Genomic DNA, 72,089 nt, shown 5'->3' on the forward strand with positions numbered 1-72,089 from the left:
AATTTCCAGTTTATTAGTAATAATTCATTAAATATACGATAAAAATGATACAAACACATAATTGATTAGATAATAACCTTAAATACTTCATTTTCAATCAAATATTTGTTTCCCGTTAAAATACTGAGTAATCTATTGGAAAGGGGAGAAGTTCTGTTTTTATTGCATATATCGACGTTTCAGCCGGATTAGAACGGTTTTACGTGTACATCTTCCATCGGTAATATAAACAGAAAATCAGGAACATTTTAGTTAATTCTAATGAAAACACATTGATTTTTATCATTTACATTTGAAACAACATTGTCATATGTCTTTTCTTGGATCTAAATAATACGAAACCTCGCTCTATGATTTGAAGTTAAATTCCTCAAATATGGTAATATAGTGAATTTTTTCACGTTATTCATGTAGTGTGATTTTACGTATATATATTCGTTTTTACCAATATTTCGATACTACTTCATGTTTTCTTACGATATGTGATTTGGCCTTTAAATATCAGAACTTCGCAAATTTTGCATTTTTAAGGAAGTTTTCTTGCATTTTGTTGTGTACTAAAAATCATCGAATTTAGCAAAATTTTTACCTTCATCATCCCCTTTTCCTTTATGTGATTTAAACAAAATATCTTCGAATTAGGCCGTTTTTCCACGTTTTTGTGAATTTTCAGTTTATTGTTATTAATTCATTAAATATACGATAAAAATTATGCAAACACATAATTGATCAGAAAATAACCTTAAATACTTCATTTTCAATCATCTATTTGTTTCTTGTTAAAATACTGATATTGAATTGAAGATATTGAAAAGGGGAGAAGTTCTGTTTTTATTGCATATATCGACGTTTCAGCCGGATTAGAACGGTTTTACGAGTACATCTTCCATCGGTAATATAAACCGAAATTCAGGACCATTTTAGTTAATTTTAATGAAAACACATTGATTTTTATCATTTGTATTGGAAGCAACATCTTTATACGTCTTTTCTAGGGTCTAAAAAATACGAAACGTTGCTCTATGATTCGAAGTTAAAATCCTCAAATTTGGTATAATAATTACTTTTTTCACGTTTTTCATGTAGTTTAATATTACGTAAATATATTCAATTTTACCAATATTTCGATACTATTTCATGTAGTATCACGATATGTGCTTTGGCCTTCAAATCCCAGATTTTCGCATAATATTGCATTTGAAGCAAGTTTTCTTGCATTTTGTTTCGTACTAAAAATCATCGAATTCAGCAATATTTTGACGTTTATCATCCCCTTTTCCTTTATGTGATATAAACAAAATATCATCGAATTAGGCAATATTTTGCTGTTTTTCCACGTTTTTGTGAATTTTCAGTTTATTGCTATTAATTCAATAAATATACGATAAAAATGATGCAAACACATAATTGATTAGAAATTAACCTTAAACACTTCATTTTCAATCAACTATTTGTTTCTCGTTAAAATACTGAGTAAGCAATTGGAAAGGGGAGAAGTTCTGTTTTTATTGCATATATCGAAGGTTCAGCCGGATTAGAGCGGTTTTACGTGTACATCTTCCATCGGTAATATTAACAGAAAATCAGGAACATTTTAGTTAATTCTATTGAAAACACATTGATTTTTATCATTTATATTTGAGGAAAGGGGAGAAGTTTTGTTTTTATTGCATATATCAATGTTTCAGCCGGATTAGAGCGGTTTTACGTGTACATCTTCCATCGGTAATATAAACGGAAAATCAGGAACATTTTAGTTAATTCTAATGAAAACACATTGTTTTTTATCATTTGTATTTGAAACAACATTGTCATATGTCTTTTCTTGGATCTAAATAATACGAAACCTCGCTCTTTGATTTGAAGTTAAAACCCTCAAATATTGTAATATAGTGACTTTTTTCACGTTATTCATGTAGAGTGATTTTACATATATATATATATATATATATATATATATATATATATATATATATATATATATATATATATATATATATATATATATATATATATATATATATATATATATATATATATTCGTTTTTACCAATATTTCGATACTACTTCATGTTTTCTCACGATATGTGAGTTGGCCTTAATATCTCAGAATTTCACAAATTTTGCATTTTAAGCAAGTTTTCTTGCATTTTGTTCTGTACTAAAAATCATCGAATTTAGCTATAGTTTGACCTTTATCATCCCATTTTTCTTTATGTGATTTAAACAAAATATCATCGAATTACGCCGTTTTTCCACGTTTTGGTGAATTTTCAGTTTATTGTTATTAATTCATTAAATATACGATAAAAAATTATGCAAACACATAATTGATCAGAAAATAACCTTAAATACTCCATTTTCAATCATCAATTTGTTTCTCGTTAATATACTGAGTAAGATATTGAAATGGGGAGAAGTTCTGTTTGTATTGCATATATCGACGTTTCAGCCGGATTAGAGCGGTTTTACGTGTACATCTTCCATCGGTAATATAAACGGAAAATCAGGAACATTTTAGTTAATTCTAATGAAAACACATTGGTTTTTATAATTTGTATTGGAAACACCATTGTCATATGTCTTTTCTTGGATCTAAATAATACGAAACATCGCTCTATGATTTGAAGTTAAAATCCTCGAATATGGTAAAATAGTGACTTTTTCACGTTTTTCATGTAGTTTGATATTACGTAAATATATTTTTCTTACCAATATTTCGATACTATTTCATGTAGTATCACGATATGTGATTTGGCCTTCAAATCTCAGAATTTCGCATAATATTGCATTTTAAGCAAGTTTTCTTGCATTTTGTTTCGTACGAAAAATCATCGAATTTAGCAATATTTTGACGTTTATCATTCTCTTTTCCTTTATGTGATTTAAACAAAATATCATCGAATTAGGCAATATTTTGCCGTTTTTCTACGTTTTTGTGAATTTTCAGCTTATTGGTATAAATTCATTATAAATATACGATAACAATGATGCAAACACATAATTGATTAGATAATAACCTTAAATACTTCATTTTCAATCAAATATTTGTTTCTCGTTAAAATACTGAGTAAGAAATTAAAAAGGGGAGAACTTCTGTTTTTATTGTATATATCGACGTTTCAGCCAGGATAGAGCGGTTTTCGTATTTTGAAAACTGCAGGAGGTTTGAGCAAAATGTGATCCATTGCCGCTTTCAGTAATAGGCATATTTTCGGTATAAAAATCGAAATTTCAAACTGCGAATACATGCAGAAAGCCAAAATTTGGCTCCAAAATATGGCTCACGGGTCGAATTTGGGATGTTTGGGATATTTTGAAAACTGCAGGGAGGGTTTAGGCAACATGTGACCCATCGCTGCTCTCAGTAATTGGCATATTGTCGGTATAAAATGACTTAATTTCAAACTGCGAATGAGAGCCCGAATTTGGCTTCAAAATATGGCTCAAACGTCGAATTTGAGATGTTTGGGATATTTTGAAAACTAATGGGGTTGATGGGGGCAAAATGTGACCCATCGCCGCTTTCAGTAATTGGCGTATTTTCGGTATAAAAATTCGTAATTTCAAGCTGGGAATGCGTGGAGATAGCAAGAATTTGGCTCCAAAATATGGCTCAAGGGTCGAATTTGGGATGTTTTAGATATTTTGCAAACTGCAGGGGGGTTTCGGCAAATTGTGACCCATGGCTGCTTTCAGTTATTGGCATATTTTCAGTATAAAAATTCGTAATTTCAAACTGCGAATACATGCAGAGAGCCAGAATTTGGCTCCAAAATATAGCTCAAGGGTCGAATTTGGGATGTTTGGGATATTTTGAAAACTGCAGGGGATTTTGGGCAATATGTGACCCATCGACTCTCTCAGTAATTGACATATTTTCGGAATAAAAATTCGTAATTTCAAACTGCGAGTATGTGCAGAGAGCCACAATTTGGCTCCAAAATATGGCTCAAGGGTCGAATTTGGGATGTTTGGGATATCCTCTTAAGCCTCTGCATCCCTATTTTGAGCCTCTGCATCACTTTCTTAAGCCTCTGCATCCCTTTCTTGAGCCTCTGCATCCCTCTCTTGGACTCCTGCATCCCTCTCATGAGCCTCTGCGTCCTTCTCCTCAGCCTTAGCATCACTCTCTTAAGCCTCTCCATCACTCTCTAAAGTCTCTGCATCATTCTCTTGAGCCTCTGCATCATTCTCTAGAGCCTCTGCATCACTCTCTTTAGCCTCTGCATCACTCTCTTAATTAAGCCTCTGCATCTCTCTCTTCAGCCCCTGCATCACTCTCTTGAGCTTCTGCATCCCTCTCTTGAGCCCCTGCATCCCTCTCTTAAGCCCCTGCATCCCTCTCTTAAGCCTCTGCATCACTCTCTTAAGCCTCTGCATCACTCTTGTAAGCCTCTGAATCACTCTCTTGAGCCTCTGCATCCCTCTCTTGAGCCTCTTCATCATTCTCTTAGGCCTCTGCATCATTCTCTTGAGCCTCTGCTTAAGAGAGGGATGCCGAGGCTCAAGACAGTGATGCAGAGGCTCAAGAGAGGGATGTAGAGGCTCAAGACATGTAGAGGCTCAACAACATCTCTTTCTAGGCGTTTAACGATGCATAAGCAACAGGGCTCCATTAAGGAACATATAATCTCTTCCCACAACCAAACCATCGCCAGAGAAATCCTAGTAAACAACACAGAAATCATCGATAGATACAGCGATAGCAGGCGGCTTGACGTTTGCGAGGCACTACACATCAAGAAGTCAACACCAGCAATAAACAGCCAATTATTGCACAACTATATTCTACCCACCTCAAGACTCCGCTCCAATATAGAAGCATCAAGAAATATGGACCAATAGGCTTTCTACAAACACTTCTATTCAATACCCATTGTTTGTGTTCTGTCTTGTGTTGATACTTTTAATACCCTATTAATATCCCCTCTTGTTCTGTCTTGTGTTAATGCCACATCACCCCTCCCACCTCACTCAAATGTAGATATAAAATCGGAGATACGTAAGTTCTAATCAGTTGTGTATTTGTGAACTAAAGTCTTTGAAAATGTAATAAGTTTTACGAAACGCGCCCGTGTCGCGTCAGACTAGAAATAAAAATGAATTTTGGAGAATTGATTTTTTATTTACCTCCAACAGTGAAGCGTAATGTACGAAAGATTGAGAAAATTCGCGTTAGAATTATTAATCTTACTTTTTCGGTCATATTTAATAATATATGTCTACAGGAAAGACTGCTACCAAAATATACTAATATATATATATATATATATATATATATATATATATATATATATATATATATATATATATATATATATATATATATATATATATATATATATATATATATATATATATTCGTTTTTACCAATATTTCGATACTACTTCATGTTTTCTCACGATATGTGAGTTGGCCTTAATATCTCAGAATTTCGCAAATTTTGCATTTTAAGCAAGTTTTCTTGCATTTTGTTCTGTACTAAAAATCATCGAATTTAGCTATAGTTTGACCTTTATCATCCCCTTTTCCTTTATGTGATTTAAACAAAATATCATCGAATTACGCCGTTTTTCCACGTTTTGGTGAATTTTCAGTTTATTGTTATTAATTCATTAAATATACGATAAAAAATTATGCAAACACATAATTGATCAGAAAATAACCTTAAATACTCCATTTTTCAATCATCAATTTGTTTCTCGTTAAAATACTGAGTAAGATATTGAAATGGGGAGAAGTTCTGTTTTTAATGCATATATCGACGTTTCAGCCGGATTAGAGCGGTTTTACGTGTACATCTTCCATCGGTAATATAAACGGAAAATCAGGAACATTTTTGTTAATTCCAATGAAAACACATTGGTTTTTATCATTTGTGTTGGAAACAACATTGTCATATGTCTTTTCTTGGATCTAAATAATACGAAACCTCGCTCTATGATTTGAAGTTAAAATCCTCAAATATGGTAAAATTGTGACTTTTTCACGTTTTTCATGTAGTTTGATATTACGTAAATATATTCATTCTTACCAATATTTCGATACTATTTCATGTAGTATCACGATATGTGATTTGGCCTTGAAATCTCAGAATTTCGCATAAAATTGCATTTTAAGCCAGTTTTCTTGCATTTTGTTTCGTACGAAAAATCATCGAATTTAGCAATATTTTGACGTTTATCATTCTCTTTTCCTTTATGTGATTTAAACAAAATATCATCGAATTAGGCAATATTTTGCCGTTTTTCCACGTTTTTGTGAATTTTCAGCTTATTGGTATTAATTCATTATATATACGATAACAATGATGCAAACACATAATTGATTAGATAATAACCTTAAATACTTCATTTTCAATCAAATATTTGTTTCTCGTTAAAATACTGAGTAAGAAATTAAAAAGGGGAGAACTTCTGTTTTTATTGTATATATCGACGTTTCAGCCAGGATAGAGCGGTTTTCGTATTTTGAAAACTGCAGGTTTGAGCAAAATGTGATCCATTGCCGCTTTCAGTAATAGGCATATTTTCGGTATAAAAAGTCGAAATTTCAAACTGCGAATACATGCAGAAAGCCAAAATTTGGCTCCAAAATATGGCTCACGGGTCGAATTTGGGATGTTTGGGATATTTTGAAAACTGCAGGGAGGGTTTAGGCAACATGTGACCCATCGCTGCTCTCTGTAATTGGCATATTGTCGGTATAAAATGACTTAATTTCAAACTGCGAATACGTGATGAGAGCCCGAATTTGGCTTCAAAATATGGCTCAAACGTCGAATTTGAGATGTTTGGGATATTTTGAAAACTAATGGGGTTGGGGGGGGGCAAAATGTGACCCATCGCCGCTTTCAGTAATTGGCGTATTTTCGGTATAAAAATTCGTAATTTCAAGCTGGGAATGCGTGGAGATAGCAAGAATTTGGCTCCAAAATATGGCTCAAGGGTCGAATTTGGGATGTTTTAGATATTTTGCAAACTGCAGGGGGGTTTCGGCAAATTGTGACCCATGGCTGCTTTCAGTTATTGGCATATTTTCAGTATAAAAATTCGTAATTTCAAACTGCGAATACATGCAGAGAGCCAGAATTTGGCTCCAAAATATAGCTCAAGGGTCGAATTTGGGATGTTTGGGATATTTTGAAAACTGCAGGGGATTTTGGGCAATATGTGACCCATCGACTCTCTCAGTAATTGACATATTTTCGGAATAAAAATTCGTAATTTCAAACTGCGAGTATGTGCAGAGAGCCACAATTTGGCTCCAAAATATGGCTCAAGGGTCGAATTTGGGATGTTTGGGATATCCTCTTAAGCCTCTGCATCCCTATTTTGAGCCTCTGCATCACTTTCTTAAGCCTCTGCATCCCTTTCTTGAGCCTCTGCATCCCTCTCTTGGACTCCTGCATCCCTCTCATGAGCCTCTGCGTCCTTCTCCTCAGCCTTAGCATCACTCTCTTAAGCCTCTGCATCACTCTCTAAAGTCTCTGCATCATTCTCTTGAGCCTCTGCATCATTCTCTAGAGCCTCTGCATCACTCTCTTTAGCCTCTGCATCACTCTCTTAATTAAGCCTCTGCATCTCTCTCTTCAGCCCCTGCATCACTCTCTTGAGCCTCTGCATCCCTCTCTTGAGCCCCTGCATCCCTCTCTTAAGCCTCTGCATCACTCTCGTAAGCCTCTGAATCACTCTCTTGAGCCTCTGCATCCCTCTCTTGAGCCTCTTCATCATTCTCTTAGGCCTCTGCATCATTCTCTTGAGCCTCTGCATCACTCTCTTGAGCCTCTACATCCCTCTCTTGAGCCTCTGCATCACTGTCTTGAGCCTCGGCATCCCTCTCTTAAGCCTCTGCACCACTCCCTTGAGCCTCTGCATCAATCTCTTGAGCCTCTGCATCCCACGCTTAAGCCTCTGCAACACTCACTTAAGCCTCTGCATCCCTCACTTGATTCTCTGCATCACTCTGGTAAGCCTCTGCATCAGTCTCTTGAGCCTCTGCATCTCTCTCTTAAGCCTCTACATCATTCTCTTGAGCGTCTGCATTACTCTCTTGAGCCTTTGCATCACTCACTTGAGCCTCTGCATCACTCTCTTGAGCCTCTGCATCACTCACTTGAGCTTCTGCATCACTCTCTTGAGCCTCTGCATCACTCGCTTTAACCTCGGCGAGGGAAGCAGAGGCTCAAGAGAGTGATGCAGACGCTCAATTGAGGGATGCAGGGGCTCAAGAGAGCGATAAAGAGGCTCAAGAGAGTGATTCAGAGGATTACGAGAGTGATGCAGAGGCTTAAGAGAGTGACGCAGAGGCTTACGAGAGTGATGCAGAGGCTTAAGAGAGTCATGTAGAGGCTTACGAGAGTGATGCAGAGGCTCAAGAGAGGGATGCAGAGGCTCAAGAGAGGGATGAATAGGCTCAAGAGAGGGATGCAGAGGCTCATGAGAGTGATGCAGAGGCTAAAGTGAGTGATGCAGAGGCACAAGAGAAAGATGCAGAGGCACTTGAGAGTTATGCAAAGGCTCATGAGAGGGATGCAGAGGCTCAAGAGAATGATGTAGAGGCTTAAGAGAGGGATGCAGAGGCTCAAGAGAATGATGCAGAGGCTCAAGAGAGTGATGCAGAGGCTGAAGAGAGAAATGCAGAGGCTTAAGAGATTGATGCAGAGGCTAATGAGAGTGATGCAGGGGAACAAGAGAGACATGCATGGGCTCAAGAGAATGATGTAGAGGCTAAAGAGAAGGATGTAGAGGTTCAAGAGAATGATGCAAAGGCTCAAAAGAGTGATGCAGATGATGAAGAGAAGGATGCAAAGGTTTAAGAGGGTGATGCAGAGGCTCAAGAGAGTGATGCAAAGGCTCAAGAGAGTGATGCAGAGACTCAAGAGAGTGATGCAGAGGCTCAAGAGAGTGCTGCAGAGCCTCATGAGAGTGATGCAGAGGCTTAAGAGCGGGATGGAAAGGCTCAAGAGAATGATGCAGAGACTCAAGAGAGTGCTGCAAAAGGCTCAAGAGAGGGATGCTGAGGCTCCAGAGAGGGATGCAGAGGCTCAAGAGAGTGATGCAGAGGCTCAAGAGAGAAAGGCAGATGCTTAAGAGAGTGATGCAGAGGCTCAAGAGAGTGAAGCAGAGGCTCAAGAGAATGATGTAGAGGCTTAAAAGAGGGATGCAGAGGCTCAAGATTATGATGCAGAAGCTCAAGAGAGTGATGCAGAGAATCAAGAGAGGGATGCAGAGGCATAAGAGAGTGATGCAGAGGCTCAAGACAGTGATGCAGACCCTCAAGAGAGTGATAGAGAGGCTCAAGAGAGTGATGCAGAGGCTCAAGAGAGTGATAGATAATCTCAAGGGAATGATGCAGAAGCTCAAGAGAGTGATGCAGACGATCAAGAGAGTGCTGCAGAGGCTCAAGAGAGAGATAATTTTAGGTCTTAGATATGCTCTCTTTGGCATCATTTAGTCAACACATGTAAAATCACTGAGTCGTGGAACAAGCAGTTTATATATATGCATATGTTAGGCTTATAACACCTATTCCACAATGTCCTACTAGTGACTAACCCTCACTCACTTACAAGGATGCAAGTAACTCACTATTTACTTCTAGGTAAATAAAGGCATTGGGTGAAAGGAAACGCTACCAACAATTACAAGCCTGTCCGACCGGGATTCGAACCCTTGAATCCCCGATTATGAGACGAGAAGGAACAAGTTTTTCATTTATGTGTACTCTCCTATGTGTGAGTACACAAATAGATCCAATTCATGCTTTAATGCTAATAATTTAAAAATTTAATAATTTAATTTAAATTAATAATTTAATGCACATTAATGCTCGATCCAGCAAGATAGAGCATTAATCTTGGAGTCTGTCCTTTTAGCCGTTGGTTGTTTAAAACACTGACTTATTTCCCAACCTAACCGAAACCTAAACTTCTCCCCTTTTCAATATCTTACTCAGTATTTTTATCCCTCTCTTGAGCCTCTACTGAAAATATGCCAATTACGGAAAGCGGCGATGGATCACATTATGCCCAAACCCTCTCTGCAGTTTTAAAAATATCCCAAACATCCCAAATTCGACCCTGGAACCTTATTTTCGACCCAAATTCTCGCTCTTTGCACGTATTCGCAGTTTGAAATTACGTCATTTTATACCGAAAATATGCCAATTACTGAGAGCGGCGATGGGTCACATTTTGTCAAAACCCCCCTGGAGTTTTCAAAATATCCCAAACATCCCAAATTCGACCCTTGAGCGAAATTTTGGAGCCAAATTGTGGCTCTCTGCACATATTCGCAGTTTGAAATTACGACTTTTTATACCGATAATATGTCAATTACTGAGAGCGGCGATAGGTCACATTTAGCCGAAACCCCCTCCTTGCAGTTTTCAAAATATCCCAAACATCCCAAATTCGACTCTTGAAAATATTTTTGGAGCGAAATTCTGGCTCTCTGCACGTATTCGCAGTTTGAAATTACGACTTTTTATCCCAAACATCCCAAATTTGACGCTTGAAAATATGCCAATTACTGAAAGAAGCGATGGGTCACATTTTGCCCAAACCCCCCTGCAGTTTTCAAAATATCCCTAACATCCCAAATTCGACGCCTGAGCCATATTTTGGAGCCAAATTCTGGCTCTCTGCACGTATTCGCAGTTTTATATTACGACTTTTTAAACCGAATATATGTCAATTACTGAGAGCGGCGATGGATCACATTTTGCCCAAACCCTCCCTGCAGTTTTGAAAATATCCAAAACATCCCAAATTCAACGCTTGAGCCATATTTTGGAGCCAAATTCTAGCTCTCTGCACGTATTAGCAGTTTGAAATTAGCAATTTTTATACCGAAAATATGCCAATTATGGAGAGCGGCGATGGATCACATTTTCCCCAAACCCTCCCTGCAGTTTTCAAAATTTCCCAAACATCCCAAATTCAACCCTTGAGAATTATTTTGGAGCCAAATTCTGGCTCTCTGCACGTATTCTCAGTTTGAAATTACGAGTTTTTATCCCAAACATCCTAAATTTGACGCTTGAAAATATGCCAATTACTGAAAGAAGCGATGGGTCACATTTTGCCCAAATCACCCCTGCAATTTGCAAAATATCCCAAACATCCCAAACTCGACCTTTGAGCCATATTTTGGAACCAAATTCTAGCTTTCTGCGCGTATTCGCCATTTGAAATTACGACATTTTATAACGAAAGCATGACAATTACTGAAAGCGGCAATAGATCACATTTTGCCCAAACCCTACCTGCAGTTTTCAAAACATCCTAAACATCCCAAATTCCACGCTTGAGCCATACTTTGGAGCCAAATTCGGGCTCTCTGCACGTATTAGCAGTTGAAATTATGACATTTTGTACCGAAAATATGCCAATTACCGAGTGCAGCGATGGATCACATTTTGCCCAAGCCTTTCCTGCAGTTTTCAAAATATCCCAAACATCCCAAATTCGACCCTTGTGCCATATTTAGGAGTCAAATTCGGGCTCTCTGCACGTACTCGCAGATTGAAATTACGTATTTTTATACCGAAAATATGCCATTTACTGAGAGCGGCGATGGATCACATTTTGCCCAAACCCTCCCTGCAGTTTCAAAATATAGCAAACATCCCAAGTTCGACGCTTGAGTTATATTTTGGAGCCAAATTCTGGCTCTCTGCATGTATTCGCAGTTTGAAATTACGACTTTTATACTGAAAAAAATGCCAATTACTGAAAGCGGCGATGGATCACATTTTACCCAAACCCTCCCTGCAGTTTTCAAAATATCCCAAACATCCCAAATTCAACGCTTGAGCCATATTTTGGAGCCAAATTCTGGCTTTCTGCACGTATTCGCAGTTTGAAATTACGAATTTTTATACCGAAAATATGCGGTTTCGAGAGAGCGGCGATGGGTCACATTTTGTCAAAACCCCCCTGGAGTTTTCAAAATATCCCAAACATCCCAAATTCGACCCTTGAGCGAAATTTTGGAGCCAAATTGTGGCTCTCTGCACATATTCGCAGTTTGAAATTACGACTTTTTATACCGATAATATGTCAATTACTGAGAGCGGCGATAGGTCACATTTAGCCGAAACCCCCTCCTTGCAGTTTTCAAAATATCCCAAACATCCCAAATTCGACTCTTGAAAATATTTTGGAGCGAAATTCTGGCTCTCTGCACGTATTCGCAGTTTGAAATTACGACTTTTTATCCCAAACATCCCAAATTTGACGCTTGAAAATATGCCAATTACTGAAAGAAGCGATGGGTCACATTTTGCCCAAACCCCCCTGCAGTTTTCAAAATATCCCTAACATCCCAAATTCGACGCCTGAGCCATATTTTGGAGCCAAATTCTGGCTCTCTGCACGTATTCGCAGTTTTATATTACGACTTTTTAAACCGAAAATATGTCAATTACTGAGAGCGGCGATGGATCACATTTTGCCCAAACCCTCCCTGCAGTTTTGAAAATATCCAAAACATCCCAAATTCAACGCTTGAGCCATATTTTGGAGCCAAATTCTAGCTCTCTGCACGTATTAGCAGTTTGAAATTAGCAATTTTTATACCGAAAATATGCCAATTATGGAGAGCGGCGATGGATCACATTTTCCCCAAACCCTCCCTGCAGTTTTCAAAATTTCCCAAACATCCCAAATTCAACCCTTGAGAATTATTTTGGAGCCAAATTCTGGCTCTCTGCACGTATTCTCAGTTTGAAATTACGAGTTTTTATCCCAAACATCCTAAATTTGACGCTTGAAAATATGCCAATTACTGAAAGAAGCGATGGGTCACATTTTGCCCAAATCACCCCTGCAATTTGCAAAATATCCCAAACATCCCAAACTCGACCTTTGAGCCATATTTTGGAACCAAATTCTAGCTTTCTGCGCGTATTCGCCATTTGAAATTACGACATTTTATAACGAAAGCATGACAATTACTGAAAGCGGCAATAGATCACATTTTGCCCAAACCCTACCTGCAGTTTTCAAAACATCCTAAACATCCCAAATTCCACGCTTGAGCCATACTTTGGAGCCAAATTCGGGCTCTCTGCACGTATTAGCAGTTGAAATTATGACATTTTGTACCGAAAATATGCCAATTACTGAGTGCAGCGATGGATCACATTTTGCCCAAGCCTTTCCTGCAGTTTTCAAAATATCCCAAACATCCCAAATTCGACCCTTGTGCCATATTTAGGAGTCAAATTCGGGCTCTCTGCACGTACTCGCAGATTGAAATTACGTATTTTTATACCGAAAATATGCCATTTACTGAGAGCGGCGATGGATCACATTTTGCCCAAACCCTCCCTGCAGTTTCAAAATATAGCAAACATCCCAAGTTCGACGCTTGAGTTATATTTTGGAGCCAAATTCTGGCTCTCTGCATGTATTCGCAGTTTGAAATTACGACTTTTATACTGAAAAAAATGCCAATTACTGAAAGCGGCGATGGATCACATTTTACCCAAACCCTCCCTGCAGTTTTCAAAATATCCCAAACATCCCAAATTCAACGCTTGAGCCATATTTTGGAGCCAAATTCTGGCTTTCTGCACGTATTCGCAGTTTGAAATTACGAATTTTTATACCGAAAATATGCGGTTTCGAGAGAGCGGCGATGGGTCACATTTTGTCAAAACCCCCCTGGAGTTTTCAAAATATCCCAAACATCCCAAATTCGACCCTTGAGCGAAATTTTGGAGCCAAATTGTGGCTCTCTGCACATATTCGCAGTTTGAAATTACGACTTTTTATACCGATAATATGTCAATTACTGAGAGCGGCGATAGGTCACATTTAGCCGAAACCCCCTCCTTGCAGTTTTCAAAATATCCCAAACATCCCAAATTCGACTCTTGAAAATATTTTTGGAGCGAAATTCTGGCTCTCTGCACGTATTCGCAGTTTGAAATTACGACTTTTTATCCCAAACATCCCAAATTTGACGCTTGAAAATATGCCAATTACTGAAAGAAGCGATGGGTCACATTTTGCCCAAACCCCCCTGCAGTTTTCAAAATATCCCTAACATCCCAAATTCGACGCCTGAGCCATATTTTGGAGCCAAATTCTGGCTCTCTGCACGTATTCGCAGTTTTATATTACGACTTTTTAAACCGAAAATATGTCAATTACTGAGAGCGGCGATGGATCACATTTTGCCCAAACCCTCCCTGCAGTTTTGAAAATATCCAAAACATCCCAAATTCAACGCTTGAGCCATATTTTGGAGCCAAATTCTAGCTCTCTGCACGTATTAGCAGTTTGAAATTAGCAATTTTTATACCGAAAATATGCCAATTATGGAGAGCGGCGATGGATCACATTTTCTCCAAACCCTCCCTGCAGTTTTCAAAATTTCCCAAACATCCCAAATTCAACCCTTGAGAATTATTTTGGAGCCAAATTCTGGCTCTCTGCACGTATTCTCAGTTTGAAATTACGAGTTTTTATCCCAAACATCCTAAATTTGACGCTTGAAAATATGTCAATTACTGAAAGAAGCGATGGGTCACATTTTGCCCAAATCACCCCTGCAATTTGCAAAATATCCCAAACATCCCAAACTCGACCTTTGAGCCATATTTTGGAACCAAATTCTCGCTTTCTGCGCGTATTCGCCATTTGAAATTACGACATTTTATAACGAAAGCATGACAATTACTGAAAGCGGCAATAGATCACATTTTGCCCAAACCCTACCTGCAGTTTTCAAAACATCCTAAACATCCCAAATTCCACGCTTGAGCCATACTTTGGAGCCAAATTCGGGCTCTCTGCACGTATTAGCAGTTGAAATTATGACATTTTGTACCGAAAATATGCCAATTACTGAGTGCAGCGATGGATCACATTTTGCCCAAGCCTTTCCTGCAGTTTTCAAAATATCCCAAACATCCCAAATTCGACCCTTGTGCCATATTTAGGAGTCAAATTCGGGCTCTCTGCACGTACTCGCAGATTGAAATTACGTATTTTTATACCGAAAATATGCCATTTACTGAGAGCGGCGATGGATCACATTTTGCCCAAACCCTCCCTGCAGTTTCAAAATATAGCAAACATCCCAAGTTCGACGCTTGAGTTATATTTTGGAGCCAAATTCTGGCTCTCTGCATGTATTCGCAGTTTGAAATTACGACTTTTATACTGAAAAAAATGCTAATTACTGAAAGCGGCGATGGATCACATTTTACCCAAACCCTCCCTGCAGTTTTCAAAATATCCCAAACATCCCAAATTCAACGCTTGAGCCATATTTTGGAGCCAAATTCTGGCTTTCTGCACGTATTCGCAGTTTGAAATTACGAATTTTTATACCGAAAATATGCCAATTACTTAGAGCGGCAATGGACCACATTTTGCCCAAACACTACCTGCAGTTTTCAATATATCCCAAAAATCCCAAATTCTACCCTTGAACCTTATTTTGGAGCCAAATTCTGGCTCTTTGCATGTATTCGCAGTTTGAAATTACGACTTTTTATACTGAAAATATGCCAATTACTGAGAGCAGTGATTTGTAACATTTGGCCCAAACCCTCCCTGCAGTTTTCAAAATAGCCCAAACATCGCAAATTCGACCCTTGAGCCATATTTTGGAGCCAAATTCTGGCTCGCTGCACGTATTCGCAGTTTGAAATTACGATATTTTATACCGAAAATATGTCAATTATTGAAAACAGCGATTGGTCACATTTTACCCAAACACTCCCTGCAGTTTTCAAAATATTCCAAACAACCCAAATTCGACGCTTGATCCGTATTTTGGAACCAAATTCGGACTCTCTGCACATATTCACAGTTTGAAATTACGCCATTTTATACCGAAAATATGCCAATTACTGAGAGCGGCGATGGATCCCATTTTGCCCAAACCCCCCCTGCAGTTTTCAAAATATCCCAGACATCCAAAATTCGACCCTTGAGCGAAAATTTTGGAGCCAAATTGTGGCTCTCTGCATATATATTCGCAGTTTGAAATTACGACTTTTTATACCAATAATATTTCAATTACTGAGAGCGGCGATAGGTCACATTTAGCCGAAACCCCCTGCTTGCAGTTTTCGAAATATCCCAAACATCCCAAATTCGAACCTTGAGAAGTATTTTGAAGCTAAATTCTGGTTCTCTGCACGTATTCGCAGTTTGAAATTACGACATTTTATACCGAAAACATGCCAATTACTGAAAGTGGCGATGGATCACATTTTGCCGAAACCCTCTCTGTAGTTTTCAAAATGTCCCAAACATCCCAAATTCGACGCTTGAGCCATATTTTGGAGCCAAATTCGGGCTCTCTGCACGTGTTCGCAGTTTTAAATTATTTAATTTTATACCGAAAATATGCCAATCACTTAGAGCAGCGATAGGTCACATTTTGACCAAACCCCCCTGCAGTTTTAAAAACATCTCAAACATCCCAAATTCGACCCTTGAGCCAAATTTTGGAGCCAAATTGTGGCTCTCTGCACATATTCGCAGCTTGAAATTACGAATTTTTATTCCGAAAATATGCCAATTACGGAGAGCAACGATGGATCACATTTTGCCCAAACCCACCATTCAGTTTTCAAAATATCCCAAGCATCCCAAATTCGACCCTTGAGCCAGATTTTGGAGCCAAATTCTGGCTCTCTGCACCTATTCGCAGTTCTGCCCAATCCCTCCGTGCAGTTTTCAAAATATCCCAAACATCTCAAATTCGACGCTTGAGCCATATTTTGAAACCAAATTAAGGCTCTCTGCAAGTATTCGCAGTTTGAAAATACGACTTTTTATACTGAAAATATGCCAATTACTGAAAGCAGCGATGGGTCACATTTTGCCTAAACCCCCCCTGCAGTTTGCAAAATATCCCAAACATCCTAAATTCGACCCTTGAGCCATATTTTGGAGCCAAATTCTGGCTCTCTGCACGTATTCGCAGTTTGAAATTACAACTTTTATACTGAAAATATGCCAATTACTGAAAGGGGCGATGGATCACATTATGACCAAACCCTCCCTGCAATTTTTTAAATATCCCAAACATCCCAAATTCGACCCTTGAGCCATATTTTCTAAACAAATTCTGCCTTTCTGCATGTATTCGCAGTTTGAAAAACCACTTTTTATACAGAAAATATGCCAATTACTGAAAGCGGCGATAGATCACATTTTGCTCCAATCCACTATTCAGTTTTAAAATATCCCAAGCATACCAAATTCGACCCTTGAGCCATAATTTGGAGCCAAAATCTGGCTCTCTGCACATATTCGCAGGTTGAAATTACAACATTTTATACCGAAAATATGTCAATTACTGAAAACAGCGATGGGTCACATTTTGCCCATCCCCCACCCCCCTCCCTGCAGTTCTCAAAATATCCCAAACACCCTAAATTCGACGCTAGAGCCATATTTTGGAGTCAAATTTGGGCTCTCTGCACGTATTCGTAGTTTGAAATTACGACTTATTATACAGAAAATATATCACAAATCAACAACCCAGTTACTGAACCAGTATTTGCCCAAGTCTTTCCTAAATCTAAACTTATCCAATTTATTAGCATTAGCATTATTAGCATTAAGGCACATTCCTATGTTTGTTTCCTTGGTGTAGACTGCAGCATGAAGGCAAATGATGCAAACACATAATTGATTAGATAATAACCTTAAATACTTCATTAGCATTAAGGCACATTCCTATGTTTGTTTCCTTGGTGTAGACTGCAGCATGAAGGCAAATGATACAAACACATAATTGATTAGATAATAACCTTAAATACTTCATTTTCAATCATCTATTTGTTTCTCGTCAAAATACTAAGTAAGATATTGAAAAGGGGAGAAGTTCTGTTTTTATTGCATATATCGACGTTTCAGCCGGATTACAGCGTTTTTCGTGTACATCATCCATCGCTAATTTAAACAGAAAATCAGGAACATTTTAGTTAATTCTAATGAAAACACATTGATTTTTATCATTTGTATTGGAAACAATATTGTCATATGTCTTTTCTTGGATCTAAATAATACGATACCTCGCTCTACGATTTGAAGTTAAAATCCTCAAATATGGTAAAATAGTGACTTTTTCCACGTTTTTCATGTAGTTTGGTATTACGTAAATATATTCATTTTACTAATATTTCGATACTATTTCATGTAGTATCACGATATGTGATTTGGCCTCAAATCTCAGAATTTCGCATAATATTGCATTTTAAGCAAGTTTTCTTGCATTTTGTTTCGTACGAAAAATCATCGAATTTAGCAATATTTTGACTTTTATCATCCCTTTTTCCTTTATGTGATTTAAACAAAATATCATCGAATTAGACAATATTTTGCCTTTTTCCACGTTTTTCTGAATTTTCAGTTTATTGGTATTAATTCATTATATATACGATAAAAATGATGCAAACACATAACTAATAAGATAATAACCTTAAATACTTCATTTTCAATCAACTATTTGTTTCTCGTTAAAATACTGAGTAAGATATTGAAAAGGGGAGAAGTTCTTTTTTTATTGCATATATCGACGTTTCAGCCGGAATAGAGCGGTTTTCGTGTATATCTTCCATCGGTAATATAAACGGAAAATCAGGAACATTTTAGTTAATTCTAATGAAAACACATTGATTTTTATCATTTGTATTGGAAACAATATTGTCATATGTCTTTTCTTGGATCTAAATAATACGAAACCTCGCTCTACGATTCGAAGTTAAAATCCTCAAATATGGTAAAATAGTGATTTTTTTCACGTTTTTCATGTAGTTTGATATTACGTAAATATATTCATTTTTACCAATATTTCGATACTATTTTATGTAGTATCCCGATATATGATTTGTCCATCAAATCTCAGAATTTCGCATAATATTGCATTTTAAGCAAGTTTTCTTGCAATTTGCTTCGTACGAAAAATCATCGAATTTAGCAATATTTTTTGACGTTTATCATCCCTTTTTACTCTATTTGATTTAAACAAAATATCATCGAATTAGGCAATATTTTGCCGTTTCTCCACGTTTTTGTGAATTTTCAGTTTATGGGTATTAATTCATTATATATACGAAAAAAATGATGCAAACATATAATTGATTAGATAATAACTTTAAATACTTCACTTTCAATCAACTATTTGTTTCTCGTTAAAATGCTGAGTAAGATATTGAAAAAGGGAGAAGTTCTGTTTTTATTGCATATGTCGACGTTTCAGCCGGAATAGAGATTTTTTCGTGTACATCTTCCATCGGTAATATAAACGGAAAATCAGGAACATTTTAGTTAATTCTAATGAAAACACATTGATTTTTATCATTTGTATTGGAAACAACATTGTTATATGTCTTTTCTTGGATCTAGATAATACGAAACCTCGCTCTATGATTTGAAGTTAAAATCCTCAAATATGGTTAAATAGTTACTTTTTTCACGTTTTTCATGTAGTTTGATATTACGTAAATATATTCATTTTTACCAATATTTCGATACTATTTCATGTAGTATCACGATATGTGATTTGGCCTTCATATCTTAGAATTTCGCATAATATTGCATTTTAAGCAAGTTTTCTTGCATTTTGTTTCGTACGAAAAATCATCGAATTTAGCAATATTTTGACGTTTATCATCCCCTTTTCCTTTATGTGATTTAAACAAAATATCATCGAATTAGGCAATATTTTGCCGTTTTTCCACGTTTTTGTGAATTTTCAGTTTATTGTTAATAATTCATTAAATATACGATATAAATGATGCAAACACATAATTGATTAACCTTAAATACTTCATTTTCAATCATCTATTTGTTTCTCGTCAAAATACTAAGTAAGATATTAAGAAGGGGAGAAGTTCTGTTTTTATTGCATATATCGACGTTTCAGCCGGAATAGAGATTTTTTCGTGTACATCTTCCATCGGTAATATAAACGGAAAATCAGGAACATTTTAGTTAATTCTAATGAAAACACATTGATTTTTATCATTTGTATTGGAAACAACATTGTTATATGTCTTTTCTTGGATCTAGATAATACGAAACCTCGCTCTATGATTTGAAGTTAATATCTTCAAATATTGTAAAATAGTGAATTTTTCACGTTTTTCATGTAGTTTGATATGACGTAAATATATTCATTGTTACCAATATTTCGATACTATTTTATGTAGTATCACGATATGTGATTTGGCCTTCAAGTCTCAGAATTTCGCATAATATTGCATTTTAAGCAAGTTTTCTTGCATTTTGTTTCGTACGAAAAATCATCGAATTTAGCAATATTTTCACGTTTATCATCCCCTTTTCCTTTATGTGATTTAAACAAAATATCATCGAATTATGCAATATTTTGCCGTTTTTCCACGTTTTTGTTAATTTTCAGTTTATTGTTAATAATTCATTAAATATACGATATATCTGATGCAAACACATAATTGATTAGATAATAACCTTAAATACTTCATTTTCAATCATATATTTGTTTCTCGTTAAAATACTAAGTAAGATATTGAAAAGGGGAGAAGGTTTGTTTTTATTGCATATATCGACTTTTCAGCCGGATTAGACCGTTTTTCGTGTACATCTTCCATTGGTAATATAAACGGAAAATCATGAACATTTTAGTTAATTCTAATGAAAACACATTGATTTTTATCATTTGTATTGGAAACAACATTGTTATATGTCTTTTCTTGGATCATCACCCTCTTGAGCCTCTGCATCCCTCTCTTAAGCCTCTGCCTCACTCTCGTAAGCCTCTGTTTCCCTCTCTTGAGCCTCTGTATCACTCTCATGATCCACTGCATCCCTCTCTTGAGCCTCTGCATCACTCTCTTGAGCCTCTGCATCACCCTTTTAAGCCCCTGCATCTTTCTCTTGATCCTCTGCACCACTCTCTTAAGCCTCTGAATCACTATCTTGATCGTCTGCATCACTCTCTTGAGCCTCTGAATCACTCTCTTGATCGTCTGCATCACTCTCTTGAGCCTCTGCATCCCTCTCTTGAGCCTCTGCATCACTCTCTTTAGTTTCTGCATCACCCTCTTGAGCCTCTGCATCCCTCTCTTAAGCCTCTGCCTCACTCTCGTAAGCCTCTGTTTCCCTCGCTTGAGCCTCTGTATCACTCTCATGATCCACTGCATCCCTCTCTTGAGCCTCTGCATCACTCTCTTGAGCCTCTGCATCACCCTTTTAAGCCCCTGCATCATTCTAATCAAGAGAGAATCAAGAGAGTGATGCAGAGGATCAAGAGAGTGATGTAGAGGCTGAAGAGAGAGATGCAGAGGCTAAAGAGAGTGATGCAGAGGCTCAAGAGAGTGATGCAAGGGCTCAAGAGAATGATGTAGAGGCTTAAGAGAAGGATGTAGAGGCTCAACAGAATGATGCAGAGGCTCAAAAGAGTGATGCAGAGGATCAAGAGTGGGATGAAGAGGTTTAAGAGAATGATGCAGAGGCTCAGGAGAGTGATGCAGAGACTCAGGAAAGTGGTGCAGAGGCTCAAGAGAGGGGTGCAGTGGCTCAAGAGAGTGATGCAGAGGCTTATTAGAGGGATGCAGAGGCTCAAGAGAGTGATGTAGAGACTTTATAGAGGGATGCTGAGGCTCAAGAGAATGATGCAGAGGCTCAAGAGAGTGCTGCAAAAGGCTCAAGAGAGGGATGCTCTCTGATGATAAATTCGTAACTGGCAACCCTCTTCCAGCGTCTTCAAGGCCACCAAACATCATTCCTTTCCATTAACTTCTCCCAAATTTTCTTTTGCACCAATACACACACTAGGGGGCTTTATAGCTGAGTGGACAGCGCTCTCGACTCGTAATCCTAGGGTCAAAGTTCGATCCCCCGGTGATGGCGCAAACGAATATCAGCAGAGTTTCATTCATTCTGATGCTCCTCTTACCGAGCAGTACATAGGCACTTGGGCATTAGACACCTGTTACGGGCTGCTTTCTTGGTGTGTGTATGTGGATTTTTTTTTATTAGCTAGTAAAAATTAATTGATTCACAGTTGAGAGGCGGGCCGAAAGAGCAGAGCTCAACCCTCGCAAGAACAACTAGGTGAACACAACTAGATAAACACTAACTAACCACGATCTCGTATAATCTAATACACACGCTACCACCTCCCCCCACTCCCTAAATCACTCTACATAAGTCATTAAAAATATAAAACAAATCAATTAATACACCAAAAATACTAACTATAAATAAAGGAACCAAATTTTAAACTTACAGCGACTCCAGCGTGGTCTAGTCGGAGGAGAACGTGTTCTCATCTGGATAGATTGCGATCGAGCCTGTCGGAACGGTTGTGTAACTGCAGGGCACAAATATTTGTGTGTCCCCTCCTGTAGCTGCCTCTGTTTCGACAGGTTCCCTGGATAGCTGGAATTGGCCTGGCCCTAGGAAAGTGGGGAAGGGGTGAAATCCGTTGGGCCCACGGATCTTGGATCTTGTACCTTGGATCCATAGACCTAGGGTAGGTCTAATCACCTGGGATTCGAACCCACGGTGGGAATAAGGGAGGAGATTTGGGGGAGGAGGGACACAAATGGTTCCTGGAACCAAACTTCACATATATCCGGACACTCACACACACACACCCTTATCCGAACATTCACAGGGACACTCACACACACACATCCATAGACTGTGATAAGGGAGACCATCTGAGGGGACACAGATGGCCTCCTGAAACCACAGATGTAACCGGACACTCCGGTCCGGTTACATCATCCGGACACTCACAGTGACACTCACACTCACACACTGACACACATCCATAGACACAAACTGTGATAAGGGAGACCATCTGAGGGGACACAGATGGCCTCCTGAAACCATAATCATCCGGACACTCACAGGGACCCCCACACTCACCCGGACACTCACACTAACACACTGACACACATCCATAGACAAAAACTGTGATAAGGGAGACCATCTGAGGGGACACAGATGGCCTCCTGGACCCACAGGGTCCATATCCATACATATCAATATTTAAATATACATATATATTTATAAATATAATTTTTTTATATATTTTATTTATTTATTTAAATAAATATTATTTATTTAAAAATAATAATTTTTATATATTTAAATATATCATTTTTTTCGTATATTTTATTATATAATAAATTTATTTATTTATATAATTTATATAATTATATAAATATATGGATCTTATGGATCTTATATAAGATCCAAGATTTGGACCTCACACACAAGATTTGGTATCCAAGAGTCAATGCTCGATCCTGCAAGCACAAATAGGTGAGTACACACACACACACACACACACACACAGACACACACACACACACACACACACACACACACACACAGGCGGGACCAAAAAGCCAGAGCTCAACCCCTGCAAACAGAAACAGGTGAGAATACACACACACACGCACATACACACACACACACACACACACACACACACACACACACACACACACACACACACACACACACACACACACACACACACACACACACACACACACACACACACACACACACACACACACACACACACACACACACACACACACACACACACACACACACACACACACACACACACACACACACACACACACACACTAGTTGATAATGGACTGTTTTGGGTTCGTATCCATGTGTACTATTGTCATGACCGACAGACACGTGAAGGTGTATGTGTTTATGTGTACCTGTAATTAAACTGACATGTGTACGGTAATTATCTGTATGTGTCCATTTTAAAGGTACATATTTGTGAATGTTTATTTATGTAAATTGATTGACATATGTACGTATGCCCGCGTTTAGTGTTACTGTAATTTATATGGTTAACATGTATACGTTTGAATGACATAGTTTCCAATTATTGTCACATTTTTTGTTACTGTTTCGCTGTTCACTCTCACTTTCTGACCCCCGTCGACTAATTGTGCTCACGTGTGTTTGTTCAAGGTACGGTAACCATTGGCTTTTTACCCAATAATTTGCAACTATTTGCAAACAAACATTTCTAAAGAACATCTATGTTTCTGATAAATATTCTTTTTCCTAACATACAAGTCAATCACACAGAACCTAACCTCAGTCAGAAACACTTTTCTTACTATCTCTCACAACGTCTTTTGCATATATATCCTATCTTAATCAATTTATAATTTAAATTCATAACTGGCAACCCTCTTCCAGCGCCTTCAAGGCCACCAAACATCATTCCTTTCCATTAACCTCTCCCAAATTATCTTTTGCACCAATACACACACTAGGGGGCTTTATAGCTGAGTGGACAGCGCTCTCGACTCGTAATCCTACGGTCAAAGTTCGATCCCCCGGTGATGGCGCAAACGAAAATCAGCAGAGTTTCATTCATTCTGACGCTCCTCTTACAGAGCAGTACATATGTACTTGGGCATTAGACACCTGTTACGGGCTGCTTTCTTGGTGTGTGTATGTGGATTTTTTTTATTAGCTAGTAAAAATTGATTGATTCACAGTTGAGAGGCGGGCCGAAAGAGCAGAGCTCAACCCTCGCAAGAACAACTAGGTGAACACAACTAGATAAATACTAACTAACCACGATCTCGTATAATCTACTACACACGCTACCACCTCCCCCCACTCCCTAAATCACTCTACATAAGTCATTAAAAATATAAAACAAATCAATTAATACACCAAAAATACTAACTATAAATAAAGGAATCAAATTTTAAATTTACAGCGACTCCAGCGTGTTGTAGTTGGAGGAGAACGTGTTCTCATCTGGATAGATTGCGATCGAGACTGTCGGAACGGTTGTGTAACTGCAGGGCACAAATATTTGAGTGTCCCTTCCTGTAGCTGCCTCTGTTTCGACAGGTTCCCTGGATAGCTGGAATTGGCCTGGCCCTAGGAAAGTGGGGAAGGGGTGAAATCCGTTGGGCCCACGGATGGATACCTTGGATCCATAGACCTAGGGTAGGTCTAATCACCTGGGATTCGAACCCACGGTGGGAATAAGGGAGGAGATTTGGGGGAGGAGGGACACAAATGGTTCCTGGAACCAAACCTCACATATATCCGGACACTCACACACACACACCCTTATCCGAACATTCACAGGGACACTCACACACACACATCCATAAACTGTGATAAGGGAGACCATCTGAGGGGACACATGTGGCCTCCTGAAACCACAGATGTAACCGGACACTCCGGTCCGGTTACATCATCCGGACACTCACAGTGACACTCACACTCACACACTCACACACATCCATAGACACAAACTGTGATAAGGGAGACCATATGAGGGGACACAGATGGCCTCCTGAAGCCATAATCATCCGGACACTCACAGGGACGCCCACACTCACCCGGACACTCACACTAACACACTGACAAAAATACACAGACAAAAAATCCATAGACAAAAACTGTAATAAGGGAGACCATCTGAGGGGACACAGATGTCCTCCTGGACCCACAGGGTCCATATCCATACACATCAATATTTAAATATACATATATATTTATCAAAATTGAAAACTCACACCCCAGAAGTGACTCGAACCCATACTCCCTGGAGCAACGCAACTGGTATGTTCAAGACGCCTTAATCCACTTGACCATCACGACCGGACATAATGAGGTGATAGCCGAGCCTATTTGAACCACCCCACCGCCGGCACTCGGATAGTAATCTTGGGCATAGCATTTTATCAAATCACCTCATTCTTTGGGGCACACGTGAGGAACACAAATGCGAACAAGCCTGAATGGTCCCCAGGACAATATGCAACTGAAAACTCACACCACAGAAGTGACTCGAACCCATACTCCCAGGAGCAACGCAACTGGTATGTACAAGACGCCTTAATCCACTTGACCATCACGACCGGACATAATGAGGTGATAGCCGAGGCTATTTGAACCACCCCACCGCCGGCACTCGGATAGTAATCTTGGGCATAGCATTTTACCAAATCACCTCATTCTTTGGGGCACACGTGAGGAACACAAATGCGAACAAGCCTGAATGGTCCCCAGGACAATATGCAACTGAAAACTCACACCACAGAAGTGACTCGAACCCATACTCCCAGGAGCAACGCAACTGGTATGTACAAGACGCCTTAATCCACTTGACCATCACGACCGGACATAATGAGGTGATAGCCGAGGCTATTTGAACCACCCCACCGCCGTCACTCGGATAGTAATCTTGGGCATAGCATTTTACCAAATCACCTCATTCTTTGGGGCACACGTGAGGAACACAAATGCGAACAAGCCTGAATGGTCCCCAGGACAATATGCAACTGAAAACTCACACCCCAGAAGTGACTCGAACCCATACTCCCAGGAGCAACGCAACTGGTATGTACAAGACGCCTTAATCCACTTGACCATCACGACCGGACATAATGAGGTGATAGCCGAGGCTACTTGAACCACCCCACCGCCGGCACTCGGATAGTAATCTTGGGCATAGCATTTTACCAAATCACCTCATTCTTTGGGGCACACGTGAGGAACACAAATGCGAACAAGCCTGAATGGTAAGAATGTCGCACATTGAAATGTGTAAATGTGATTATAATAGTTTTTACCGTCTGTGAAGAAAATGTCTGTAACCCTTTGTCATTCCATTTTCTTTCAGCCTGCCTGCTTGCCTGCCTGCCTCCCTGCCAGACAAAATATCAACAAAATATCATCGAATTAGGCAATATTTTGCTGTTTTTCCTCGTTTTTGTGAATTTCCAGTTTATTGGTATTAATTCATTAAATATACGATAAAAATGACACAAACACATAATTGATTAGATAATAACCTTAAATACTTCATTTTCAATCATCTATTTGTTTCTCGTTGAAATACTGAGTAAGATATTGAAAACGGGAGAAGTTCGGTTTTTATTGCATATATTGACGTTTCAGCCGAAATAGAACGGTTTTACATGTACATCTTCCATCGGTAATATAAACGAAAAATCAGGAACATTTTAGTTAATTCTAATGAAAACACATTGATTTTTATCATTTGTATTGGAAACAACATTCTCATATGCCTTTTCTTGGATCTAAATAATACGATACCTCGATATCTCGCTCTATGATGCGAAGTTAAAATCCTCAAATTTGGAATAATATTGACTTTTTTCACGTTTTTCATGTAGTTTGATATTACGTAAATATATTCATTTTTACCAATATTTCGATACTATTTCATGTAGTGTCAGGATATGTGATTTGGCCATCATATCTCAAATTTTCGCAAAATATTGCATTTAAGCAAGTTTTCTTGTATTTTGTTTCGTACTAAACATCATCGAATTTAGCAATATTTTGACGTTTATCATCCCCCTTTTCCTTTATGTGATTTAAACAAATTATCATCGAATTAGGCAATATTTTGCAGTTTTTCCACGTTTTTGTGAATTTCCAGTTTATTGGTATAAATTCAATAAATATACGATAAAAATGATGCAAACACGTAATTGATTAAATAATAAACTTAAATACTTCATCTTCAATCATCTAAGAAGTGTCCTCATTATGCTCCCAATATCACCTCGCTCAGAGGCTATATCGAGGCTCAAGAGAGTGATGCAGAAGATGAAGAGAGGGATGCTGAGGCTTAAAAGAGTGATGCAGAGGATCAAGAGACGGATGCAGAGGCTCAAGAGAGTGATGCAGATGCTCAAGAGAGAAATGCAGAGGGTCAAGAGAGTGATGCAGAGACTCAAGAGAGTGATGCAGAGGCTCAAGAGAGTGATGCAGAGGATCAAACGAGTGTTGCAAAGGCTCAAGAGAGTGATTCAGAGACTCAAGAGAGTGATGCAGAGGCTCAAGAGAGTGATGCAGAGGCTTAAGAGAGTGATGCAGAGGCTCAAGAGAGTGATGCAGAGTGATGGTACAGTCTCCGTGGTGTAGTGGTAAGACATTCGTCTGGCGTTCCCCGAGCGCTATGTCATGGGTTCGTATCCTGGCCGGGGAGGATTTACTGGGCGTAATTCCTTAACTGTAGCGTCTGTTTAACGCAACAGTAAAATGTGTACTTGGATGAAAAAACGATTCTTCGCGGCAAAGGATCGTATTCCAGGGACCTGCCCGAAACGCTATGCGTACTAGTGACTGTAATAGAATGTAACAACTCTTGTATATATCTGAAAAAAAAATCAAGAGAGTGATGCAGACGCTCGAGAGAGTGATGCAGAGGCTCAAGAGAGCGATTCAGAGGCTCAAGAGAGGGATTAAGAGGCTTAAGAGAGGGATTAAGAGGCTTAAGAGAGTGATGCAGAGGATGAGGAGAGTGTTGCAGAGGCTCAAGCGATTGATGCAGAGGCTCAAGAGAGTGATGCAGAGGCTCAAGAGAGTGATGCAGAGGCTCAAGAGAATGATGCAGAGACTCAAGAGAGATATGGAGAGGCTCAAGAGAGTGATGCAGAGGCTTACGAGAGTGATGCAGAGGATCAAAAGAGGGATCCAAAGGCTTAAGAGAATGATGCAAAGGCTCAAGAGAGGGATGCAGAGGCTCATGAGAGGGAAGCAGGAGTTCAAGAGACGGATGCAGAGGCTCATGAAACACTCACACACACACAACCATAGACTGTGATAAGGGAGACCATCTGAGGGGACACAGATGGCCTCCTGAAACCACAGAAGTAACCGGACACTCCGGTCCGGTTACATCATCCGGACACTCACAGTGAAACTGACACTCACACACTGACACACATCCATAGACACAAACTGTGATAAGGGAGACCATCTGAGGGGACACAGATGGCCTCCTGAAACCATAATCATCCGGACACTCACAGGGACCCCCACACTCACCCGGACACTCACACTAACACACTGACACACATCCATAGACAAAAACTGTGATAAGGGAGACCATCTGAGGGGGACACAGATGGCCTCCTGGACCCATAGGGTCCATATCCATACAGATCAATATTTAAATATACATATATATTTATAAATATAATTTTTTTATATATTTTATTTATTTATTTAAATAAATATTATTTATTTAAAAATAATAAATTTTATATATTTAAATATATCATTTTTTTCGTATATTTTATTATATAATAAATTTATTTATTTATATAATTTATATAATTATATAAATATATGGATCTTATGGATCTTATATTAGATCCAAGATTTGGACCACACACACAAGATTTGGGATCCAAGAGTCAATGCTCGATCCTGAAAGCACAAATAGGTGAGTACACACACACATACACACACACACACACACACACACACACACACACACACACACACACACACACACACACACACACACAAACACACACACACACACACACACACACACACACAGATGTAGTGTGTGTGTGTACTCACACACAATGGATGCACATCCATTGTGTGCACAGTGTGTGTGCACAGTGTGTACTCACACACAGGATGCACAATCAAAGATGTAGGCTAGCTAAGCAGCAAAGTAAAAGGGCATGGAGAAACTATAGGAATAACAGGACACTGGAGAGCAGAGAAAGATACCAGAATGCCAGGAATGAATATGTCAGGATGAGAAGAGAGGCAGAAAGACAATACGAAAATGACATCGCAAGCAAGGCAAAGACTCAGCCTAAATTGTTGCATAGCCACATTAGGAGAAAAACAACAGTAAAGGAACAGGTTATGAGATTAAGGATAGGGGCGGAAGGATTCACTACAAATGACAAGGAAGTGTGTGAGGAATTGAATAAGAAATTCCAGGAGGTCTTCACCTTAGAACAAGGAGAAATTCCAGAGGTAAGTGAGGGAATAGCTAACCAGGAACCACTGGAAGAGTTTGAGATTACCAGTGGGGAAGTAAGGAAGTGTTTACTAGAGTTGGACGTGACGAAGGCTATAGGCCCAGATGGAATCTCCCCTTGGGTTCTAAAGGAAGGAGCAAGAGAACTGAGCCTACCACTCTCCATAGTGTATAACAAATCACTGGCAACAGGGGAACTGCCAGATACTTGGAAAGCAGCTAACGTAGTCCCGATATACAAGAAAGGGGATAGACAGGAGGCACTGAACTACAGGCCAGTGTCCCTAACCTGCATACCATGCAAGCTGATGGAGAAGATTGTGCGAAAAAAACTAGTGGAGCATCTGGAGCGAAGGAACTTTGTAACACAGCATCAACATGGGTTCAGGGATGGCAGGTCCTGCCTCACAGGGTTACTTGAATTCTACGACCAGGCAACAAAAATAAGGCAAGAAAGAGAAGGGTGGGCAGACTGCATATTTTTGGATTGTCAGAAAGCCTTTGATACAGTGCCACACAAGAGGCTAGTGCGAAAGTTGGAGATGCAGGCTGGAGTGAGAGGGAAGGTACTCCGGTGGATAGAGGAATACCTAAGCAACAGGAGACAACGAGTCTGTGTGAGGGGTGAGGTCTCAGATTGGCGAGACGTCACAAGTGGAGTCCCGCAGGGGTCAGTCCTTGGACCTATACTGTTTCTGGTATATGTAAATGATCTCCCAGAGGGTATAGATTCGTTCCTCTCAATGTTTGCCGACGATGCAAAAATTATGAGGAGGATTGAAACAGAGGATGATAGTAGGAGGCTACAAGATGACCTGGATAGACTGAGTGAATGGTCCAACAAATGGCTGTTGAAGTTCAACCCGAGTAAATGCAAAGTAATGAAACTAGGCAGTGGAAACAGGAGGCCAGGCACAGGATACAGAATAGGAGATGAAGTACTTAATGAAACAGACAGAGAGAAAGATCTAGGAGTTGATATCACACCAAACCTGTCTCCTGAAGCCCACATAAAGAGAATAACGTCTGCGGCATATGCGAGGCTGGCTAACATCAGAACGGCGTTCAGGAACCTGTGTAAGGAATCATTCAGAATCTTGTACACCACATATGTAAGACCAATCCTGGAGTATGCGGCCCCAGCATGGAGCCCGTACCTTGTCAAGCACAAGACGAAGCTGGAAAAAGTCCAAAGGTATGCTACTAGACTAGTCCCAGAACTAAGAGGCATGAGTTATGAGGAAAGGCTGCGGGAAATGCACCTCACGACACTGGAAGACAGAAGAGTAAGGGGGGACATGATCACAACCTACAAAATCCTCAGGGGAATCGACCGGGTAAACAAGGACGAACTTTTCAACACTGGTGGGACGCGAACAAGGGGACACAGGTGGAAGCTGAGTACCCAAATGAGCCACAGAGACGTTAGAAAGAACTTTTTCAGTGTCAGAGTAGTTAGCAAATGGAATGCATTAGGAAGTGATGTGGTGGAGGCTGACTCCATTCACAGTTTCAAGTGTAGATATGATAGAGCCCAATAGGCTCAGGAATCTGTACACCAGTTGATTGACGGTTGAGAGGCGGGACCAAAGAGCCAGAGCTCAACCCCCGCAAGCACAATTAGGTGAGTACAATTAGGTGAGTACACACACACACACACACACACACACACACACACACACACACACACACACACACACACACACACACACACACACACACAGGCTGCAGAGATGGTCAGAGAAATGGCTACTGGAGTTTAACACCAGTAAATGTAAAGTTATGGAAATGGGATCAGGTGACAGGAGACCAAAGGGACAGTACACAATGAAGGGGAACAGCCTACCTGTAACGATTCGAGAAAGAGACCTGGGAGTGGATGTGACACCTAATCTAACTCCTGAGGCACATATAAATAGGATAACGAAAGCAGCGTACTCTACACTGGCGAAAATTAGAACTTCATTCAGAAACCTAAATGAGGAAGCTTTTAGGGCGCTTTACACTGCCTACGTGAGACCCGTCTTGTAGTATGCCGCGCCATCATGGAGCCCCCACCTGAAGAAATATATAAAGAAACTGGAGAAGGTTCAGAGGTTTGCGACGAGGCTTGTCCCAGAGCTACGAGGGATGGGATATGAAGAGCGGCTGAAGGAACTGAACCTTACGACACTAGAGAAAAGAAGGGAGAGAGGAGATATGATAGGGACATATAAAATACTCAGGGGAATTGACAAAGTGGAAATAGATCAAATGTTCACACGTAATAATAACAGAACGAGGGGACATGGGTGGAAACTGGAAACTCAGATGAGGCACAGAGATGTTAGGAAGTTTTCTTTATGCGTGAGAGTAGTAGAAAAATGGAATGCACTTGGGGAACAGGTTGTGGAAGCAAATACTATTCATACTTTTAAAACTAGGTATGATACGGAAATGGGACAGGAGTCATTGCTGTAAACAACCGATAGCTAGAAAGGCGGGATCCAAGAGTCAATGCTCGATCCTGCAAGCACATATAGGTGGGTGAGTACATATAGGTTAGTACACACACACACACACACACACACACACACACACACAGGCGGGACCAAAAAGCCAGAGCTCAACCCCTGCAAACAGAACCAGGTGAGAATACACACACACACGCACACACACACACACACACACACACACACACACACACACACACACACACACACACACACACACTCACATACACACAAACACACACACACACACACACACACACACACACACACACACACACACACACACACACACACACACACACACACACACACACACACACACACACACACACACACACACACACACACACACACACACACACACACACACACACACACACACAAACACACACACACACACACACAAACACACACACACACACACTTGGGGCCTCGTAGCCTGGTGGATAGCGCGCAGGACTCGTAATTCTGTGGCGCGGGTTCGATTCGCGCACGAGGCAGAAACAAATGGGCAAAGTTTCTTTCACCCTAAGTGCCCCTGTTATCTAACAGTAAATTGGTACCTGGGAGTTAGTCAGCTGTCACGGGCTGCTTCCTGGTGTGTGTGTGTGTGGTGTGGGGGGAAAAAAAAAGTAGTTAGTAAACAGTTGATTGACAGTTGAGAGGCGGGCCGAAAGAGCAAAGCTCAACCCCCGCAAAACACAACTAGTAAACACACACACACACACACACACTAGTTGATAATGGACTGTTTTGTGTTCGTATCCATGTGTACTATTGTCATGACCGACAGACACGTGAAGCTGTATGTGTTTATGTGTACCTGTAATTAAACTGACATTTGTACGGTAATTATCTGTATGTGTCCATTTTAAAGGTACATATTTGTGAATGTTTATTTATGTAAATTGATTGACATATGTACGTATGCCCGCGTTTAGTGTTACTGTAATTTATATGGTTAACATGTATACGTTTGAATGACATAGTTTCCCATTATTGTCACATTTTTGTTACTGTTTCGCTGTTCACTCTCACTCTCTGACCCCCGTCGACTAATTGTGCTCACGTGTGTTTGTTGAAGGTACGGTAACCATTGGCTTTTTACCCAATAAGTTGCAACTATTTGCAAACAAACATTACTGAAGAACATCTATGTTTCTGATAAATATTCTTTTTCCTAACATACAAGTCAATCACACAGTACCTAACCTCAGTCAGAAACACTTTTCTTACTATCTCTCAAAACGTCTTTTGCATATATATCCTATCTTAATCAATTTATAATTTAAATTCATAACTGGCAACCCTCTTCCAGCGCCTTCAAGGCCACCAAACATCATTCCTTTCCATTAACCTCTCCCAAATTATCTTTTGCACCAATACACACACTAGGGGGCTTTATAGCTGAGTGGACAGCGCTCTCGACTCGTAATCTTAGGGTCAAAGTTCGATCCCCCGGTGATGGCGCAAACGAAAATCAGCAGAGTTTCATTCATTCTGATGCTCCTCTTACCGAGCAGTACATAGGTACTTGGGCATTAGACACCTGTTACGGGCTGCTTTCTTGGTGTGTGTATGTGGATTTTTTTTTATTAGCTAGTAAAAATTGATTGATTCACAGTTGAGAGGCGGGCCGAAAGAGCAGAGCTCAACCCTCGCAAGAACAACTAGGTGAACACAACTAGATAAATACTAACTAACCACGATCTCGTATAATCTACTACACACGCTACCACCTCCCCCCACTCCCTAAATCACTCTTCATAAGTCATTAAAAATATAAAGCAAATCAATTAATACACCAAAACTACTAACTATAAATAAAGGAACCAAATTTTAAACATACAGCGACTCCAGCGTGGTCTAGTCGGAGGAGAACGTGTTCTCATCTGGATAGATTGCGATCGAGCCTGTCGGAACGGTTGTGTAACTGCAGGGCACAAATATTTGTGTGTCCCCTCCGGTAGCTTCCTCTGTTTCGACAGGTTCCCTGGATAGCTGGAATTGGCCTGGCCCTAGGAAAGTGGGGAAGGGGTGAAACCGTTGGGCCCACGGATGGATACCTTGGATCCATAGACCTAGGGTAGGTCTAATCACCTGGGATTCGAACCCATGGTGGGAATAAGGGAGGAGATTTGGGGGAGGAGGGAGACAAATGGTTCCCGGAACCAAACCTCATATATATCCGGACACTCACACACACACACCCTTATCCGAACATTCACAGGGACACACACACACACATCCATAGACTGTAATAAGGGAGACCATCTGAGGGGACACAGATGGCCTCCTGAAACCACAGATGTAACCGGACACTCCGGTCCGGTTACATCATCCAGACACTCACAGTGACACTCACACTCACACACTGACACACATCCATAGACACAAACTGTGATAAGGGAGACCATCTGAGGGGAAACAGATGGCCTCCTGAAACCATAATCATCCGGACACTCACAGGGACCCCCACACTCACCCGGACACTCACACTAACACACTGACACACATCCATAGACAAAAACTGTGATAAGGGAGACCATCTGAGGGGACACAGATGGCCTCCTGGACCCACAGGGTCCATATCCATGCAGATAAATATTTAAATATACATATATATTTATATATATAATTTTTTTATATATTTTATTTATTTATTTAAATAAATATTATTTATTTAAAAATAATAAATTTTATATATTTTATATATCATTTTTTTCATATATTTTATTATATAATAAATTTATTTATTTATATAATTTATATAATTATATAAATATATGGATCTTATGGATCTTATATAAGAACCAAGATTTGGACCACACACACAAGATTTGGGATCCAAGAGTCAATGCTCGATCCTGCAAGCACAAATAGGTGAGTACACACACACACACACACACACACACACACACACAGGCGGGACCAAAAAGCTCAACCCCTGCAAACAAAACCAGGTGAGAATACACACACACACACACACACACACACACACATACACACACACACACACACACACACACACACACACACACACACACACACACACACACACACACACACACACACACACGCACACACACACACACACACACACACACTAGTTGATAATGGACTGTTTTGTGTTCGTATCCATGTGTACTATTGTCATGACCGACAGACACGTGAAGCTGTATGTGTTTATGTGTACCTGTAATTAAACTGACATGTGTACGGTAATTATATGTATGTGTCCATTTTAAAGGTACATATTTGTGAATGTTTATTTATGTAAATTGATTGACATATGTACGTATGCCCGCGTTTAGTATTATTGTAATTTATATGGTTCACATGTATACGTTTGAATGACATAGTTTCCCATTACTGTCACATTTTTTGTTACTGTTTCGCTGTTCGACAGCGAAAGCATAAGAGAGCATATCTAAGACCTAAAATTTGGCCACTTTAGATTATTTTTGATATTATAAATAGCAAAGTATGCAATGCTTTGTGTGTCCCTATCGTGGGACCTCCACTCCTCCACTAGTTTGTTCCTCCACTATTCCTCCACTAGTTTGTGTCGTCCCTTTGTGTGTCCCGATCGTGGTTTGTGGGATAGTCTGTGAATTGATAAAATGCTATGCCCAAGATTACTATCCGAGTGCCGGCGGTGGGGTGGTTCAAATAGCCTCGGCTATCACCTCATTATGTCCGGTCGTGATGGTCAAGTGGATTAAGGCGTCTTGTACATACCAGTTGCGTTGCTCCTGGGAGTATGGGTTCGAGTCACTTCTGGGGTGTGAGTTTTCAGTTGCATATTGTCCTGGGGACCATTCAGGCTTGTTCGCATTTGTGTTCCTCACGTGTGCCCCAAAGAATGAGGTGATTTGGTAAAATGCTATGCCCAAGATTACTATCCGAGTGCCGGCGGTGGGGTGGTTCAAATAGCCTCGGCTATCACCTCATTATGTCCGGTCGTGATGGTCAAGTGGATTAAGGCGTCTTGTACATACCAGTTGCGTTGCTCCTGGGAGTATGGGTTCGAGTCACTTCTGGGGTGTGAGTTTTCAGTTGCATATTGTCCTGGGGACCATTCAGGCTTGTTCGCATTTGTGTTCCTCACGTGTGCCCCAAAGAATGAGGTGATTTGGTAAAATGCTATGCCCAAGATTACTATCCGAGTGCCGGCGGTGGGGTTTTCAAATAGCCTCGGCTATCACCTCATTATGTCCGGTCGTGATGGTCAAGTGGATTAAGGCGTCTTGTACATACCAGTTGCGTTGCTCCTGGGAGCATAGGTTCGAGTCACTTCTGAGGTGTGAGTTTTCAGTTGCACATTGTCCTGGGGACCATTCAGGCTTGTTCGCATTTGTGTTCCTCACGTGTGCCCCAAAGAATGAGGTGATTTGGTAAAATGCTATGCCCAAGATTACTATCCGAGTGCCGGCGGTGGGGTGGTTCAAATAGCCTCCGCTATCACCTTTTTATGTCCGGTCGTGATGGTCAAGTGGATTAAGGCGTCTTGTACATACCAGTTGTGTTGCTCCTGGGAGTATGGGTTCGAGTCACTTCTGGGGTGTGAGTTTTCAGTTGCATATTGTCCTGGGGACCATTCAGGCTTGTTCGCATTTGTGTTCCTCACGTGTGCCCCAAAGAATGAGGTGATTTGGTAAAATGCTATGCCCAAGATTACTATCCGAGTGCCGGCGGTGGGGTGGTTCAAATAGCCTCCGCTATCACCTCATTATGTCCGATCGTGATGGTCAAGTGGATTAAGGCGTCTTGTACATACCAGTTGCGTTGCTCCTGGGAGTATGGGTTCGAGTCACTTCTGGGGTGTGAGTTTTCATTTGCATATTGTCCAGGGGACCATTCAGGCTTGTTCGCATTTGTGTTCCTCACGTGTGCCCCAAAGAATGAGGTGATTTGGTAAAATGCTATGCCCAAGATTACTATCCGAGTGCCGGCGGTGGGGTGGTTCAAATAGCCTCGGCTATCACCTCATTATGTCCGGTCGTGATGGTCAAGTGGATTAAGGCGTCTTGTACATACCAGTTGCGTTGCTCCTTGGAGTATGGGTTCAAGTCACTTCTGGGGTGTGAGTTTTCAGTTGCATATTGTCCTGGGGACCATTCAGGCTTGTTCGCATTTGTGTTCCTCACGTGTGCCCCAAAGAATGAGGTGAATTGGTAAAATGCTATGCCCAAGATTACTATCCGAGTGCCGGCGGTGGGGTGGTTCAAATAGCCTCGGCTATCACCTCATTATGTCCGGTCGTGATGGTCAAGTGGATTAAGGCGTCTTGTACATACCAGTTGCGTTGCTCCTGGGAGTATGGGTTCGAGTCACTTCTGGGGTGTGAGTTTTCAGTTGCATATTGTCCTGGGGACCATTCAGGCTTGTTCGCATTTGTGTTCCTCACGTGTGCCCCAAAGAATGAGGTGATTTGGTAAAATGCTATGCCCAAGATTACTATCCGAGTGCCGGCGGTGGGGTGGTTCAAATAGCCTCGGCTATCACCTCATTATGTCCGGTCGTGATGGACAAGTGGATTAAGGCGTCTTGTACATACCAGTTGCGTTGCTCCTGGGAGTATGGGTTCGAGTCACTTCTGGGGTGTGAATTTTCAGTTGCATATTGTCCTGGGGACCATTCAGGCTTGTTCGCATTTGTGTTCCTCACGTGTGCCCCAAAGAATGAGGTGATTTGGTAAAATGCTATGCCCAAGATTACTATCCGAGTGCCGGCAGTGGGGTGGTTCAAATAGCCTCGGCTATCACCTCATTATGTCCGGTCGTGATGGACAAGTGGATTAAGGCGTCTTGTACATACCAGTTGCGTTGCTCCTGGGAGTATGGGTTCGAGTCACTTCTGGGGTGTGAATTTTCAGTTGCATATTGTCCTGGGGACCATTCAGGCTTGTTCGCATTTGTGTTCCTCACGTGTGCCCCAAAGAATGAGGTGATTTGGTAAAATGCTATGCCCAAGATTACTATCCGAGTGCCGGCGGTGGGGTGGTTCAAATAGCCTCGGCTATCACCTCATTATGTCCGGTCGTGATGGTCAAGTGGATTAAGGCGTCTTGTACATACCAGTTGCGTTGCTCCTGGGAGTATGGGCTCGAGTCACTTCTGGGGTGTGAGTTTTCAGTTGCATATTGTCCTGGGGACCATTCAGGCTTGTTCGCATTTGTGTTCCTCACGTGTGCCCCAAAGAATGAGGTGATTTGGTAAAATGCTATGCCCAAGATTACTATCCGAGTGCCGGCGGTTGGGTGGTTCAAATAGCCTCGGCTATCACCTCATTATGTCCGGTCGTGATGGTCAAGTGGATTAAGGCGTCTTGTACATACCAGCTGCGTTGCTCCTGGGAGTATGGGTTCAAGTCACTTCTGGGGTGTGAGTTTTCAGTTGCATATTGTCCTGGGGACCATTCAGGCTTGTTCGCATTTGTGTTCCTCACGTGTGCCCCAAAGAATGAGGTGATTTGGTAAAATGCTATGCCCAAGATTACTATCCGAGTGCCGGCGGTGGGGTGGTTCAAATAGCCTCGGCTATCACCTCATTATGTCCGGTCGTGATGGTCAAGTGGATTAAGGCGTCTTGTACATACCAGTTGCGTTGCTCCTGGGAGTATGGGTTCAAGTCACTTCTGGGGTGTGAGTTTTCAGTTGCATATTGTCCTGGGGACCATTCAGGCTTGTTCGCATTTGTGTTCCTCACGTGTGCCCCAAAGAATGAGGTGAATTGGTAAAATGCTATGCCCAAGATTACTATCCGAGTGCCGGCGGTGGGGTGGTTCAAATAGCCTCGGCTATCACCTCATTATGTCCGGTCGTGATGGTCAAGTGGATTAAGGCGTCTTGTACATACCAGTTGCGTTGCTCCTGGGAGTATGGGTTCGAGTCACTTCTGGGGTGTGAGTTTTCAGTTGCATATTGTCCTGGGGACCATTCAGGCTTGTTCGCATTTGTGTTCCTCACGTGTTCCCCAAAGAATGAGGTGATTTGGTAAAATGCTATGCCCAAGATTACTATCCGAGTGCCGGCGGTGGGGTGGTTCAAATAGCCTCGGCTATCACCTCATTATGTCCGGTCGTGATGGACAAGTGGATTAAGGCGTCTTGTACATACCAGTTGCGTTGCTCCTGGGAGTATGGGTTCGAGTCACTTCTGGGGTGTGAATTTTCAGTTGCATATTGTCCTGGGGACCATTCAGGCTTGTTCGCATTTGTGTTCCTCACGTGTGCCCCAAAGAATGAGGTGATTTGGTAAAATGCTATGCCCAAGATTACTATCCGAGTGCCGGCGGTGGGGTGGTTCAAATAGCCTCGGCTATCACCTCATTATGTCCGGTCGTGATGGACAAGTGGATTAAGGCGTCTTGTACATACCAGTTGCGTTGCTCCTCGGAGTATGGGTTCGAGTCACTTCTGGGGTGTCAATTTTCAGTTGCATATTGTCCTGGGGACCATTCAGGCTTGTTCGCATTTGTGTTCCTCACGTGTGCCCCAAAGAATGAGGTGATTTGGTAAAATGCTATGCCCAAGATTACTATCCGAGTGCCGGCGGTGGGGTGGTTCAAATAGCCTCGGCTATCACCTCATTATGTCCGGTCGTGATGGTCAAGTGGATTAAGGCGTCTTGTACATACCAGTTGCGTTGCTCCTGGGAGTATGGGCTCGAGTCACTTCTGGGGTGTGAGTTTTCAGTTGCATATTGTCCTGGGGACCATTCAGGCTTGTTCGCATTTGTGTTCCTCACGTGTGCCCCAAAGAATGAGGTGATTTGGTAAAATGCTATGCCCAAGATTACTATCCGAGTGCCGGCGGTGGGGTGGTTCAAATAGCCTCGGCTATCACCTCATTATGTCCGGTCGTGATGGTCAAGTGGATTAAGGCGTCTTGTACATACCAGCTGCGTTGCTCCTGGGAGTATGGGTTCAAGTCACTTCTGGGGTGTGAGTTTTCAGTTGCATATTGTCCTGGGGACCATTCAGGCTTGTTCGCATTTGTGTTCCTCACGTGTGCCCCAAAGAATGAGGTGATTTGGTAAAATGCTATGCCCAAGATTACTATCCGAGTGCCGGCGGTGGGGTGGTTCAAATAGCCTCGGCTATCACCTCATTATGTCCGGTCGTGATGGTCAAGTGGATTAAGGCGTCTTGTTCATACCAGTTGCGTTGCTCCTGGGAGTATGGGTTCAAGTCACTTCTGGGGTGTGAGTTTTCAGTTGCATATTGTCCTGGGGACCATTCAGGCTTGTTCGCATTTGTGTTCGTCACGTGTGCCCCAAAGAATGAGGTGAATTGGTAAAATGCTATGCCCAAGATTACTATCCGAGTGCCGGCGGTGGGGTGGTTCAAATAGCCTCGGCTATCACCTCATTATGTCCGGTCGTGATGGTCAAGTGGATTAAGGCGTCTTGTACATACCAGTTGCGTTGCTCCTGGGAGTATGGGTTCGAGTCACTTCTGGGGTGTGAGTTTTCAGTTGCATATTGTCCTGGGGACCATTCAGGCTTGTTCGCATTTGTGTTCCTCACGTGTGCCCCAAAGAATGAGGTGATTTGGTAAAATGCTATGCCCAAGATTACTATCCGAGTGCCGGCGGTGGGGTGGTTCAAATAGCCTCGGCTATCACCTCATTATGTCCGGTCGTGATGGTCAAGTGGATTAAGGCGTCTTGTACATACCAATTGCGTTGCTCCTGGGAGTATGGGTTCGAGTCACTTCTGGGGTGTGAGTTTTCAGTTGCATATTGTCCTGGGGACCATTCAGGCTTGTTCGCATTTGTGTTTCTCACGTGTGCCCCAAAGAATGAGGTGATTTGGTAAAATGCTATGCCCAAGATTACTATCCGAGTGCCGGCGGTGGGGTGGTTCAAATAGCCTCGGCTATCACCTCATTATGTCCGGTCGTGATGGTCAAATGGATTAAGGCGTCTTGTACATACCAGTTACGTTGCTCCTGGGAGTATGGGTTCGAGTCACTTCTGGGGTGTGAGTTTTCAGTTGCATATTGTCCTGGGGACCATTCAGGCTTGTTCGCATTTGTGTTCCTCACGTGTGCCCCAAAGAATGAGGTGATTTGGTAAAATGCTATGCCCAAGATTACTATCCGAGTGCCGGCGGTGGGGTGGTTCAAATAGCCTCGGCTATCACCTCATTATGTCCGGTCGTGATGGTCAAGTGGATTAATGCGTCTTGTACATACCAGTTGCGTTGCTCCTGGGAGTATGGGTTCGAGTCACTTCTGGGGTGTGAGTTTTCAGTTGCATATTGTCCTAGGGACCATTCAGGCTTGTTCGCATTTGTGTTCCTCACGTGTGCCCCAAAGAATGAGGTGAATTGGTAAAATGCTATGCCCAAGATTACTATCCGAGTGCCGGTGGTGGGGTTTTCAAATAGCCTCGGCTATCACCTCATTATGTCCAGTCGTGATGGTCAAGTGGATTAAGGCGTCTTGTACATACCAGTTGCGTTGCTCCTGGCAGTATAGGTTCGAGTCACTTCTGTGGTGTGAGTTTTCAGTTGCACATTGTCCTGGGGACCATTCAGGCTTGTTCGCATTTGTGTTCCTCACGTGTGCCCCAATGAATGAGGTGATTTGGTAAAATGCTATGCCCAAGATTACTATCCGAGTGCCGGCGGTGGGGTGGTTCAAATAGCCTCGGCTATCACCTTTTTATGTCCGGTCGTGATGGTCAAGTGGATTAAGGCGTCTTGTACATACCAGTTGTGTTGCTCCTGGGAGTATGGGTTCGAGTCACTTCTGGGGTGTGAGTTTTCAGATGCATATTGTCCTGGGGACCATTCAGGCTTGTTCGCATTTGTGTTCCTCACGTGTGCCCCAAAGAATGAGGTGATTTGGTAAAATGCTATGCCCAAGATTACTATCCGAGTGCCGGCGGTGGGGTGGTTCAAATAGCCTCGGCTATCACCTCATTATGTCCAGTCGTGATGGTCAAGTGGATTAAGGCGTCTTGTACATACCAGTTGCGTTGCTCCTGGGAGTATGGGTTCGAGTCACTTCTGGGGTGTGAGTTTTCAGTTGCATATTGTCCTGGGGACCATTCAGGCTTGTTCGCATTTGTGTTCCTCACGTGTGCCCCAAAGAATGAGGTGATTTAGTAAAATGCTATGCCCAAGATAACTATCCGAGTGCCGGCGGTGGGGTGGTTCAAATAGCCTCGGCTATCACCTCATTATGTCCGGTCGTGATGGACAAGTGGATTAAGGCGTCTTGTACATACCAGTTGCGTTGCTCCTGGGAGTATGGGTTCGAGTCACTTCTGGGGTGTGAGTTTTCAGTTGCATATTGTCCTGGGGACCATTCAGGCTTGTTCGCATTTGTGTTCCTCACGTGTGCCCCAAAGAATGAGGTGATTTGGTAAAATGCTATGCCCAAGATTACTATCCGAGTGCCGGCGGTGGGGTGGTTCAAATAGCCTCGGCTATCACCTCATTATGTCCGGTCGTGATGGTCAAGTGGATTAAGGCGTCTTGTTCATACCAGCTGCGTTGCTCCTGGGAGTATGGGTTCAAGTCACTTCTGGGGTGTGAGTTTTCAGTTGCATATTGTCCTGGGGACCATTCAGGCTTGTTCGCATTTGTGTTCCTCACGTGTGCCCCAAAGAATGAGGTGATTTGGTAAAATGCTATGCCCAAGATTACTATCCGAGTGCCGGCGGTGGGGTGGTTCAAATAGCCTCGGCTATCACCTCATTATGTCCGGTCGTGATGGTCAAGTGGATTAAGGCGTCTTGTTCATACCAGTTGCGTTGCTCCTGGGAGTATGGGTTCAAGTCACTTCTGGGGTGTGAGTTTTCAGTTGCATATTGTCCTGGGGACCATTCAGGCTTGTTCGCATTTGTGTTCCTCACGTGTGCCCCAAAGAATGAGGTGAATTGGTAAAATGCTATGCCCAAGATTACTATCCGAGTGCCGGCGGTGGGGTGGTTCAAATAGCCTCGGCTATCACCTCATTATGTCCGGTCGTGATGGTCAAGTGGATTAAGGCGTCTTGTACATACCAGTTGCGTTGCTCCTGGGAGTATGGGTTCGAGTCACTTCTGGGGTGTGAGTTTTCAGTTGCATATTGTCCTGGGGACCATTCAGGCTTGTTCGCATTTGTGTTCCTCACGTGTGCCCCAAAGAATGAGGTGATTTGGTAAAATGCTATGCCCAAGATTACTATCCGAGTGCCGGCGGTGGGGTGGTTCAAATAGCCTCGGCTATCACCTCATTATGTCCGGTCGTGATGGTCAAGTGGATTAAGGCGTCTTGTACATACCAATTGCGTTGCTCCTGGGAGTATGGGTTCGAGTCACTTCTGGGGTGTGAGTTTTCAGTTGCATATTGTCCTGGGGACCATTCAGGCTTGTTCGCATTTGTGTTTCTCACGTGTGCCCCAAAGAATGAGGTGATTTGGTAAAATGCTATGCCCAAGATTACTATCCGAGTGCCGGCGGTGGGGTGGTTCAAATAGCCTCGGCTATCACCTCATTATGTCCGGTCGTGATGGTCAAATGGATTAAGGCGTCTTGTACATACCAGTTACGTTGCTCCTGGGAGTATGGGTTCGAGTCACTTCTGGGGTGTGAGTTTTCAGTTGCATATTGTCCTGGGGACCATTCAGGCTTGTTCGCATTTGTGTTCCTCACGTGTTCCCCAAAGAATGAGGTGATTTGGTAAAATGCTATGCCCAAGATTACTATCCGAGTGCCGGCGGTGGGGTGGTTCAAATAGCCTCGGCTATCACCTCATTATGTCCGGTCGTGATGGTCAAGTGGATTAAGGCGTCTTGTACATACCAGTTGCGTTGCTCCTGGGAGTATGGGTTCGAGTCACTTCTGGGGTGTGAGTTTTCAGTTGCATATTGTCCTAGGGACCATTCAGGCTTGTTCGCATTTGTGTTCCTCACGTGTGCCCGAAAGAATGAGGTGAATTGGTAAAATGCTATGCCCAAGATTACTATCCGAGTGCCGGTGGTGGGGTTTTCAAATAGCCTCGGCTATCACCTCATTATGTCCAGTCGTGATGGTCAAGTGGATTAAGGCGTCTTGTACATACCAGTTGCGTTGCTCCTGGGAGTATAGGTTCGAGTCACTTCTGTGGTGTGAGTTTTCAGTTGCACATTGTCCTGGGGACCATTCAGGCTTGTTCGCATTTGTGTTCCTCACGTGTGCCCCAATGAATGAGGTGATTTGGTAAAATGCTATGCCCAAGATTACTATCCGAGTGTCGGCGGTGGGGTGGTTCAAATAGCCTCGGCTATCACCTTTTATGTCCGGTCGTGATGGTCAAGTGGATTAAGGCGTCTTGTACATACCAGTTGTGTTGCTCCTGGGAGTATGGGTTCGAGTCACTTCTGGGGTGTGAGTTTTCAGTTGCATATTGTCCTGGGGACCATTCAGGCTTGTTCGCATTTGTGTTCCTCACGTGTGCCCCAAAGAATGAGGTGATTTGGTAAAATGCTATGCCCAAGATTACTATCCGAGTGCCGGCGGTGGGGTGGTTCAAATAGCCTCGGCTATCACCTCATTATGTCCAGTCGTGATGGTCAAGTGGATTAAGGCGTCTTGTACATACCAGTTGCGTTGCTCCTGGGAGTATGGGTTCGAGTCACTTCTGGGGTGTGAGTTTTCAGTTGCATATTGTCCTGGGGACCATTCAGGCTTGTTCGCATTTGTGTTCCTCACGTGTGCCCCAAAGAATGAGGTGATTTAGTAAAATGCTATGCCCAAGATAACTATCCGAGTGCCGGCGGTGGGGTGGTTCAAATAGCCTCGGCTATCACCTCATTATGTCCGGTCGTGATGGACAAGTGGATTAAGGCGTCTTGTACATACCAGTTGCGTTGCTCCTGGGAGTATGGGTTCGAGTCACTTCTGGGGTGTGAGTTTTCAGTTGCATATTGTCCTGGGGACCATTCAGGCTTGTTCGCATTTGTGTTCCTCACGTGTGCCCCAAAGAATGAGGTGATTTGGTAAAATGCTATGCCCAAGATTACTATCCGAGTGCCGGCGGTGGGGTGGTTCAAATAGCCTCGGCTATCACCTCATTATGTCCGGTCGTGATGGTCAAGTGGATTAAGGCGTCTTGTACATACCAGTTGCGTTGCTCATGGGAGTATGGGTTCGAGTCACTTCTGGGGTGTGAGTTTTCAGTTGCATATTGTCCTGGGGACCATTCAGGCTTGTTCGCATTTGTGTTCCTCACATGTGCCCCAAAGAATGAGGTGATTTGGTAAAATGCTATGCCCAAGATTACTATCCGAGTGCCGGCGGTGGGGTGGTTCAAATAGCCTCGGCTATCACCTCATTATGTCCGGTCGTGATGGTCAAGTGGATTAAGGCGTCTTGTACATACCAGTTGCGTTGCTCCTGGGAGTATGGGTTCGAGTCACTTCTGGGGTGTGAGTTTTCAGTTGCATATTGTCCTGGGGACCATTCAGGCTTGTTCGCATTTGTGTTCCTCACGTGTGCCCCAAAGAATGAGGTGATTTGGTAAAATGCTTTGCCCAAGATTACTATCCGAGTGCCGGCGGTGGGGTGGTTCAAATAGCCTCGGCTATCACCTCATTATGTCCGATCGTGATGGTCAAGTGGATTAAGGCGTCTTGTACATACCAGTTGCGTTGCTCCTGGGAGTATGGGTTCGAGTCACTTCTGGGGTGTGAGTTTTCAGTTGCATATTGTCCTGGGGACCATTCAGGCTTGTTCGCATTTGTGTTCCTCACGTGTGCCCCAAAGAATGAGGTGATTTGGTAAAATGCTATGCCCAAGATTACTATCCGAGTGCCGGCGGTGGGGTGGTTCAAATAGCCTCGGCTATCACCTCATTATGTCCGGTCGTGATGGTCAAGTGGATTAAGGCGTCTTGTACATACCAGTTGCGTTGCTCATGGGAGTATGGGTTCGAGTCACTTCTGGGGTGTGAGTTTTCAGTTGCATATTGTCCTGGGGACCATTCAGGCTTGTTCGCATTTGTGTTCCTCACATGTGCCCCAAAGAATGAGGTGATTTGGTAAAATGCTATGCCCAAGATTACTATCCGAGTGCCGGCGGTGGGGTGGTTCAAATAGCCTCGGCTATCACCTCATTATGTCCGGTCGTGATGGTCAAGTGGATTAAGGCGTCTTGTACATACCAGTTGCGTTGCTCCTGGGAGTATGGGTTCGAGTCACTTCTGGGGTGTGAGTTTTCAGTTGCATATTGTCCTGGGGACCATTCAGGCTTGTTCGCATTTGTGTTCCTCACGTGTGCCCCAAAGAATGAGGTGATTTGGTAAAATGCTATGCCCAAGATTACTATCCGAGTGCCGGCGGTGGGGTGGTTCAAATAGCCTCGGCTATCACCTCATTATGTCCGATCGTGATGGTCAAGTGGATTAAGGCGTCTTGTACATACCAGTTGCGTTGCTCCTGGGAGTATGGGTTCGAGTCACTTCTGGGGTGTGAGTTTTCAGTTGCATATTGTCCTGGGGACCATTCAGGCTTGTTCGCATTTGTGTTCCTCACGTGTGCCCCAAAGAATGAGGTGATTTGGTAAAATGCTATGCCCAAGATTACTATCCGAGTGCCGGCGGTGGGGTGGTTCAAATAGCCTCGGCTATCACCTCATTATGTCCGGTCGTGATGGTCAAGTGGATTAAGGCGTCTTGTACATACCAGTTGCGTTGCTCATGGGAGTATGGGTTCGAGTCACTTCTGGGGTGTGAGTTTTCAGTTGCATATTGTCCTGGGGACCATTCAGGCTTGTTCGCATTTGTGTTCCTCACGTGTGCCCCAAAGAATGAGGTGATTTGGTAAAATGCTATGCCCAAGATTACTATCCGAGTGCCGGCGGTGGGGTGGTTCAAATAGCCTCGGCTATCACCTCATTATGTCCGGTCGTGATGGTCAAGTGGATTAAGGCGTCTTGTACATACCAGTTGCGTTGCTCCTGGGAGTATGGGTTCGAGTCACTTCTGGGGTGTGAGTTTTCAGTTGCATATTGTCCTAGGGACCATTCAGGCTTGTTCGCATTTGTGTTCCTCACGTGTGCCCGAAAGAATGAGGTGAATTGGTAAAATGCTATGCCCAAGATTACTATCCGAGTGCCGGTGGTGGGGTTTTCAAATAGCCTCGGCTATCACCTCATTATGTCCGATCGTGATGGTCAAGTGGATTAAGGCGTCTTGTACATACCAGTTGCGTTGCTCCTGGGAGTATAGGTTCGAGTCACTTCTGTGGTGTGAGTTTTCAGTTGCACATTGTCCTGGGGACCATTCAGGCTTGTTCGCATTTGTGTTCCTCACGTGTGCCCCAATGAATGAGGTGATTTGGTAAAATGCTATGCCCAAGATTACTATCCGAGTGTCGGCGGTGGGGTGGTTCAAATAGCCTCGGCTATCACCTTTTATGTCCGGTCGTGATGGTCAAGTGGATTAAGGCGTCTTGTACATACCAGTTGTGTTGCTCCTGGGAGTATGGGTTCGAGTCACTTCTGGGGTGTGAGTTTTCAGTTGCATATTGTCCTGGGGACCATTCAGGCTTGTTCGCATTTGTGTTCCTCACGTGTGCCCCAAAGAATGAGGTGATTTGGTAAAATGCTATGCCCAAGATTACTATCCGAGTGCCGGCGGTGGGGTGGTTCAAATAGCCTCGGCTATCACCTCATTATGTCCAGTCGTGATGGTCAAGTGGATTAAGGCGTCTTGTACATACCAGTTGCGTTGCTCCTGGGAGTATGGGTTCGAGTCACTTCTGGGGTGTGAGTTTTCAGTTGCATATTGTCCTGGGGACCATTCAGGCTTGTTCGCATTTGTGTTCCTCACGTGTGCCCCAAAGAATGAGGTGATTTAGTAAAATGCTATGCCCAAGATAACTATCCGAGTGCCGGCGGTGGGGTGGTTCAAATAGCCTCGGCTATCACCTCATTATGTCCGGTCGTGATGGACAAGTGGATTAAGGCGTCTTGTACATACCAGTTGCGTTGCTCCTGGGAGTATGGGTTCGAGTCACTTCTGGGGTGTGAGTTTTCAGTTGCATATTGTCCTGGGGACCATTCAGGCTTGTTCGCATTTGTGTTCCTCACGTGTGCCCCAAAGAATGAGGTGATTTGGTAAAATGCTATGCCCAAGATTACTATCCGAGTGCCGGCGGTGGGGTGGTTCAAATAGCCTCGGCTATCACCTCATTATGTCCGGTCGTGATGGTCAAGTGGATTAAGGCGTCTTGTACATACCAGTTGCGTTGCTCCTGGGAGTATGGGTTCGAGTCACTTCTGGGGTGTGAGTTTTCAGTTGCATATTGTCCTGGGGACCATTCAGGCTTGTTCGCATTTGTGTTCCTCACGTGTGCCCCAAAGAATGAGGTGATTTGGTAAAATGCTATGCCCAAGATTACTATCCGAGTGCCGGCGGTGGGGTGGTTCAAATAGCCTCGGCTATCACCTCATTATGTCCGATCGTGATGGTCAAGTGGATTAAGGCGTCTTGTACATACCAGTTGCGTTGCTCCTGGGAGTATGGGTTCGAGTCACTTCTGGGGTGTGAGTTTTCAGTTGCATATTGTCCTGGGGACCATTCAGGCTTGTTCGCATTTGTGTTCCTCACGTGTGCCCCAAAGAATGAGGTGATTTGGTAAAATGCTATGCCCAAGATTACTATCCGAGTGCCGGCGGTGGGGTGGTTCAAATAGCCTCGGCTATCACCTCATTATGTCCGGTCGTGATGGTCAAGTGGATTAAGGCGTCTTGTACATACCAGTTGCGTTGCTCCTGGGAGTATAGGTTCGAGTCACTTCTGGGGTGTGAGTTTTCAGTTACATATTGTCCTGGGGACCATTCAGGCTTGTTCGCATTTGTGTTCCTCACGTGTGCCCCAAAGAATGAGGTGAATTGATAAAATGCTATGCCCAAGATTACTATCCGAGTGCCGGCGGTGGGGTGGTTCAAATAGCCTCGGCTATCACCTCATTATGTCCGGTCGTGATGGTCAAGTGGATTAAGGCGTCTTGTACATACCAGTTGCGTTGCTCCTGGGAGTATGGGTTCGAGTCACTTCTGGGGTGTGAGTTTTCAGTTATATATTGTCCTGGGGACCATTCAGGCTTGTTCGCATTTGTGTTCCTCACGTGTGCCCCAAAGAATGAGGTGATTTGGTAAAATGCTATGCCCAAGATTACTATCCGAGTGCCGGCGGTGGGGTGGTTCAAATAGCCTCGGCTATCACCTCATTATGTCCGGTCGTGATGGTCAAGTGGATTAAGGCGTCTTGTACATACCAGTTGCGTTGCTCCTGGGAGTATGGGTTCGAGTCACTTCTGGGGTGTGAGTTTTCAGTTGCATATTGTCCTGGGGACCATTCAGGCTTGTTCGCATTTGTGTTCCTCACGTGTGCCCCAAAGAATGAGGTGATTTGGTAAAATGCTATGCCCAAGATTACTATCCGAGTGCCGGCGGTGGGGTGGTTCAAATAGCCTCGGCTATCACCTCATTATGTCCGGTCGTGATGGTCAAGTGGATTAAGGCGTCTTGTACATACCAGTTGCGTTGCTCCTGGGAGTATGGGTTCGAGTCACTTCTGGGGTGTGAGTTTTCAGTTGCATATTGTCCTGGGGACCATTCAGGCTTGTTCGCATTTGTGTTCCTCACGTGTGCCCCAAAGAATGAGGTGATTTGGTAAAATGCTATGCCCAAGATTACTATCCGAGTGCCGGCGGTGGGGTTTTCAAATAGCCTCGGCTATCACCTCATTATGTCCGGTCGTGATGGTCAAGTGGATTAAGGCGTCTTGTACATACCAGTTGCGTTGCTCCTGGGAGCATAGGTTCGAGTCACTTCTGAGGTGTGAGTTTTCAGTTGCACATTGTCCTGGGGACCATTCAGGCTTGTTCGCATTTGTGTTCCTCACGTGTGCCCCAAAGAATGAGGTGATTTGGTAAAATGCTATGCCCAAGATTACTATCCGAGTGCCGGCGGTGGGGTGGTTCAAATAGCCTCCGCTATCACCTTTTATGTCCGGTCGTGATGGTCAAGTGGATTAAGGCGTCTTGTACATACCAGTTGTGTTGCTCCTGGGAGTATGGGTTCGAGTCACTTCTGGGGTGTGAGTTTTCAGTTGCATATTGTCCTGGGGACCATTCAGGCTTGTTCGCATTTGTGTTCCTCACGTGTGCCCCAAAGAATGAGGTGATTTGGTAAAATGCTATGCCCAAGATTACTATCCGAGTGCCGGCGGTGGGGTGGTTCAAATAGCCTCCGCTATCACCTCATTATGTCCGATCGTGATGGTCAAGTGGATTAAGGCGTCTTGTACATACCAGTTGCGTTGCTCCTGGGAGTATGGGTTCGAGTCACTTCTGGGGTGTGAGTTTTCAGTTGCATATTGTCCAGGGGACCATTCAGGCTTGTTCGCATTTGTGTTCCTCACGTGTGCCCCAAAGAATGAGGTGATTTGGTAAAATGCTATGCCCAAGATTACTATCCGAGTGCCGGCGGTGGGGTGGTTCAAATAGCCTCGGCTATCACCTCATTATGTCCGGTCGTGATGGACAAGTGGATTAAGGCGTCTTGTACATACCAGTTGCGTTGCTCCTGGGAGTATGGGTTCGAGTCACTTCTGGGGTGTGAATTTTCAGTTGCATATTGTCCTGGGGACCATTCAGGCTTGTTCGCATTTGTGTTCCTCACGTGTGCCCCAAAGAATGAGGTGATTTGGTAAAATGCTATGCCCAAGATTACTATCCGAGTGCCGGCGGTGGGGTGGTTCAAATAGCCTCAGCTATCACCTCATTATGTCCGGTCGTGATGGTCAAGTGGATTAAGGCGTCTTGTACATACCAGTTGCGTTGCTCCTGGGAGTATGGGTTCGAGTCACTTCTGGGGTGTGAGTTTTCAGTTGCATATTGTCCTGGGGACCATTCAGGCTTGTTCGCATTTGTGTTCCTCACGTGTGCCCCAAAGAATGAGGTGATTTGGTAAAATGCTATGCCCAAGATTACTATCCGAGTGCCAGCGGTGGGGTGGTTCAAATAGCCTCGGCTATCACCTCATTATGTCCGGTCGTGATGGTCAAGTGGATTAAGGCGTCTTGTACATACCAGTTGCGTTGCTCCTTGGAGTATGGGTTCAAGTCACTTCTGGGGTGTGAGTTTTCAGTTGCATATTGTCCTGGGGACCATTCAGGCTTGTTCGCATTTGTGTTCCTCACGTGTGCCCCAAATAATGAGGTGAATTGGTAAAATGCTATGCCCAAGATTACTATCCGAGTGCCGGCGGTGGGGTGGTTCAAATAGCCTCGGCTATCACCTCATTATGTCCGGTCGTGATGGTCAAGTGGATTAAGGCGTCTTGTACATACCAGTTGCGTTGCTCCTGGGAGTATGGGTTCGAGTCACTTCTGGGGTGTGAGTTTTCAGTTGCATATTGTCCTGGGGACCATTCAGGCTTGTTCGCATTTGTGTTCCTCACGTGTGCCCCAAAGAATGAGGTGATTTGGTAAAATGCTATGCCCAAGATTACTATCCGAGTGCCGGCGGTGGGGTGGTTCAAATAGCCTCGGCTATCACCTCATTATGTCCGGTCGTGATGGACAAGTGGATTAAGGCGTCTTGTACATACCAGTTGCGTTGCTCCTGGGAGTATGGGTTCGAGTCACTTCTGGGGTGTGAATTTTCAGTTGCATATTGTCCTGGGGACCATTCAGGCTTGTTCGCATTTGTGTTCCTCACGTGTGCCCCAAAGAATGAGGTGATTTGGTAAAATGCTATGCCCAAGATTACTATCCGAGTGCCGGCGGTGGGGTGGTTCAAATAGCCTCGGCTATCACCTCATTATGTCCGGTCGTGATGGTCAAGTGGATTAAGGCGTCTTGTACATACCAGTTGCGTTGCTCCTGGGAGTATGGGTTCAAGTCACTTCTGGGGTGTGAGTTTTCAGTTGCATATTGTCCTGGGGACCATTCAGGCTTGTTCGCATTTGTGTTCCTCACGTGTGCCCCAAAGAATGAGGTGAATTGGTAAAATGCTATGCCCAAGATTACTATCCGAGTGCCGGCGGTGGGGTGGTTCAAATAGCCTCGGCTATCACCTCATTATGTCCGGTCGTGATGGTCAAGTGGATTAAGGCGTCTTGTACATACCAGTTGCGTTGCTCCTGGGAGTATGGGTTCGAGTCACTTCTGGGGTGTGAGTTTTCAGTTGCATATTGTCCTGGGGACCATTCAGGCTTGTTCGCATTTGTGTTCCTCACGTGTGCCCCAAAGAATGAGGTGATTTGGTAAAATGCTATGCCCAAGATTACTATCCGAGTGCCGGCAGTGAGGTGGTTCAAATAGCCTCGGCTATCACCTCATTATGTCCGGTCGTGATGGACAAGTGGATTAAGGCGTCTTGTACATACCAGTTGCGTTGCTCCTGGGAGTATGGGTTCGAGTCACTTCTGGGGTGTGAATTTTCAGTTGCATATTGTCCTGGGGACCATTCAGGCTTGTTCGCATTTGTGTTCCTCACGTGTGCCCCAAAGAATGAGGTGATTTGGTAAAATGCTATGCCCAAGATTACTATCCGAGTGCCGGCGGTGGGGTGGTTCAAATAGCCTCGGCTATCACCTCATTATGTCCGGTCGTGATGGTCAAGTGGATTAAGGCGTCTTGTACATACCAGTTGCGTTGCTCCTGGGAGTATGGGCTCGAGTCACTTCTGGGGTGTGAGTTTTCAGTTGCATATTGTCCTGGGGACCATTCAGGCTTGTTCGCATTTGTGTTCCTCACGTGTGCCCCAAAGAATGAGGTGATTTGGTAAAATGCTATGCCCAAGATTACTATCCGAGTGCCGGCGGTTGGGTGGTTCAAATAGCCTCGGCTATCACCTCATTATGTCCGGTCGTGATGGTCAAGTGGATTAAGGCGTCTTGTACATACCAGCTGCGTTGCTCCTGGGAGTATGGGTTCAAGTCACTTCTGGGGTGTGAGTTTTCAGTTGCATATTGTCCTGGGGACCATTCAGGCTTGTTCGCATTTGTGTTCCTCACGTGTGCCCCAAAGAATGAGGTGATTTGGTAAAATGCTATGCCCAAGATTACTATCCGAGTGCCGGCGGTGGGGTGGTTCAAATAGCCTCGGCTATCACCTCATTATGTCCGGTCGTGATGGTCAAGTGGATTAAGGCGTCTTGTACATACCAGTTGCGTTGCTCCTGGGAGTATGGGTTCAAGTCACTTCTGGGGTGTGAGTTTTCAGTTGCATATTGTCCTGGGGACCATTCAGGCTTGTTCGCATTTGTGTTCCTCACGTGTGCCCCAAAGAATGAGGTGAATTGGTAAAATGCTATGCCCAAGATTACTATCCGAGTGCCGGCGGTGGGGTGGTTCAAATAGCCTCGGCTATCACCTCATTATGTCCGGTCGTGATGGTCAAGTGGATTAAGGCGTCTTGTACATACCAGTTGCGTTGCTCCTGGGAGTATGGGTTCGAGTCACTTCTGGGGTGTGAGTTTTCAGTTGCATATTGTCCTGGGGACCATTCAGGCTTGTTCGCATTTGTGTTCCTCACGTGTTCCCCAAAGAATGAGGTGATTTGGTAAAATGCTATGCCCAAGATTACTATCCGAGTGCCGGCGGTGGGGTGGTTCAAATAGCCTCGGCTATCACCTCATTATGTCCGGTCGTGATGGACAAGTGGATTAAGGCGTCTTGTACATACCAGTTGCGTTGCTCCTGGGAGTATGGGTTCGAGTCACTTCTGGGGTGTGAATTTTCAGTTGCATATTGTCCTGGGGACCATTCAGGCTTGTTCGCATTTGTGTTCCTCACGTGTGCCCCAAAGAATGAGGTGATTTGGTAAAATGCTATGCCCAAGATTACTATCCGAGTGCCGGCGGTGGGGTGGTTCAAATAGCCTCGGCTATCACCTCATTATGTCCGGTCGTGATGGTCAAGTGGATTAAGGCGTCTTGTACATACCAGTTGCGTTGCTCCTGGGAGTATGGGTTCGAGTCACTTCTGGGGTGTGAGTTTTCAGTTGCATATTGTCCTGGGGACCATTCAGGCTTGTTCGCATTTGTGTTCCTCACGTGTGCCCCAAAGAATGAGGTGATTTGGTAAAATGCTATGCCCAAGATTACTATCCGAGTGCCGGCGGTGGGGTGGTTCAAATAGCCTCGGCTATCACCTCATTATGTCCGGTCGTGATGGTCAAGTGGATTAAGGCGTCTTGTACATACCAGTTGCGTTGCTCATGGGAGTATGGGTTCGAGTCACTTCTGGGGTGTGAGTTTTCAGTTGCATATTGTCCTGGGGACCATTCAGGCTTGTTCGCATTTGTGTTCCTCACGTGTGCCCCAAAGAATCAGGTGATTTGGTAAAATGCTATGCCCAAGATTACTATCCGAGTGCCGGCGGTGGGGTGGTTCAAATAGCCTCGGCTATCACCTCATTATGTCCGGTCGTGATGGTCAAGTGGATTAAGGCGTCTTGTACATACCAGTTGCGTTGCTCCTGGGAGTATTGGTTCGAGTCACTTCTGGGGTGTGAGTTTTCAGTTCCATATTGTCCTGGGGACCATTCAGGCTTGTTCGCATTTGTGTTCCTCACGTGTGCCCCAAAGAATGAGGTGATTTGGTAAAATGCTATGCCCAAGATTACTATCCGAGTGCCGGCGGTGGGGTGGTTCAAATAGCCTCCGCTATCACCTCATTATGTCCGATCGTGATGGTCAAGTGGATTAAGGCGTCTTGTACATATCAGTTGCGTTGCTCCTGGGAGTATGGGTTCGAGTCACTTCTGGGGTGTGAGTTTTCAGTTGCATATTGTCCTGGGGACCATTCAGGCTTGTTCGCATTTGTGTTCCTCACGTGTGCCCCAAAGAATGAGGTGAATTGATAAAATGCTATGCCCAAGATTACTATCCGAGTGCCGGCGGTGGGGTGGTTCAAATAGCCTCGGCTATCACCTCATTATGTCCGGTCGTGATGGTCAAGTGGATTAAGGCGTCTTGTACATACCAGTTGCGTTGCTCCTGGGAGTATGGGTTCGAGTCACTTCTGGGGTGTGAGTTTTCAGTTGCATATTGTCCTGGGGACCATTCAGGCTTGTTCACATTTGTGTTCCTCACGTGTGCCCCAAAGAATGAGGTGATTTGGTAAAATGCTATGCCCAAGATTACTATCCGAGTGCCGGCGGTGGGGTGGTTCAAATAGCCTCGGCTATCACCTCATTATGTCCGGTCGTGATGGTCAAGTGGATTAAGGCGTCTTGTACATACCAGTTGCGTTGCTCCTGGGAGTATGGGTTCGAGTCACTTCTGGGGTGTGAGTTTTCAGTTGCATATTGTCCTGGGGACCATTCAGGCTTGTTCGCATTTGTGTTCCTCACGTGTGCCCCAAAGAATGAGGTGATTTGGTAAAATGCTATGCCCAAGATTACTATCCGAGTGCCGGCGGTGGGGTGGTTCAAATAGCCTCGGCTATCACCTCATTATGTCCGGTCGTGATGGTCAAGTGGATTAAGGCGTCTTGTACATACCAGTTGCGTTGCTCCTGGGAGTATGGGTTCGAGTCACTTCTGGGGTATGAGTTTTCAGTTGCATATTGTCCTGGGGACCATTCAGGCTTGTTCGCATTTGTGTTCCTCACGTGTGCCCCAAAGAATGAGGTGATTTGGTAAAATGCTATGCCCAAGATTACTATCCGAGTGCCGGCGGTGGGGTTTTCAAATAGCCTCGGCTATCACCTCATTATGTCCGGTCGTGATGGTCAAGTGGATTAAGGCGTCTTGTACATACCAGTTGCGTTGCTCCTGGGAGCATAGGTTCGAGTCACTTCTGTGGTGTGAGTTTTCAGTTGCACATTGTCCTGGGGACCATTCAGGCTTGTTCGCATTTGTGTTCCTCACGTGTGCCCCAAAGAATGAGGTGATTTGGTAAAATGCTATGCCCAAGATTACTATCCGAGTGCCGGCGGTGGGGTGGTTCAAATAGCCTCCGCTATCACCTTTTTATGTCCGGTCGTGATGGTCAAGTGGATTAAGGCGTCTTGTACATACCAGTTGTGTTGCTCCTGGGAGTATGGGTTCGAGTCACTTCTGGGGTGTGAGTTTTCAGTTGCATATTGTCCTGGGGACCATTCAGGCTTGTTCGCATTTGTGTTCCTCACGTGTGCCCCAAAGAATGAGGTGATTTGGTAAAATGCTATGCCCAAGATTACTATCCGAGTGCCGGCGGTGGGGTGGTTCAAATAGCCTCGGCTATCACCTCATTATGTCCGGTCGTGATGGTCAAGTGGATTAAGGCGTCTTGTACATACCAGTTGCGTTGCTCCTGGGAGTATGGGTTCGAGTCACTTCTGGGGTGTGAGTTTTCAGTTGCATATTGTCCTGGGGACCATTCAGGCTTGTTCGCATTTGTGTTCCTCACGTGTGCCCCAAAGAATGAGGTGATTTGGTAAAATGCTATGCCCAAGATTACTATCCGAGTGCCGGCGGTGGGGTGGTTCAAATAGCCTCGGCTATCACCTCATTATGTCCGGTCGTGATGGACAAGTGGATTAAGGCGTCTTGTACATACCAGTTGCGTTGCTCCTGGGAGTATGGGTTCGAGTCACTTCTGGGGTGTGAATTTTCAGTTGCATATTGTCCTGGGGACCATTCAGGCTTGTTCGCATTTGTGTTCCTCACGTGTGCCCCAAAGAATGAGGTGATTTGGTAAAATGCTATGCCCAAGATTACTATCCGAGTGCCGGCGGTGGGGTGGTTCAAATAGCCTCAGCTATCACCTCATTATGTCCGGTCGTGATGGTCAAGTGGATTAAGGCGTCTTGTACATACCAGTTGCGTTGCTCCTGGGAGTATGGGTTCGAGTCACTTCTGGGGTGTGAGTTTTCAGTTGCATATTGTCCTGGGGACCATTCAGGCTTGTTCGCATTTGTGTTCCTCACGTGTGCCCCAAAGAATGAGGTGATTTGGTAAAATGCTATGCCCAAGATTACTATACGAGTGCCGGCGGTGGGGTGGTTCAAATAGCCTCGGCTATCACCTCATTATGTCCGGTCGTGATGGTCAAGTGGATTAAGGCGTCTTGTACATACCAGTTGCGTTGCTCCTGGGAGTATGGGTTCGAGTCACTTCTGGGGTGTGAGTTTTCAGTTGCATATTGTCCTGGGGACCATTCAGGCTTGTTCGCATTTGTGTTCCTCACGTGTGCCCCAAAGAATGAGGTGAATTGGTAAAATGCTATGCCCAAGATTACTATCCGAGTGCCGGCGGTGGGGTGGTTCAAATAGCCTCGGCTATCACCTCATTATGTCCGGTCGTGATGGTCAAGTGGATTAAGGCGTCTTGTACATACCAGTTGCGTTGCTCCTGGGAGTATGGGTTCGAGTCACTTCTGGGGTGTGAGTTTTCAGTTGCATATTGTCCTACGGACCATTCAGGCTTGTTCGCATTTGTGTTCCTCACGTGTGCCCCAAAGAATGAGGTGATTTGGTAAAATGCTATGCCCAAGATTACTATCCGAGTGCCGGCGGTGGGGTGGTTCAAATAGCCTCGGCTATCACCTCATTATGTCCGGTCGTGATGGACAAGTGGATTAAGGCGTCTTGTACATACCAGTTGCGTTGCTCCTGGGAGTATGGGTTCGAGTCACTTCTGGGGTGTGAATTTTCAGTTGCATATTGTCCTGGGGACCATTCAGGCTTGTTCGCATTTGTGTTCCTCACGTGTGCCCCAAAGAATGAGGTGATTTGGTAAAATGCTATGCCCAAGATTACTATCTGAGTGCCGGCGGTGGGGTGGTTCAAATAGCCTCGGCTATCACCTCATTATGTCCGGTCGTGATGGTCAAGTGGATTAAGGCGTCTTGTACATACCAGTTGCGTTGCTCCTGGGAGTATGGGTTCAAGTCACTTCTGGGGTGTGAGTTTTCAGTTGCATATTGTCCTGGGGACCATTCAGGCTTGTTCGCATTTGTGTTCCTCACGTGTGCCCCAAAGAATGAGGTGAATTGGTAAAATGCTATGCCCAAGATTACTATCCGAGTGCCGGCGGTGGGGTGGTTCAAATAGCCTCGGCTATCACCTCATTATGTCCGGTCGTGATGGTCAAGTGGATTAAGGCGTCTTGTACATACCAGTTGCGTTGCTCCTGGGAGTATGGGTTCGAGTCACTTCTGGGGTGTGAGTTTTCAGTTGCATATTGTCCTGGGGACCATTCAGGCTTGTTCGCATTTGTGTTCCTAACGTGTGCCCCAAAGAATGAGGTGATTTGGTAAAATGCTATGCCCAAGATTACTATCCGAGTGCCGGCGGTGGGATGGTTCAAATAGCCTCGGCTATCACCTCATTATGTCCGGTCGTGATGGTCAAGTGGATTAAGGCGTCTTGTACATACCAGTTGCGTTGCTCCTGGGAGTATGGGTTCGAGTCACTTCTGGGGTGTGAGTTTTCAGTTGCATATTGTCCTGGGGACCATTCAGGCTTGTTCGCATTTGTGTTCCTCACGTGTGCCCCAAAGAATGAGGTGATTTGGTAAAATGCTATGCCCAAGATTACTATCCTGAGTGCCGGCGGTGGGGTGGTTCAAATAGCCTCGGCTATCACCTCATTATGTCCGGTCGTGATGGTCAAGTGGATTAAGGCGTCTTGTACATACCAGTTGCGTTGCTCCTGGGAGTATGGGTTCGAGTCACTTCTGGGGTGTGAGTTTTCAGTTGCATATTGTCCTGGGGACCATTCAGGCTTGTTCGCATTTGTGTTCCTCACGTGTGCCCCAAAGAATGAGGTGATTTGGTAAAATGCTATGCCCAAGATTACTATCCGAGTGCCGGCGGTGGGGTGGTTCAAATAGCCTCCGCTATCACCTCATTATGTCCGATCGTGATGGTCAAGTGGATTAAGGCGTCTTGTACATACCAGTTGCGTTGCTCCTGGGAGTATGGGTTCGAGTCACTTCTGGGGTGTGAGTTTTCAGTTGCATATTGTCCTGGGGACCATTCAGGCTTGTTCGCATTTGTGTTCCTCACGTGTGCCCCAAAGAATGAGGTGATTTGGTAAAATGCTATGCCCAAGATTACTATCCGAGTGCCGGCGGTGGGGTGGTTCAAATAGCCTCGGCTATCACCTCATTATGTCCGGTCGTGATGGTCAAGTGGATTAAGGCGTCTTGTACATACCAGTTGCGTTGCTCCTGGGAGTATAGGTTCGAGTCACTTCTGGGGTGTGAGTTTTCAGTTACATATTGTCCTGGGGACCATTCAGGCTTGTTCGCATTTGTGTTCCTCACGTGTGCCCCAAAGAATGAGGTGAATTGATAAAATGCTATGCCCAAGATTACTATCCGAGTGCCGGCGGTGGGGTGGTTCAAATAGCCTCGGCTATCACCTCATTATGTCCGGTCGTGATGGTCAAGTGGATTAAGGCGTCTTGTACATACCAGTTGCGTTGCTCCTGGGAGTATGGGTTCGAGTCACTTCTGGGGTGTGAGTTTTCAGTTGCATATTGTCCTGGGGACCATTCAGGCTTGTTCGCATTTGTGTTCCTCACGTGTGCCCCAAAGAATGAGGTGATTTGGTAAAATGCTAAGCCCAAGATTACTATCCGAGTGCCGGCAGTGGGGTGGTTCAAATAGCCTCGGCTATCACCTCATTATGTCCGGTCGTGATGGTCAAGTGGATTAAGGCTTCTTGTACATACCAGTTGCGTTGCTCCTGGGAGTATGGGTTCGAGTCACTTCTGGGGTGTGAGTTTTCAGTTGCATATTGTCCTGGGGACCATTCAGGCTTGTTCGCATTTGTGTTCCTCACGTGTGCCCCAAAGAATGAGGTGATTTGGTAAAATGCTATGCCCAAGATTACTATCCGAGTGCCGGCGGTGGGGTGGTTCAAATAGCCTCGGCTATCACCTCATTATGTCCGGTCGTGATGGTCAAGTGGATTAAGGCGTCTTGTACATACCAGTTGCGTTGCTCCTGGGAGTATAGGTTCGAGTCACTTCTGGGGTGTGAGTTTTCAGTTACATATTGTCCTGGGGACCATTCAGGCTTGTTCGCATTTGTGTTCCTCACGTGTGCCCCAAAGAATGAGGTGAATTGATAAAATGCTATGCCCAAGATTACTATCCGAGTGCCGGCGGTGGGGTGGTTCAAATAGCCTCGGCTATCACCTCATTATGTCCGGTCGTGATGGTCAAGTGGATTAAGGCGTCTTAATCTTGACGCCTAAAATCAAAAAAAAATCAAATGCTATGCCCTAAATAATATGGAACCTCGCTTTATGATTTGAAGTTAAAATCCTCAAATATGGTAATATAGCGATTTTCTTCACGTGTTTCATGTAGTGTAATTGTACGTAAATATATTCATTTTTACCAATATTTCGATAATACTTCATGTTTTCTCACGATATGTGATTTGTCCTTAAATCTGAGAATTTCGCTTAATATTGCACTTTTAAGCAAGTTTTCTTACGTCTTGTTTTGTACTAAAAATCATTGAATTTAGCAATATTTTGACGTTTATCATCCTCTTTTCCTTTATGTGATTTAAACAAAATATCATCGAATTAGGCAATATTTTGCCGTTTTCCACGTTTTTGAGAATTTTCAGTTTATTGTTAATAATTCATTAAATATACGATGAAAATGATGCAAACACATAATTGATTAGAAATTAACATTAAATACTTCATTTTCAATCAACTATTTGTTTCTCGTTAAAATACTGAGTAAGATATTGAAAAGGGGAGAAGTTCTGTTTTTATTGCATATATCGAAGTTTCAGCCGGATTAGAGCGGGTTTACGTGTACATCTTCCATCGGTAATATAACCGGAAAATCAGGAACATTTTAGTTAATTCTAATGAAAATACATTGATTTTTATCATTTGTATTGGAAACAACATTTTTATATGTCTTTTCTAGGATCTAAATAATACGAAACATCGGTTTATGATTTGAAGTTAAAATCCTCAAATAAGGTAATAGAGCGATTTTGTTCACGTTTTTTATATAGTGTGACATCACGTGAATATATTCGTTTTTACAAATATTTAGATGCTATTTCATGTAGTATCACGATATGTGATTTAACCTTTATATATCAGAATTTCGCATAATATTACATTTTAGGCAAGTTTTCTGGCATTTTGTTTCGAACTAAAAATCATCGAATATAGCAATATTTTGACGTTTATCATCCCCTTTTCCTTTATGTGTCATAAACAAAATATCATCGAATTAGGCAATATTTTGCCGTTTTTCCACGTTTTTGTGAATTTTCAGTTTATTGTTAATAATTCATTATATATATGGTAAAAATGATAAAACACATAATTGATTAGAAATTAACATTAAATACTTCATTTTCAATCAACAATTTGTTTCTCGTTAAAATACTGAGTAAGATATTGAAAAGGAGAGAAGTTCTGTTTTTATTGCATATATCGACGTTTCAGCCGGATTGGAGCGGTTTAACGTGTACGTCTTCCATCGGTAATATAAACGGAAAATCAGAAATATTTTAGAGTATTTTAATGAAAAAACATTGATTTTTATTATTTGTATTGGAAACAACATCATTATATGTCTTTTCTAGGATCTAAATAATATGGAACCTCGCTCTATGATTTGAAGTTAAAATTCTCGAATATGGTATTATAGCGATGTCTTCACGTTTTTCATGTAGTGTAATTGTGCGTAAATATATTCATTTTTACCAATATTTCGATAATACTTCATGTTTTCTCACGATATGTGATTTGTCCTTAAATCTGAGAATTTCGCTTAATATTGCATTTCTAAGCAAGTTTTCTTACGTCTTGTTTTGTACTAAAAATCATTGAATTTAGCAATATTTTGACGTTTATCATCCTCTTTTCCTTTATGTGATTTAAACAAAATATCATTGAATTAGGCAATATTTTTCCGTTTTTCCACGTTTTTGTGAATTTTCAGTTTATTGTTAATAATTCATTATATATATGGTAAAAATGATGCAAACACATAATTGATTAGAAATTAACATTAAATACTTTATTTTCAATCAACAATTTGTTTCTCGTTAAAATACTGAGTAAGATATTGAAAAGGAGAGAAGTTCTGTTTTTATTGCATATATCGACGTTTCAGCCGGATTAGAGAGGTTTTACGTGTACATCTTCCATTGGTAATATAAACGGAAAATCAGAAATATTTTAGAGTATTTTAATGAAAAAACATTGATTTCTATTATTTGTATTGGAAAAAACATCATTATATGTCTTTTCTAAGATCTAAATAATATGGAACCTCGCTTTATGATTTGAAGTTAAAATTCTCAAATATGGTAATATAGCGATTTTCTTCACGTGTTTCATGTAGTGTAATCGTACGTAAATATATTCATTTTTACCAATATTTCGATAATACTTCATGTTTTCTCACGATATGTGATTTGTCCTTAAATCTGAGAATTTCGCTTAATATTGCATTTCTAAGCAAGTTTTCTTACGTCTTGTTTTGTACTAAAAATCATTGAATTTAGCAATATTTTGACGTTTATCATCCTCTTTTCCTTTATGTGATTTAAACAAAATATCATCGAATTAGGCAATATTTTGCCGTTTTCCACGTTTTTGTGAATTTTCAGTTTATTGTTAATAATTCATTATATATACGATGAAAATGATGCAAACACATAATTGATTAGAATTTAACATTAAATACTTCATTTTCAATCAACTATTTGTTTCTCGTTAAAATACTGAGTAAGATATTGAAAAGGGGAGAAGTTCTGTTTTTATTGCATATATCGACGTTTCAGCCGGTTTAGAGCGGTTTTACGTGTACATCTTCCATCGGTAATATAACCGGAAAATCAGGAACATTTTAGTTAATTCTAATGAAAACACATTGATTTTTATCATTTGTATTGGAAACAACATTTTTATGTCTTTTCTAGGATCTAAATAATACGAAACATCGATTTATGATTTGACGTAAAAATCCTCAAATAAGGTATCGAGCGATTTTGTTCACGTTTTTTATGTAGTGTGGTATCACGTGAATATATTAATTTTTACTAATATTTCGATACTATTTCATGTAGTATCACGATATGTGATTTGGCTTTTAAATATCAGAATTTCGCATAATATTGCATTTTAAGCAAGTTTTCTTGCATTTTGTTTCGTACTAAAAATCATCGAATATAGCAATATTTTGACGTTTATCATCCCCTTTTCCTTTATGTGATATAAACAAAATATCATCGAATTAGGCAATATTTTTCCGTTTTTCCACGTTTTTGTGAATTTTCAGTTTATTGTTAATAATTCATTATATATATGGTAAAAATGATGCAAACACATAATTGATTAGAAATTAACATTAAATACTTTATTTTCAATCAACAATTTGTTTCTCGTTAAAATACTGAGTAAGATATTGAAAAGGAGAGAAGTTCTGTTTTTATTGCATATATCGACGTTTCAGCCGGATTGGAGCGGTTTTACGTGTACGTCTTTTATTGGTAATATAAACGGAAAATCAGAAATATTTTAGAGTATTTTAATGAAAAAACATTGATTTCTATTATTTGTATTGGAAACAACATCATTATATGTCTTTTCTAGGATCTAAATAATATGGAACCTCGCTTTATGATTTGAAGTTAAAATTCTCAAATATGGTAATATAGCGATTTTCTTCACGTTTTTCATTTAGTGTAATTGTACGTAAATATATTCATTTTTACCAATATTTCGATAATACTTCATGTTTTCTCACGATATGTGATTTGTCCTTAAATCTGAGAATTTCGCTTAATATTGCATTTTAAGCAAGTTTTCTTACGTCTTGTTTTGTACTAAAAATCATTGAATATAGCAATATTTTGACGTTTATCATCCTCTTTTCCTTTATGTGATTTAAACAAAATATCATTGAATTAGGCAATATTTTTCCGTTTTTCCACGTTTTTGTGAATTTTCAGTTTATTGTTAATAATTCATTAAATATACGATGAAAATGATGCAAACACATAATTGATTAGAAATTAACATTAAATACTTCATTTTCAATCAACTATTTGTTTCTCGTTAAAATACTAAGTAAGATATTGAAAAGGGGAGAAGTTCTGTTTTTATTGCATATATCGACGTTTCAGCGGGATTAGAGCGGTTTTACGTGTACATCTTTCATCGGTAATATCAACGGAAAATCAGGAACATTTTAGAGTATTTTAATGAAAACACATTGATTTTTATAATTTGTATTGGAAACAACATCTTTATATGTCTTACCTAGGATCTAAATAATATGGAACCTCGCTTTATGATTTGAAGTTAAAAGCCTCAAATATGGTAATATAGCGATTTTCTTCACGTGTTTCATGTAGTGTAATTGTACGTAATATATTCATTGTTAAAAATATTTCGATAATACTTCATGTTTTCTCACGATAAATGATTTGTCCTTAAATCTGAGAATTTCGCTTAATATTGCACTTTTAAGCAAGTTTTCTTACGTCTTGTTTTGTACTAAAAATCATTGAATTTAGCAATATTTTGACGTATGTCATCCTCTTTTCCTTTATGTGATTTAAACAAAATATCATCGAATTAGGCAATATTTTGCCGTTTTCCACGTTTTTGTGAATTTTCAGTTTATTGTTAATAATTCATTATATATACCATGAAAATGATGCAAACACATAATTGATTAGAAATTAACATTAAATACTTCATTTTCAATCAACTATTTGTTTCTCGTTAAAATACTGAGTAAGATATTGAAAAGGGGAGAAGTTCTGTTTTTATTGCATATATCGACGTTTCAGCCGGATTAGAGCGGGTTTACGTGTACATCTTCCATCGGTAATATAACCGGAAAATCAGGAACATTTTAGTTAATTCTAATGAAAATACATTGATTTTTATCATTTGTATTGGAAACAACATTTTTATATGTCTTTTCTAGGATCTAAATAATACGAAAATCAATTTATGATTTGAAGTTAAAATCCTCAAATAAGGTAATAGAGCGATTTTGTTCACGTTTTTTATGTAGTGTGACATCACGTGAATATATTCGTTTTTACTAATATTTCGATACTATTTCATGTAGTATCACGATATGTGATTTGGCTTTTAAATATCAGAATTTCGCATAATATTGCATTTTAAGCAAGTTTTCTTGCATTTTGTTTCGTACTAAAAATCATCGAATATAGCAATATTTTGACGTTTATCATCCCCTTTTCCTTTATGTGATATAAACAAAATATCATCGAATTAGGCAATATTTTTCCGTTTTTCCACGTTTTTGTGAATTTTCAGTTTATTGTTAATAATTCATTATATATATGGTAAAAATGATGCAAACACATAATTGATTAGAAATTAACATTAAAAATTTTTTTTCAATCAACAATTTGTTTCTCGTTAAAATACTGAGTAAGATATTGAAAAGGAGAGAAGTTCTGTTTTTATTGCATATATCGACGTTTCAGCCGGATTAGAGCGGTTTTACGTATACATCTTCCATTGGTAATATAAACGGAAAATCAGAAATATTTTAGAGTATTTTAATGAAAAAACATTGATTTCTATTATTTGTATTGGAAAAAACATCATTATATGTCTTTTCTAGGATCTAAATAATATGGAACCTCGCTTTATGATTTGAAGTTAAAATTCTCAAATATGGTAATATAGCGATTTTCTTCACGTGTTTCATGTAGTGTAATTGTACGTAAATATATTCATTTTTACCAATATTTCGATAATACTTCATGTTTTCTCACGATATTTGATTTGTCCTTAAATCTGAGAATTTCGCTTAATATTGCATTTCTAAGCAAGTTTTCTTACGTCTTGTTTTGTACTAAAAATCATTGAATTTAGCAATATTTTGACGTTTATCATCCTCTTTTCCTTTATGTGATTTAAACAAAATATCATCGAATTAGGCAATATTTTGCCGTTTTCCACGTTTTTGTGAATTTTCAGTATATTGTTAATAATTCATTAAATATACGATGAAAATGATGCAAACACATAATTGATTAGAAATTAACATTAAATACTTCATTTTCAATCAACTATTTGTTTCTCGTTAAAATACTGAGTAAGATATTGAAAAGGGGAGAAGTTCTGTTTTTATTGCATATATCGACGTTTCAGCCGGTTTAGAGCGGTTTTACGTGTACATCTTCCATCGGTAATATTACCGGAAAATCAGGAACATTTTAGTTAATTCCAATGAAAACACACCGATTTTTATCATTTGTATTGGAAACAACATTTTTATATGTCTTTTCTAGGATCTAAATAATACGAAACATCGGTTTATGATTTAAAGTTAAAATCCTCATGTAAGGTAATAGAGCGATTTAGTTCACGTTTTTTATGTAGTGTGACATCACGTGAATATATTCGTCTTTACTAATATTTCGATGCTATTTCATGTAGTATCACGATATGTGATTTAACCTTTATATATCAGAATTTCGCATAATATTACATTTTAGGCAAGTTTTCTTGCATTATGTTTCGTACTAAAAATCATCGAATATAGCAATATTTTGACGTTTATCATCCCCTTTTCCTTTATGTGTCATAAACAAAATATCATCGAATTAGGCAATATTTTGCCGTTTTTCCACGTTTTTGTGAATTTTCAGTTTATTGTTAATAATTCATTATATATATGGTAAAAATGATAAAACACATAATTGATTAGAAATTAACATTAAATACTTCATTTTCAATCAACAATTTGTTTCTCGTTAAAATACTGAGTAAGATATTGAAAAGGAGAGAAGTTCTGTTTTTATTGCATATATCGACGTTTCAGCCGGATTAGAGCGGTTTTACGTGTACATCTTTCATCGGTAATATCAACGGAAAATCAGGAACATTTTAGAGTATTTTAATGAAAACACATTGATTTTTATAATTTGTAATGGAAACAACATCTTTATATGTCTTTTCTAGGATCTAAATAATATGGAACCTCGCTTTATGATTTGAAGTTAAAATCCTCAAATATGGTAATATAGCGATTTTCTTCACGTGTTTCATGTAGTGTAATTGTACGTAATATATTCATTGTTAACAATATTTCGATAATACTTCATGTTTTCTCACGATAAATGATTTGTCCTTAAATCTGAGAATTTCGCTTAATATTGCACTTTTAAGCAAGTTTTCTTACGTCTTGTTTGGACTAAAAATCATTGAATTTAGCAATATTTTGACGTATGTCATCCTCTTTTCCTTTATGTGATTTAAACAAAATATCATCGAATTAGGCAATATTTTGCCGTTTTCCACGTTTTTGTGAATTTTCAGTTTATTGTTAATAATTCATTATATATACCATGAAAATGATGCAAACACATAATTGATTAGAAATTAACATTAAATACTTCATTTTCAATCAACTATTTGTTTCTCGTTAAAATACTGAGTAAGATATTGAAAAGGGGAGAAGTTCTGTTTTTATTGCATATATCGACGTTTCAGCCGGATTAGAGCGGGTTTACGTGTACATCTTCCATCGGTAATATAACCGGAAAATCAGGAACATTTTAGTTAATTCTAATGAAAATACATTGATTTTTATCATTTGTATTGGAAACAACATTTTTATGTCTTTTCTAGGATCTAAATAATACGAAAATCAATTTATGATTTGAAGTTAAAATCCTCAAATAAGGTAATAGAGCGATTTTGTTTACGTTTTTTATGTAGTGTGACATCACGTGAATATATTCGTTTTTACTAATATTTCGATACTATTTCATGTAGTATCACGATATGTGATTAGGCTTTTAAATATCAGAATTTCGCATAATATTGCATTTTAAGCAAGTTTCCTTGCATTTTGTTTCGTACTAAAAATCATCGAATATAGCAATATTTTGACGTTTATCATCCCCTTTTCCTTTATGTGATATAAACAAAATATCATCGAATTAGGCAATATTTTTCCGTTTTTCCACGTTTTTGTGAATTTTCAGTTTATTGTTAATAATTCATTATATATATGGTAAAAATGATGCAAACACATAATTGATTAGAAATTAACATTAAATACTTTATTTTCAATCAACAATTTGTTTCTCGTTAAAATACTGAGTAAGATATTGAAAAGGAGAGAAGTTCTGTTTTTATTGCATATATCGAAGTTTCAGCCGGATTAGAGCGGTTTTACGTGTACATCTTCCATTGGTAATATAAACGGAAAATCAGAAATATTTTAGAGTATTTTAATGAAAAAACATTGATTTCTATTATTTGTATTGGAAAAAACATCACTATATGTCTTTTCTAGGATCTAAATAATATGGAACCTCGCTTTATGATTTGAAGTTAAAATTCTCAAATATGGTAATATAGCGATTTTCTTCACGTGTTTCATGTAGTGTAATTGTACGTAAATATATTCATTTTTACCAATATTTCGATAATACTTCATGTTTTCTCACGATATGTGATTTGTCCTTAAATCTGAGAATTTCGCTTAATATTGCATTTCTAAGCAAGTTTTCTTACGTCTTGTTTTGTACTAAAAATCATTGAATTTAGCAATATTTTGACGTTTATCATCCTCTTTTCCTTTATGTGATTTAAACAAAATATCATCGAATTAGGCAATATTTTGCCGTTTTCCACGTTTTTGTGAATTTTCAGTATATTGTTAATAATTCATTAAATATACGATGAAAATGATGCAAACACATAATTGATTAGAAATTAACATTAAATACTTCATTTTCAATCAACTATTTGTTTCTCGTTAAAATACTGAGTAAGATATTGAAAAGGGGAGAAGTTCTGTTTTTATTGCATATATCGACGTTTCAGCCGGTTTAGAGCGGTTTTACGTGTACATCTTCCATCGGTAATATTACCGGAAAATCAGGAACATTTTAGTTAATTCCAATGAAAACACACCGATTTTTATCATTTGTATTGGAAACAACATTTTTATGTCTTTTCTAGGATCTAAATAATACGAAACATCGGTTTATGATTTAAAGTTAAAATCCTCATGTAAGGTAATAGAGCGATTTAGTTCACGTTTTTTATGTAGTGTGACATCACGTGAATATATTCGTCTTTACTAATATTTCGATGCTATTTCATGTAGTATCACGATATGTGATTTAACCTTTATATATCAGAATTTCGCATAATATTACATTTTAGGCAAGTTTTCTTGCATTATGTTTCGTACTAAAAATCATCGAATATAGCAATATTTTGACGTTTATCATCCCCTTTTCCTTTATGTGTCATAAACAAAATATCATCGAATTAGGCAATATTTTGCCGTTTTTCCACGTTTTTGTGAATTTTCAGTTTATTGTTAATAATTCATTATATATATGGTAAAAATGATAAAACACATAATTGATTAGAAATTAACATTAAATACTTCATTTTCAATCAACAATTTGTTTCTCGTTAAAATACTGAGTAAGATATTGAAAAGGAGAGAAGTTCTGTTTTTATTGCATATATCGACGTTTCAGCCGGATTGGAGCGGTTTAACGTGTACGTCTTCCATCGGTAATATAAACGGAAAATCAGAAATATTTTAGAGTATTTTAATGAAAAAACATTGATTTTTATTATTTGTATTGGAAACAACATCATTATATGTCTTTTCTAGGATCTAAATAATATTTAACCTCGCTTTATGATTTGAAGTTAAAATTCTCGAATATGGTATTATAGCGATTTTCTTCACGTTTTTCATGTAGTTTAATTGTCCGTAAATATATTCATTTTTACCAATATTTCGATAATACTTCATGTTTTCTCACGATATGTGATTTGTCCTTAAATCTGAGAATTTCGCTTAATATTGCATTTCTAAGCAAGTTTTCTTACGTCTTGTTTTGTACTAAAAATCATTGAATTTAGCAATATTTTGACGTTTATCATCCTCTTTTCCTTTATGTGATTTAAACAAAATATCATTGAATTAGGCAATATTTTTCCGCTTTTCCACGTTTTTGTGAATTTTCAGTTTATTGTTAATAATTCATTAAATATACGATGAAAATGATGCAAACACATAATTGATTAGAAATTAACATTAAATACTTCATTTTCAATCAACTATTTGTTTCTCGTTAAAATACTAAGTAAGATATTGAAAAGGGGAGAAGTTCTGTTTTTATTGCATATATCGACGTTTCAGCCGGATTAGAGCGGTTTTACGTGTACATCTTTCATCGGTAATATCAACGGAAAATCAGGAACATTTTAGAGTATTTTAATGAAAACACATTGATTTTTATAATTTGTATTGGAAACAACATCATTATATGTCTTTTCTAGGATCTAAATAATATGGAACCTCGCTTTATGATTTGAAGTTAAAATTTTCAAATATGGTAATACAGCGATTTTCTTCACGTTTTTCATGTAGTGTAATTGTACGTAAATATATTCATTTTTACCAATATTTCGATAATACTTCATGTTTTCTCACGATATGTGATTTGTCCTTAAATCTGAGAATTTCGCTTAATATTGCATTTCTGAGCAAGTTTTCTTACGTCTTGTTTTGTACTAAAAATCATTGAATTTAGCAATATTTTGACGTTTATCATCTTCTTTTCCTTTATGTGATTTAAACAAAATATCATCGAATTAGGCAATATTTTGCCGTTTTCCACGTTTTTGTGAATTTTCAGTTTATTGTTAATAATTCATTAAATATACGATGAAAATGATGCAAACACATAATTGATTAGAAATTAACATTAAATACTTCATTTTCAATCAACAATTTGTTTCTCGTTAAAATACTGAGTAAGATATTGAAAAGGAGAGAAGTTCTGTTTTTATTGCATATATCGACGTTTCAGCCGGATTGGAGCGGTTTTACGTGTACGTCTTTTATTGGTAATATAAACGGAAAATCAGAAATATTTTAGAGTATTTTAATGAAAAAATATTGATTTCTATTATTTGTATTGGAAACAACATCATTATATGTCTTTTCTAGGATCTAAATAATATGGAACCTCGCTTTATGATTTGAAGTTAAAATTCTCAAATATGGTAATATAGCGATTTTCTTCACGTGTTTCATGTAGTGTAATCGTACGTAAATATATTCATTTTTACCAATATTTCGATAATACTTCATGTTTTCTCACGATATGTGATTTGTCCTTAAATCTGAGAATTTCGCTTAATATTGCATTTCTAAGCAAGTTTTCTTACGTCTTGTTTTGTACTAAAAATCATTGAATTTAGCAATATTTTGACGTTCATCATCCTCTTTTGCTTTATGTGATTTAAACAAAATATCATCGAATTAGGCAATATTTTGCCGTTTTCCACGTTTTTGTGAATTTTCAGTTTATTGTTAATAATTCATTATATATACGATGAAAATGATGCAAACACATAATTGATTAGAATTTAACATTAAATACTTCATTTTCAATCAACTATTTGTTTCTCGTTAAAATACTGAGTAAGATATTGAAAAGGGGAGAAGTTCTGTTTTTATTGCATATATCGACGTTTCAGCCGGTTTAGAGCGGTTTTACGTGTACATCTTCCATCGGTAATATAACCGGAAAATCAGGAACATTTTAGTTAATTCTAATGAAAACACATTGATTTTTATCATTTGTATTGGAAACAACATTTTTATATGTCTTTTCTAGGATCTAAATAATACGAAACATCGATTTATGATTTGACGTAAAAATCCTCAAATAAGGTATCGAGCGATTTTGTTCACGTTTTTTATGTAGTGTGGTATCACGTGAATATATTAATTTTTACTAATATTTCGATACTATTTC

Source organism: Procambarus clarkii, chromosome 4 (genome assembly GCF_040958095.1).
Source record: "Procambarus clarkii isolate CNS0578487 chromosome 4, FALCON_Pclarkii_2.0, whole genome shotgun sequence".
Classification (NCBI taxonomy): Eukaryota; Metazoa; Arthropoda; class Malacostraca; order Decapoda; family Cambaridae; genus Procambarus; species Procambarus clarkii.